Here is a 72,089-nt window from a genome sequence, read left to right as displayed (position 1 = left end):
TGATACAGGAGATGGTCAGAGACTGCGGACATGATACAGGAGATGGTCAGAGACTGCAGACATGATACAGGAGATTGTAAGAGACTGAGGAAATGATACAAGAGATGGTCAGATGGCTGAAGAACACTGGTGGGGCTGGAGAGGGGGGAGGCTGAAGAGCACTGGGAGGGCCTGAAAGGGGGGGGGCGCTGTACAGCTCTGGGGGGGGGGGGGAACTGGACAGCACTGCAGCAAAATATGTTGGATAGGAGGAGCGGTGGGGCAGCTGCATATAGAGGAATTGATCTTTCCATATTCCTCCTGCAGCCGCTGGATGCCTGCAGTAGAGGGGGGGGGGGGAGAATCAGGCATTCAGCGGCTCCAGGAGGAATATGGAAAGATCAATTCCTCTATATGCAGCCCCCATCAGGGTGGCTCCTTTCTATTGCAGAATCCTATGGAGTCACGTTTGCATGCAGGGACTAGAGTTGTGTCTCCCTACACTGTGTGCATCAATAGAAGCACACAGCCCCATAGCTTAGAATGGCAAGACGCTTCCCCGCTTCTCCCTCCTCTTCCCTTCTTTCTTCTCCAAGCTAAAGCTGGCCATACATGAGCCTTTTTGTTTTGTTCAAGTAGTGGGTTGAACAAAAGAAAATGACTTTATTTCCCCATCCACATATTTATTGTTGATGGGGGAATCCTCCTGCTAAGCTATTGTATTTCTCCAGCGGGGAAGTTTCCCCGCTGTCAGAGTACACTGATCAGCACCGCTGAGCTATAGTCGGTAGTGCTGATCAGAATAACAATTTCTAACAGGCTGGTTGTACACAATTCAGTGGATAGATGAAAAATGATATAATGGTACATGACAACGTAACTGTCAGTCGAACTATCACAGCTCTGAAAACTGAAAAATGGCATGGTAATAAAAGGGGTGAAATTTTCTGGTACTAAAGTGGTTAAAAAAAAATAAATAAACTGAATGTGGGCTTTAATCATTCCCCAAAGGTTTTGCCTTGAAAGTCCATGTTCCATCTGCAAAGTTGGGACAAAAGTTTGTGGGACTTTTCCAGATTTCTGCTCAGGTAACCCAGTCACTTTCCGTTTAAAACTTCCCGACAGTATGAGAATTCACCCGGTTTTTCACATATCACTGCTCAAGCCATTTAAGGAAAATCCCTTTCCTGGAAGAATTCTTCCGTCTCCTCCACCTGTTGAAGAACAGGGTGAAGAAGAATTTGTAGTGGAGAGAATTCTTGATTCCAGGATCTTTAGGAATAAATTACAATATCTGGTTCAATGGGAAGGATATGGACCAGAAGAAAATTCCTGGGAGCCAGAAGAAAATGTTCATGCCCCTAGATTAACAAGGGAGTTCCACCAGAGGTATCCTCTTAAACCTGGTCCTAAGACGTCCAGCGGACGTCCTGGGAGGAGGAGAGTACTGTCAGGACCCGAACTTGAACCTGAGACCTCCATGGTGTCTGGCAATGACTCTACTCACTGAGCTACCTGGAATGCTGGACAGCTCCCTGGACAAATCCTTGAATGATCCTGCTGTGAATCTTTATTGCCTTGAACCTTGAACCCTTTGCTCCTCCCATGAACTTCCTGTTATAAGCCATGTCTTTGCACTTCCTGGTCGCCAGAATATTGTGCCTTCAACAGCCGATATCTGGCTTGTCTCTCCTGCTGCCGTCTGTATCTTTGCTACCATCCGTTATCGACACTTGGCTTGTTCCTCGACTACTCTTCTGTTTGATCCCAACCTGCAACTACTGGTTACCGACCTTTGGCTACTCCTTGACTACGCTTCAGCTTAATCCCTATCTGCTACTGGACTCTGACTTGCTCACTTCCTGGTGGGGCGATCTTGAGGACCGCGACCTGGTGCTAACATGCAGCAAAATCCATCTCCACCTTCAGGAGCGCTGGTGAAGACCGGTTAGTACTTAGACTCCGCACCTCAGGTGAGCCTGCATCATCTGCCTGGGTGACCTGTCAGTGTTCCTATCCTGCTGGTTCCTGTGTGACCTGCGACTGCTATAGCTACTGGTCTTCGAGCCTGACCCCGGATCGTGACACTCCTACCTTTTATATTTTTATCTCTTCTGCTTTTCTGGGCCTTTACCTTTGAGAATGATATCTTGGCTATATGTGACAGATAGGATGTATAGATGATGTTTATCTACCTACTCGATTTATCATACATAGGCTCTAGTATAATAGATGTGATGCGTTCCTACTCATGTAAATTTTATATATGTGCGCACTGCGCTCTTGAATAAAAAGCAATTTATGCCGCTACTTAAGCAAAGTGATCCAATAGTGTAAAACACCTTAACCTCCCTGGCAGTCTGATTATGTAAGAATTTCTGTGCTGAAAGTGGTACATTGTTTTGCATGGAAATCTGTTTTATATTTTAAAACTCCCCTTCCCCTGCGATCCCCCACCATCCTTCTGCACCATCCTCCCGCTGTCCTCCATCGCTGCCCAACCACTGTCCTCCCCCATCGTCCTCCCCTGCCGTCCTCCCGCTGTGTGCTCGGCCAATGCCGGCACCTGTCTTCCGGTTCCCCTTTCCTGCGAGCGTTGTGACGCAGGGGGGTGGAACCGGCGGCAAATTCAAGAATGTAAATACACCAAATGAGATGATACAAAGCTGTGATCCTAACGGATTACACTGTATCATCCCATTTCACCACAGGATTTCACCTGGTGACTTTTCCAGTGCCCTGCCTGTGCTTTTCCAGTGCTTTGTGCCTGAAAATAGAGAATGACCATTGCGTCCAAAAAGTGTTCTTTTTGCGCAAAAGAGCTTTTAGAGGAACTGGAAAACAGCGGCAGCGAAACTGAGTTACTTGAAGAACTGAGCGATAGCGATTGGTGGGAAAATTCGTCATCAGGTACGGAAAGTGACGACAAAGACGATTCTGATGTCTCTTTCTGGCACATCGCTCCGTTGGAAATTCTGAAGAATCATTTGATATACTTCCAAAATTCCACAAGCGATGTGCCAGAAAGAGACATCAGAATAATCGCTGTCGTCACTTTCCGTACTGGATGATGAATTTTCCCACTAATCGCTATCGCTCAGTTCTTCAAGTAACTCAGTTTCGATGTCGCTGTTTTCCAGTTCATCTAAAAGCATTTTTGCGCAAAAAAAAAAAAACGATTTTTGGACGCCATGGTCGTTCTCTATTTTCCAGGCACAAAGAACTGGAAAAGCACAGGCAGGGCACTGGAAAAGTCACCAGGTGAAATCCTGGGGTGAAATGGAATGATACAGTGTAATCCGTTAGGATCACAGCTTTGTATCATCTCATTTAGCGTATTTACATTGTTGAATTTGCCACCGGATCCACCCCCCTGCGTCGCAATCCTCGCAGGGAAGGGAACCGGAAAACAGGTGCGAGCATCTGCCGAGCACAGAGCGGGAGGACAGCAGGAGGATGGCTGGAGGACGGCGGGAGGACAGCCGGGGATCGCAGGGAAGGTGAGTGTGATTCTGGGGTTGTCCCGAGTGTGGCTTGGAGTTACAGCTTTTGGTACACTATATTAACCCCGAGCCACACTCAGGAATACCGCCAGGGGGATTAAGGTAACCGTTTATTTAAAAAGTAATGCAAATACATTATAAAACCATCAAAATCACGTTTTATATTGAACAATCTCAATCATGCCTGGTGTCACAGTGCTGCGATCTCACCCTCGCTTTGTTCGCATTGTCTCGACGTAAGAGTATAGTTGCAGTGTCACCACGCCACAATACGTTTCGTCTCTTCTGACTTCGTCACAGGGAGTGGCGACACGGCATGGCAACAGAGCTTAAGGGTAACTCCACTTTTGTTGGTAAAAAAAATAGCAAATAAAGAAAAACAATAAAGTGTATACAATTGCGACACAAATCATATTGTAATTGAATGTTATTAAAAATTACCTTTCCTTTTCAATCTGCAGCTGTTATAATTTTCTGAAATTGCAATGCAATATGGCCGCCTGGAGCTGTTCTGTACACAGAATGTATACTGACCACACCCCCAGAAACATCATTTCCTGCTTGTGTGATTGGCTCACCAAGTCTGCACTGAGATACAAGTCAGATTTCTGGTATCCCCTGCAACAAAAATGTCATTTTTGGTGAGATATTCCCAATAGGAACACGTCTAAAGGGATGCAGGCCCAGCAGATTTCCTCATTAGAGCCCTGCAGCTGCCACAGCTGATAGATAATTTTGAAACCACTCCCATTTGACCCACTCAGCACAGAGGAACAAACAATGATTTCTTCAGAATAACAAAAAGGTAGGAATCTGCAACAAAGTTTGTTATAATCCTTGCAATGTACAGAGATCACCCTGAGGGGAATGTTTTTTTCTCAACAAAAGTGGAGTTATGCTTTAAGTATCCTCCATCTTCCCAACGTAACTCTTTTCATGAGGTTTGCATATGATTATAATTAGTGCGCTACTGTGAAACGTTTGTTTTTGCATTCTATTTTTTTCACCTATTTTATTTGTTATGTAAACTAAGTTTGGGCTTCTGCTGTAGCTACAGGAGCTGGAATTGTTTAGTTTGGTCTGCTCGAGGCTCCACAAGCTGGGAATTTGATTACATCTCCCTGACTCTAGCAGAAGCTTCTGGATATTAGAGCGGGAGGATTCAAATTCCTAGCTTGAATATTTAGCAGGGCCTATCTAATCCCTGGGGAGGTTTGCCCAGATTCTGGATGGGTTCCTGTTAAATAGGCTGGAGCCCAGAGGAGAGTGTTTCCCCTCAGTGGGAATGGGCCCGTCAGCCTCAGAGGGCTGCTTGCCCTGGGGCACTCCTGGGCTGGACACTGGACTGCTTTCTCGGGGCTGCATCCATGGACTGTGTACATTCTAGGACCCCGTGAGTAGAGCCTCTTCACTTGTTCTGAAGTTTGCATGGTTCCCAGCCATGAAACATGGACCACTTCAGTCTCCCATTACTTGCTCTACACTTGCTCTACTACGCTCTGCTGCATGGTCCCCAGCTGTGTACTTATAGACTGTTGTAGCGTGCTACTACTACTTACATGAATACTATTGCAACCAGTAGGGTAGAGCTGTTCTCTATTAGTAACCTGTTTCGTTTTGGAGTAGGCTTCATCACTCCCAAAACCCCTTCAAAGTTCTACTAGTGTAGCGCTCACCCCCGAGAGAGACGCAGGTTTCCTGTCCCAGGTTCTATTCCGGCTAGTGCAGCAGCCAGGCATCACAGTCTAGGGGGTGGCCTTTTTAAAATGTATTTAACAATAACTTGGCTGGGATTCAGGGAGTACTAACAGGAGCAATAAGGACACTCTTCCTTGTAGTAGCTCTGCAGATCTGTCCCTTATGCAGTGGGACAATAGGTGGACAGCACTGAGCCCCCTCTGGCATTGTTCCAAGCCATGCAAGCCTTGTACTTTGTGCAACTGGGGTTGCAGTAGCAACAGTCACTGAAATCCTCCCCCTTTAAGTTGGTACTCACAGCGTTCCTCAAGCTTGGAATATCACCCTCAGACTTCAGCTTCTTCTCTCGGAGATTCCCAGTGCAGGTCTTCAATGGCACCCCTATTTAGTCTCTTATAGGGTTTGTGCCTGAATAGGCTCTCCAGCTGAGCATGGCTGGGGCCCCGATGAGCAGACTGGACCATCAGCAGGACTGCCAGGAAGGCAGACAGCCCTACTAGCTGGGAACGTCCCCTCCAGGGAAAGAAGCCCCTCTCTCTTCCAGACTATTTATGCATCATCCAACCCCCATCTGTACATACCTCCCCAGGGATTGTCTGGATTTACATAAATATTCAGGTTGCTTGTTTGATTCTCCCACCCACTAGATTCTGGAAATCTCCAGAAAACAGGGGGAAGCAATCAAACCCGCAACGTGCACAAACCCAGAGAAGCCCAAAGAAATCAAACACAGCTCAACTGATTGCAGGGGAGCCAAAGAACTAAATTTGCCTAACCAAACCTAGCAGCCTAACTAGGAGGGTGCTACACTAGCAATACATTTAACTAAAAAAAGGCACCCCTTGACTGCTTATTGAGCTAGAATGGATGGACTGCGGCTGTGTGCCTGGCTGCTTTTTGCACTAACTTGGGAAAGAAACTAACTAAATTCACAGCGGTCCCTACAGGGGTGAGAGCTACAAATACATTTGAAATACTGTATGTATTTATGTACAGTATAAGTATATTATTATATTTTAAGTGATTTTTTTTATTCTTCTAGGCTTTCAGGGTTTTCATGTGAATTTCCTATTGCCGAGAAGAATCGGTGTCAAAAACAAAATGCATCGACAGAAATAGGCATTCAATGTACTTACCATCAGGGATGGCCTTAGGTGTTCAGGCGCCCTGTGCGAGCTAATCTTGTGACGCCCCCCCCCCATCCTCAACCCACGCCGTCTAGGTTTTTTCTCAACAAAAGTGGAGTTATGCTTTAAGTATCCTCCTCTTTCCCAACTTAACTCTTTTCATGAGGTTTGCATATGATTACGTCGGTTTGCGCAGGAGGGCCGCACTGCCACTGTATATAGGCGGCAGGTGATCGGAAAGAGGTAAGAGCCCTTTCACACTGGTTGGCTTTAAAATTGTCAGTTTAACGCTGAGCGCTTTTGCACCACTTTTGCACCAAAAATTCTGTGGGCGTTTTTTAGGCACTTTTGAGACATTTTTGAGGTGCTTCCCATTTATTTCAATGTAGAGACGCATTTTTGGGGCACCTTTTTTTTTTTTTTTTTAGCTCTCCAATGCTGCAAGCAGGATTTTGTTTCACTGCACCACCAGTGTAAAAACATTTATTGAATTTAATGATAAGCATTTTTCTTGAGCTCTTCATGTGTTTTTTTTTTTTTTTTTATGCAAAATCGCTTGAAAAACTCCTCAGTGTGAAAGGGTTTTTTAAAAACCGCAGATGCCTCAAAAGAGCAGCAAAAGCACTGCAAAAGCGCTCAGCGTTTTATTGGCAGTTGTAAAGCAAACCAACGTGAAAGGAGCTTAAATATACAGTAAGGCCTCTTGCGCACTGCAGCTTAACCACTTAAGCCCCGGAAGATTTTACCCCCTTCCTGACCAGGGCCTATTTTGCGATTCAGCGCTGCGTGACTTTAACGGACAATTGCGCAGTCGTGCGACGCTGTACCTAAATGAATTTGACGTCCTTTTTTTCCCACAAACAGAGCTTTCTTTTGATGGAATTTGATCACCTGTGCGATTTTTTTGATCATGCACTATAAACAAAAAAGAGCGTCAAGTTTGCAAAAATAACAATATTTTTCACATTTTTTTTATATGAAATTCCCCAAAAAAATATGTAAAAATCAAAATTTTTTAACATTTTAGGCCAAATTTTTTTTTTACCATATGTTTGGTAAAAAAAATCCCAAAAAGCGTATTTTGATTGGTTTGCGCAAAAGTTATTGCGTTTACTAACAAAGGGAAAGATTTTTGTCATTTTTGTTGTTTTTTTCTTTAACGCGTAATGGCGGCAATCTGCGATTTTTTTTTTTTTTTCTTTTTTTTTTTGCAGGACTGCGACATTGGGGCGGACAGATCGGACCCTTGACTGACATTTTTGACACTTTTGGGGTTACCAGTGACATTACTACAGTAATCAGTGCTATACATATGCACTGTTACTGTAAAAATTACACTGGCAGTAAAGGGGTTTACTTTTTTGAGAGGGAGGCGTGTTTCTAACTGTGATTGGCTGTGGCTTGATGTGCAAGAACAGTGATCAACGCTCCTACATAGCAGAATCGTATGATCACTATTCCTACACAGGGGAGAATGACAGGCGGCTTTGTTTACATTAGCCGCTTGCCTTTCTCCCGGTGTAACGGACGATCGCGCGTGCCCGGCGGACATCGGGTCCGCCGGGCACACGCGCGGGAGAGTCCGTGACCGCGTGGGAGCGGGAGCGCGCCTCCGGCGGCGCGCGCTCGCTCCCTAGAGCCTCACAGACTAGCGACGTAGCCCTACGTCGCTTTGCCTTTGAGGGGCTGACCGCCGCCGTAAATAGTCGTGCGGCGGTCGGCAAGTGGTTAAAAAAGCTCAGTACAGCTTTTTGTTTCTGAACCCAGCCCATTAATTGTAATGTGCCTATGCACACAGGAGCATAAATGAGCGTCGTGCATTCTTCAGTAATAATAAAATAGAAAAATCTGCACTTTTGGACAGTACTTTACGCCTAATGCGCGCAAATGCACGCAAATATGCGCGGTTGCGAACAAATGAATGCACACGAACATACTGTGGGATCTAAAAAATGCTAATTTGCATATGCACGCGAATGCGCGAAAATTAGAGCAATTTAATAAAACAAATACATCTGAAATTTACGGCTGAAAAAGGAGATGCTCAAACAGGAGTATTGTGTGTAAGAGGCCTAAAAGCATAAAAATCTCCTATATGAGGTTTATTAACCACTTTATGTCTGCTCACTGTGCTGCTACTGCGGCACAGTGGCTCGTTATCGCCTGGCGACGTAGGTCTACGTCACCAGACATTCCCCTCTCTTGGCGGCGCGCGCGCGCCACCGGAGGCTTGCTCCCACTGTATTCAGTCACAGCGGGAGTCGGGCCAGGGGAGGAGCGGCGGTGATCACTGCTGCTCTTCCCCGATCGTCTGGGAATTGAGTGTGGAAATCCGCCCGCTTGTGTAAACAAAGCGGGCGGATCTCCTAAGTGACAGACAGGGTCAGATTGCAGGGTTCAGCATAGCTGAACCTGCGATCTGTCCCTGTGTCACTCAGTCACCTCCCCCCACACATGTCAGTAAGCACCAGGCATACATTAACCCCTCCCTCTCCAATAAAATTAACCCCTTCCCTGCCAGTGTCATTTTTACAGTAACAGTGCATATGTATAGCACTGATTACTGTAGTAATGTCACTGGTACCCTCATAAGTGTCAAAAATGTCAGTCAAGGGTCAGTCAAAAAAAAATCGCAGATCGCCGCCATTACTCGTTAAAAAAAAAAACACCAAAAATGACAGAAATCTTTCCCTTAGTTAGTAAACGCAATAACTTTTGCGCAAACCAATCAAAATACGCTTATTGCGATTTTTTTTACCAAAAATATGTAGCAGAAAACAAATTGGCCTAAAATGTTAAAAAATTTTGATTTTTACATTTTTTTGGGGGGGAATTTCACATAAAAAAAAATGTGAAAAATATTGTTATTTTTTCAAAATTGTCGCTCTTTTTTGGTTTATAGCGCAAAAAGTAAAAATCGCACAGGTGATCAAATACCACCAAAAGAAAGCTCTATTTGTGGGGAAAAAAATGACATCAATTTAATTTGGGTACAGCATCGCACAACCGCGCAATTGTCCGTTAAATTAACGCAGTGCCGAATCGCAAAATATGGCCTGGTCAGGAAGGGGGTAAAATCTTCCGGTCTTAAAGCGGTTAAAAATACGCTCATTGAGAATTTTTTTTGTCAAAGACATGTAGCTAAATACATTTTGGCCTAAATATATGACAAAAATGTAATATATTGGATATTTTTTAACTGTCAAAGTAGAAAAATATTGTAATTTTTTCAAAATTGTCGCATTTTTTTATTAATATCGCAAAAAAAAATCGCAGAGATGATCAAATACCACCAAAAGAAAGCTCTGTTTGTGGGAAAAAAAGCACGTAAATTTCGTTTTGGGTACAGCCTTGAATGGACGCGCAATTGCCAGTTAAATTCGCACAGTGCCGAATCACAAAAAGTGGCCTGGATGTAAGACAGCAAAATCCTCCGGTGGTAAAGTGGTTAACAAGAAAAGAGGTCTATGATGGATGTATTTTATTGATGTATAAATAAAGGAAATGCTCTCACTATTTACATGTTGGTAATTTTGCCACTTTTTCCTCGGGGTTACATTAAAAATGCCGTTTCTACGCAGATAGATGGTTGGTAGACCGGGGGCTTTAATCACTTTCCTTCATTCAATGACCATTTTCTGAACTCTAAGATTGTTGGAACGTCACGCACTTGCCCACAGTGGAGCAATCATTGTTATCTTCCATCTCCTATTTAGTGTCTGTATATACACCCACCTGTAAATCATTTTTCATTTGTATCTCCGCGGTTCATGAAAACAGTTCGCCGGGTAACACTAATTAGCTTGTAGATTTGGAAGCAGCCTTGAATTATATATAAGCTTGTTCCCAGCTTTCCTATAGCGGAGATTCCCGGGGCTGTGCTCACATATGCCATCATTTTAAGTCGTGTAATTTGCTCTGGGGGACGTGAAAACCTGCTCAGCCTTAACAATAAGACTTTGTGTTGTTGCCGTGCATTAAAATCGCTGAGAGTTCCTCATGCCGCAGACTTGCTTTGCATTTCTTTTTTTTTTTTTAGCAATTTTGTTGCCAAGGTGTGAAATAGCCTAATTACGCCGGCGGTTTCGGTGTGCACCCAACAAATTGTTCCCCACCAGAGAGTTTGAGGAATATGTCGGCAATTTTGCATATTCTGTAGAAAGGCGCAGAGCAGCATCCTGAGGTCCAGAGATGGAAGATTCAAGTAGCAGTGACAGAAATCCAATGTTTTTCCCATAGCGGCAGACCCAAAGGGCCGGTATGGATTGGGGAGACCCCCACGCTGTTTTTTCTTTTAATTTTTGTATTGCCAGCAATTGCTTGCAGCCATGAAAGAAACAGCCAGGGCAGCCATTAGAAATTTTGGGGCCCCTTACACAGCTTTAGGCCTGGGCCTCCCAGGCCTGACCACCAAGTTACAACCTCCTCCTCTGCCCAGACCTGTGAATGCATATGATTGACTGCTAGGATGGCAGGCAGTCATAGCAACCAATAATTTTGACAGCGGCGGCCAGTGGAAGGCCGGGACTAGTTGCCAGTGTAGGGGAGGAAAGGAAAAAAGGGGAGTTGTCAACTTGGAGCCCGGGCATCCCGAGGGACTGGGCCCCCACAGGACGCCCAGACCCCATACATCTGTATGGGCTGTACCCCCCTGATGGTGGCCCTGGAAACAGCAATCACATTAGGAGCTGGTCGCCGGCAGTGCGCGCATCCCTGACCCAGGAAATTAAATCACATACAGGTACATGATTTCATGCTGAAGGGCCGTCCTGCCACACATATACGTGGGGTGGCCCTTCAGCGCGACATCACGTATCTGTAGGTAATTTTGTTTCCTGGGTCTAAAGCGCACACGCACGCCGCTGACGACCAGCTCCCACTGTGATTGGACACAGTGGGAGCCAATCAGCGGGTTCGGTTGTCCTGCCGATCATTCCCTAGGCAGACAGAAAGGCGGTCTGCCTGCGTAAATGAGGCAGATCGCCATTCTGTGACAGGAGAAGACAGAGATCTTGTGTTTCTGCTAGGCAGTACTTCTTACAGTACAAGCAGGGCCATCTTTAAAGCAGGGCAAAAGAGGCAGCTTCCCCAGGCCCAGTCATTGTTATGGGGCCCAAAGCAGCTGCCCCTTGAGCCAATCAGCAGGTCCAGTGGTCCTGCCGATCATTCCCTGTGCAGACAGAAAGGCGGTCTGCCTTACGTAAACGAGGCAGATCGCCATTCTGTGACAGGAGAAGACAGAGATCTTGTGTTTCTGCTAGGCAGGAACACAGATCTCTGTCTTCTTACGGTACAAGCAGGCCATCTTTAAAGCAGGGCAAAAGAGGCAGCTTTCCCCCGGGGCCAGTCATTGTTGTGGGGCCCAAAGCAGCTGCCCATTGAGTCAATCAGCAGGTCCAGTGGTCCTGCCAATCATTCCCTAGGCAGACAGAAAGGCGGTCTGCGTACCTAAATGAGGCAGATCGCCGTTCTGTGAGAGGAGAAGACAGAGATTTTGTGTTTCTGCTAGGCAGGAACACAGATCTCTGTCTTCTTACAGTACAAGCAGGGCAATCTTTAAAGCAGGGCAAAAGAGGCAGCTGCTGCGGGCCCAGTCATTGTTGTGGGATCCAAAGCAGCTGCCCCTTGAGCCTGTGCTGCCTGTAAATAGCTGATAAGTGGATTTGGGGGGGGGGGCAAGGAGAAGTTTACCCAGGGTCCAATCAATATTAGATGTAGAACACTCCTAGATAGGTGCTAGGTAGGTAAAGCCTAGTTGCTCTTTCTACTTATCAGGGGAGCCTGATCGTTAGTTAGGCTTGCTCATGTGTTCCATGTGTGATTCATATGGGCTGAGGGAGTGTCCCCACTGTATTCAATGGAGAGGTACATTGGACAGTAGAGGAAACCCAGCCAATGACACACAGGCTTAGATACCGTCCCATGGGTTTGGCACAGGAAGTGGTGCATCATGGGATAGGGTATAAAAGCCAGGAGCACATGAGGCAAGAGGTCTCGGAAGAAGGGTGATGGCTGTCTTTCCTTCTGTTATGGATGGTGGTCAGAGGAAGTCGGCCTGGTGAACCAGACAGTGTGGCTGAACCCAGAGGTCCTGGAGATGCTGACTGAAGGAGTTGGGGCTAAAGTAAATCTGGAAAAACAGTGTCTATGAGTAAAGAGGAACTTGCCCAGGGGTCTGCCCGGGAAGGGGACCACTCCGGAGTGTAGAGTCAGTGGACAGGTGTCAGCACACAGAGAGGGAGTGAAAGGGGGTGCCAAGTTTAAAGCCCTGAAGAGAATTTAAAGCAGGAACACTTAAAATACCTTCACCTTAATGGCAGGGTGAAGCAGCGGCCTTGCCGCACTCTAAAGTCAGTTGTCCTTAGTATTGTGAATAGTAGTCAGTTGAAGTATCCCACTCATCCCTTCTCCTATCCAAGTTCTCAATAAAAACACAAAAACAACATCCCCTGGACTGATCATTGACTGAGCCAAGGACTTAAAGTACTAATTTTCTGCTATCAGTTGCTAAGGGTAACCCAGGGGAATCCAGAAAGTGTTATATCCAGCAGTACCCTAGGGGGCAGTGCTACATAAAGATGGCCCAAGTACAAGTACAAGCAACCCCCCCCCCCCCAACAGTTATAAAGCACTCCCAGGGAACACATTTAACCCTTTGATTGCCCCTGATGGTAACCCCTTTCCTGCCAGTGTCATTAGAACAGTGACAGTGCTTATTATTCAGCACTGATCACTTTATTAGTGCCACCGGTCCCCAAAAAAGTGCCACTTAGTGTCCGATTTGTCCACCGCAATGTCGCAGTCCCACTATAAGTTGCTGATTTCCATCATTACTAGTAAAATAAATAAAAAGTAAAAAGTAAAGTAGTAAAGTAAAAGTAAAATAAATAACTATAAAAATTCCATAAAAATATCACATCGTATGTAGACAACTTTTACGCAAACCAATCACTATACGCTTATTAGGTTTTGTTTTACCAAAAATATGTAGCAGAATACATATTGGCCTGAATTAAAGAAGAAAACTGAATTTTTGTAAAATCTTACCGTAAAATTCCTTTCTCTGAGTCCTCTGACAGTCGCCGCCCACTCATTCAGTCTTCACCAATGGGTATTGACCTCTTATCCATAGGAGCAAGCTAGGCATAAGACTTGTTAAAAACAAAGTAATTTACATAGACACACCTATAGGGGCTGTCCCACTGGTCCAATACCCCCCTGCTATCAGCATTCCCAACTCAGTTTGCCTTCTGCCTAGTTTGGAGTAAGATAGGCTCTCCCTGTGCTGGGGCTACAGTCTCAGCCTTCTTCTATTTTATTATTTTTAGTTCATGCTAAGTGTTTTTTCTTGCACTACTAGCTTTTTATTTTGTTCCTGCGCCTAGTTAGTTGGCTCTTCGGAAGACTACGGCAATCGCGGAGCTGGGAGTCGAACTGGTCGTCCTGGTGTTCCAGGACAGAGAGCCTTATGGAATCCCAGCCCGCCATTGAGCGTTTAGCAGGCTATGCGTACGCCCTGGCCTCGCAAACGACCTGTCCCTGTCCTCAGGGACGTAAGCCCGCGAGGTGGCCTCCTCGCTTGGATGTCTCAACCGCGGTTCCGTGCGTTGCTAGAGTCCTGCGTTTTTGATTGACGGCACCCCCACCACCTGGGGTGGGAGGCTTCCCATCAAGGAGAGGCGCCCACGCCATCTGGTACGGTAAGTACGTTCTGTGTGGGGCCTCTGTCTGGGGATGGCAGTCTGCTAGGTCTGTGGTATCCCCTTTATGTCTGTGTGTCTGGGGCTCGCCTTCCTACCGATCCCTGCGGGGGTTATAGCGCGTCTAGAACGCAATGTGGGGGGTTGTGGGGGTCCCTACCCTGAGTGACACTGTTGTTGTGGTGTGTTGGGGTGCAGACTTGCATGGGCGTCCCGCTGCGGTTTAAAAAACTGCGGGTCCGACATTTTAGGTGTGGGCAGCTGCTTAGCTTCACTATGGGCACTTCTGCAGCTCTCCATGTAGTGTGTTTTTGGCGCCTTCGGGCGCCATCTTGCATGTGGCAATGTGTTCTTCTGTGCACATGTTGGCGGCCATGTTTCCCATTACTTTCTATGGGCAGCCATTTTCCCTTAGCCTGATTCCTGTTCAGCTTCATGCGGTATGACATCACTTCCTTTATCATACAGAGGAGATCGTCAGCCAGCATGGTAACACTTGTGGGGGTCTGTCTTGCTGTTTTTTGTGGGGAATATCTCTGGCTATCAGCTTATTCCTGCCTGAGGGGTCTCTCAGTGTAGTCCTTAATAGCGGTATATTGCGGTGGGACCGCCGTGCTATTTAAAGGGCCAGCACCATAAAAATGATTTTATGCAGTCCCAGGACAGCAAATTTCCCCCAGCTTTGGTGGATGATTCGGGCTCCTCTGAATCATCTACACTTACTGCTGCACTTGCGACTTTAGCGTCTAAAGTGGATCTTTTGATGGCTGAACGGGATTCTAGGAAAAGGCCTAAGTTTTCTCACTCAATCTTTCTGATTCTGAGTCTGATATGGTTGCCGTAGATAGTGCCTGCTATCAGCATTCCCAACTCAGTTTGGTAGCAAGCAGTTAAAGTCCAAAAGAACCCCAATAGAGGGGTGGGGGTGGCGACTGTCAGAGGACTCAGAGAAAGGAATTTTACGGTAAGATTTTACAAAAATTTAATTTTCTCTTACGTCCTCTGACAGTTGCCGCCCACTCATTCAGTCTTCACCAATGGGATGTCCCAAAGCAGTGTAGACATGAGGGTGGGAAACGTAAACCGTCATAAAGGCAACGCAGCACCCAAGTCAGAGAAAGGAACCTTACTCGAACAGAAAGGTAAATCCTCTGGGTAACAAGAAAGCTCAACTGGAGCACAACCCAGAAAAGCAAATAAACAAGGGGGAAAAAACAACCCCAACAGCCAATGACCCGCAAAAAAACAGGGTGCACTTAAGGCACTGCCGCACAGAGAACTTTTTTTTACTTTCAAAAATTTTTATTTTGTTGTAATAATAACAAGAACAAAGGAAATACAGCAAACACAGTATGCGTGAACTGGGTTACAGGGTAAATGCACAATAAAGAAGAATAACAAAAGTGTGCAGACTGCTTGGATTGTGCCAACAGAACAATATCTAAATAGAGCTTTTCCAAGAATTTATGATACCGGATATGAACAGGAAAACTGATTCCCCAAAAAAAAGGAAAACAGATAGGTGAAGGAAACATCCAGTATACATGTAGTCCGGTCTAGGCTATGAGTCAAAAACCCCAAGAAGACTGCAACAGCCTTTCCATGACCCTCCCTTCCCCAACAAGTTTAAAAGAGGGGGGAAGGTGTCGTGTGCCCTAGCTTAGGGGAACAGATTGTGAGTAATAAACAACCCCGTTCACAGTAATAAGAAGAAATAGGGAGAGAAAGAAAGAGGTAAAGAGCAGGGAAGGAGAAGAAGAAGAGGGGGGAGAAAAAGAGTGCAGCCGTGAACCGGAGAGGCACGCCCAAAGAGTGTAATTTAAGCCAGGCCCGGAACTAGTGAAATTCCTGAATAGGCAGCCCAAGGTCCCCAAACCATTTCAAATTTAGTTACCGTATCTGTTAGGGTGGCTACCATCTTCTCTTGTGACATGATCCACGTAATTTTATTTCTAATTTTCCTGATGGACAACGTGCGTTGTTTCCATGCTGCCGCGATAGTCATTTTGGTCCCCAGAAAAATAAAGAATATCAGTTGTTGTGTATATTTGGGCGTTTTAGGTACTTTAGCGTTTAGCAAAGCAATGGCCGCCTGTCTGGGAATTCTATATCCAATGACTTTAGAGATCATGTGGAATACTCTATTCCATGTGCCCCTCAATTGCGGACAATCCCACCACACGTGGAGCATATTACCAGGAGTTTGGCATCCCCGGAAGCAGAGTGGAGAGGAGGAGGGAAACATTTTATGGATTCTCGTGGGAACCAAGTACCAGCGAGTCAGAACTTTTATGTTCGCCTCAATCAAGGATATGTTTCTGATGCCCTTAAAAGAGCGAAAAAACATGTGTCCCCACTCCTCTACCTCCCATGACTCCGTTAGATCCTTTTCCCATGCTTCCATGTAGGGTAGTCTAGTTCCATCAGACATAAGAGATAAATATATCAATGATATGCCACCCCTTTGTGCCTCCGAGTTTCCGCACCACGTCTCATACTCCGTAAATGCCATAGGGGGCACCATCCCCACAGAAACCGATTGTAGAAAATGAAAAATTTGGCGAAACCTGAAGGTTTCCGACTTGGGCATCTCTAGTTTGTCAATGCAATGTTTCAGTGAGTACGGGCCCCCAGGCGTGAAAAATTGCCCTATACGGTATAAGCCCTTATCTAGCCACCAACGAAATGCCGTGATATTCATACCCGGTGGGAATTTCGGATTATTGAATATATGGGAGAGCGGTTGAATGGGGGAGATCAGGGCCGGCCGAGTTTTCAAGGTATCCCAAAGTGCAAGAGACGCCGAGAGTGTAGGGGCTAGGATAGGTGGTCTTACTTTGGAGGGGATCCACAGAAGGAAATCCAAAGTATACGTTGGTACCGCCTGTCTATCCATTCAAACCCAGTCCGGTTTTTCAAACCGTGAGTACACAATTGAAAGTTGCGCTAGCCTCGCAGCCTGATAATAAGCCCAGAAATTCGGGACACCCAGTCCCCCTTGTTTCCGCGGCTGAAATAGTATCTTGCGGTGCAGCCTGTGGCCCGATTTTCCCCAGATAAATTTCATTACTGTATTTTGGAATTTTTTCAGTTGATCCCTGAGTACCGGGATAGGTATTGCTCTAAAAAGATATAATAGTCTCGGAAGCACGTTCATCTTGATCGAGTTGATTCTGCCCAGCCAAGAAAGATTATGGGAAGACCAGTCCGCCAGTTCCCTCCCAAGGATTGATAGATTGCTGTATAGTTCAGTTTATGGAGAAGTTCTATTCTGGACGATAAGTTTATACCTAAATATTTAATATGAGACTCACTCCACTGGAACTTGAAAGAGGATTGGAGAGAAAGGACTTCCCGGGAGTTGACCGAGACATTAAGAATGGAGGATTTGTCATAGTTTACCTGTAGTCCCGAAACTTTCGCAAATTTGTCCAGTACTGAACAAATGTTTGGTAGGGTGGTTGTAGGGGATGAGACAAATAAGAGAAGATCGTCCGCAAATAGAGCACATTTGTGTTCAGAGGGCCCGCAAAAGACTCCTTTGATGTTGGGATCCGCACGGATGGCCAACGCCCGCACAGAGAACTTTGTGGCCAAAGGAGGCATCAGCTGATGCCAGAACATCAAGTTTGTAAAATTTGGAAAAGGTGTGCACTGACGACCAAGTCGCAGCCTTGCACACCTGGGCCACCGAAGCCTGATGCCGGAAGGCCCAGGATACGCTCTCGTAGAGTGCGCATTGACAGGGAAGGGCGGAGCCCAGTCCCTAAGTGAATAGGCCTGTACAATCGTCTGTCTGATCAATTTAGAAATGGTTGCCGCAGACGCAGCCATACCCTTCCGAGGTCCCTCAGGAAGGACAAAAAGAGAATCCGACTTCCGAACGGAATCAGTGGACGACAGGTAAACCCTGATCGCCCGGACAACATCCAAGGAATGTAAAGCAAACTCCTTAGGATGCTTAGGATTCGCACAGAGCGAAGGCAAAACAATGTCCTCATTAAGGTGAAAATCAGAAACCGCCTTAGGAAGGAAAGACTGGTTAGGTTGTAAGACCACCTTATCCCTATGAACCACCAGGTAAGGGGAGCGGCAGGACAGGGCCGCCAACTCCGACACCCTGCGGGCAGAAGTGATCGCCACTAGAAAGGCAACCTTTCAGGACAGCAGAGGCAAAGAAATTTCCCTGATATTTTCAAAGGGAGGAAGTTGCAAAAAGGACAGAACCAAGTTCAAATCCCAAGGAGGTAGCGGCGCCCTCCGAGGAGGGGCCAAATGACGCACACCTTGAATAAAGGTGCGAATCAAAGATTTTGACGCCAAGGGACGCTGGAAAAGGACAGTCAGTGCAGATATCTGGCCCTTAATCGTGGTCAACGTCAGGCGCTGGTCCACACCAGATTGCAGGAAAGCTAACACCCTCACCACTGAGAAGAAACGAGGAGGGAAGCCCCTGGATTCACACCAGGCAAAATAAGCCTTCCAGATACGGTAATAGATCTTAGATGAGGCCTTCCTAGCCTTGAGCAGAGTAGGAATGACCTCTGATGAGAGACCCCTGTCTCTCAGGACCTGGCTTTCAACAGCCATGCCGTTAAAGCCAGCGACTGTAAAGAAGGATGGAAGATCGGACCCTGAGACAGTAGATCGTCTCGTAACGGTAGCCGCCATGGAGGCTCGACGGCCAGGTGAATAATGTCCGTGTACCAGGACCGGCGTGGCCAGTCCGGGGCCACCAGAATCACCAACTTTGGTTCCGAGACCAACCTGCGAAGGAACCTGGACAACAACTGAATCGGGAGAAAGGCATATATCAGACGATACCGGTGCCAAGGCACCACCAGCGCATCTGAGGCGTCTGCCAGAGGATCGCGTGTTCTTGCCACGAACCTTCCCACCTTGTTGTTTAGCCAGGACGGGAACAGATCCACATCTGGGGATCCCCATCTCGCACACAGAATTTGAAACACCTCCGGGTGCAGGGACCATTCCCCCTGGTCCAGGGTCTGTCGGCTCAGATAATCGGCCTGCCAATTCTCCACACCCGGAATGTGTACTGCCAAAATTGCCGGGACATGTGTCTCGGCCCAAGACAGAATGCTGGTCACTTCCTGGGCCGCCCGGGCACTCCTGGTGCCCCCTTGGTGATTGATGTAAGCCACCGCAGTGGCATTGTCCGTCTGCACCCGAACAGGGCGGCCCCAAAGACGATCTGACCAATGGAGCAGGCACAGCCTGATTGCTCTCAGTTCCAAGATGTTTATCGGCAGGGAGGATTCCTCCACTGACCAAGTGCCCTGGGCAGACAGGGTGCCCAGAACGTCACCCCAGCCCAACAGGCTGATATCCATGGTAATCCCCGTCCACAGCAACGGCCGGAAAGGACTTCCCCTCCGCCACGGCCGGAGACTGGAGCCACCACAGAAGATCCACTCTGGTTTGGTGACCCAAAGACACCCTCAAGTCCAAGGACTAAGGAAGCCTGTCCCAACTGACCAGTATCTCCGCCTGGAGAGACCGCGTGTGAAACTGTGCAAACGGTATCGCCTCGAAGGCTGACACCATCAGCCCCAGGGACCGCATACAGGTCCTGAGCGACGAGGACTCGTTGTCCCTGAGGGACCGGACCTCGTCCTGCAGGGTCCGGAGCTTGTCCTCTGGCAGAAAAACCTTCGCTTGGGCAGAGTCCAGGACCATCCCCAAGTAGGGGAGATGAACCGAAGGAGCCAAGGTCGACTTCTGAACGTTGATGGTCCACCCGAACTCCTGAAGCGTCTGAACCGTAGTGGACAGATCGCGAAGCAGGCTCTGACTGGCACTCGACCTTAACAGGAGATCGTCCAGATATCCCAAGATCGCAATGCCCTGTGCCCGTAACAGGGCCAAAACAGGAGCCAGCACTTTGGTAAACACCCTCGGACCCGAAGCGAGACCGAAAGGTAACGCCACCTCTGATGACCCTCGAATATGGGGATGTGTAAATACTGTACGCATCCTTGAGGTTGATAGAAGCCAGGAAATCCCCTGGGCTCAAGGAGGCTACCACCGAGCGGAGCGATTCCATGCGAAATTTTTGAACGCGCAGGAAGCAGTTCAGAGATTTCAAGTGCAGAATTGGATGCATCTTGCCCTCCTTTCTGGGCACAGTGAACAGATTAGAGTAAAACCCCCGAAATCTGTCCCGATGAGGCACCGGGACAATCACCCCCTGGGCGAGCAGATCCTGAACCGCCCGATGAAGATCTTGCAAACGATCTGGGGTCAAATGAAGATTTGAGGGAAAGAGCCTGTCCGCTGGCCGTGAAAGGAATTCGATCTTGTAACCCGATCAAATGATTTCCTGAACCCACCTGTCCGGAATCCGGAGCAGCCAAAGTTCGAGAAAACCATGCAGATGTCCTCCCACCCCTGGAACGGGTGAGGGCGTCCCTTCAGGTCGAGGCGGACTGGGCCGCCGCTCCAGCCTGGGCGGCCTTTGACTTGCCCGCCCAAGGCTTCCTCTGGCTGCCATGGTCTTTAAAGGATTTCCCCTTGTCTTGTGCTTTGAAAGCACGAAAGGACCCCTGGTTCGGTTTAAAGGAAGGGCCTCGCTTACCGCGGAAGAACTTACCCTTAGGATTCTGGGGCCGCAGAGTTCTCTTGCCCCCAGTGACTCCTTTAACCTATTCGTCCAGGGATTCCCCAAAAAGACGAATCCCCGCATAAGAGATGTCAGACACCGTCTTCCTGGAAGTCTGGTCAGCCGACCAACTTTTCAGCCATACCAAGCGACGGTTAAGCACCGCGACACCAGACAGGCGTGCGGCTAAAGGGGCCTCCTCTAAGGCCGCGTCACATAGATACATAACCGCCTGACTAATTTGGTCCACCATCTCCAAAGTAGTAGTGGAGGCAGAGTCAGCCACGAGGGTGGGCCTAAGCACCTTGGTCCAGTCTGCCACAGCCTGAGACACCATGACGGATGCGAAAATAGGTTTTAGCAAGGAACCCGCCACCATATAGGTGGGCGAGGGATTCCAACCTCCTATCCGTAGGGTCCCGGAACACCTGAGAATCCTCAGTGGGAAACAGAGTGGCCCTGTTTAATCTGTACACCGTGTGATCCACCTTAGGGGCCACAGACCAGCGCGAATCCGTAGGAGACGCAAAGGGGTAACGGAGTTGAAACCGTTTAGGCACCACAAAATTGCGCTTCAAATTGCAACATTGTTGGTTCACCGTTTCGTGAAACTCAGCGGGACAAGGAAACACCTGCGCCGCTTTTTGGGATCAGCGGGTCCCAAAAGAGGACCGCTTACCCGGAGGGTTGGGCTCATCCTCCAAATGTAGTGTATCTTTTACAGCGGTAATAAGCGCAGACATAGCAGCGCATTCTCTGGCCGTCCCAGGGGGGGATTCATCCCCCTCCACATCTTCCGCCTCCCCGTCAGACAGGGAGGAATTAGACCCCTCAAGGGGTACACTATCTATGGCAACCATATCAGACTCAGAATCAGAAAGATTGAGTGAGAAAACGTAGGCCTTTTCCTAGAATCCCGTTCAGCCATCAAAAGATCCACTTTAGACGCTAAAGTCACAAGTGCAGCAGTAAGTGTAGATGATTCAGAGGAGCCCGAATCATCCACCAAAGCTGGGGGAAATTTGCTGTCCTGGGACTCCATAAAATCATTTTTATGGTGCTGGCCCTTTAAATAGCACGGCGGTCCCACCGCAATATACCGCTATTAAGGACTACACTGAGAGAACCCTCAGGCAGGAATAAGCTGATAGCCAGAGATATTCCCCACAAAAAACAGCAAGACAGACCCCCACAAGTGTTACCATGCTGGCTGACGATCTCCTCTGTATGATAAAGGAAGTGATGTCATACCGCATGAAGCTGAACAGGAATCAGGCTAAGGGAAAATGGCTGCCCATAGAAAGTAATGGGAGGCTCCGGAAACATGGCCGCCAACATGTGCACAGAAGAACACATTGCCACACGCAAGATGGCGCCCGAAGGCGCCAAAAACACACTACATGGAGAGCTGCAGAAGTGCCCATAGTGAAGCTAAGCAGCTGCCCACACCTAAAATGTCGGACCCGCGTTTTTTTAAACCGCAGCGGGTCGCCCGTGCAAGTCTGCACCCCAACACACCACAACAACAGTGTCACTCAGGGTAGGGACCCCCACAACCCCCCACATTGCGTTCTAGACGCGCTAGAACCCCCGAAGGGATCGGTAGGAAGGCGAGCCCCAGACACACAGACATAAAGGGGATACCACAGACCTAGCAGACTGCCATCCCCAGACAGAGGCCCCACACAGAACGTACTTACCGTACCAGATGGCGTGGGCGCCTCTCCTCGACGGGAAGCCTCCCACCCCAGGTGGTGGGGGTGCCGTCAATTAAAAACGCAGGACTCTAGCAACGAACGGAACCGCGGTTGAGACGTCCAAGCGAGGAGGCCACCTCGCGGGCTTACGTCCCTGAGGACAGGGACAGGTCGTTTGCGAGGCCAGGGCATACGCATAGCCTGCTAAACGCTCAATGGCGGGCTGGGATTCCATAAGGCTCTCTGTCCTGGAACACCAGGACGACCAGTTCGACTCCCTGCTCCGCGAACGCCGTAGTCTTCCAAGGAGCCAACTAACTAGGCGCAGGAACAAAATAAAAAGCTAGTAGTGCAAGAAAAAACACTTAGCATGAACTAAAAATAATAAAATAGAAGAAGGCTGAGACTATAGCCCCAGCACAGGGAGAGCCTATCTTACTCCAAACTAGGCAGAAGGCAAACTGAGTTGGGAATGCTGATAGCAGGGGGGTATTGGACCAGTGGGACAGCCCCCATAGGTGTGTGTATGTAAATTACTTGGTTTTTAACAAATCTTATGCCTAGCTTGCTCCTATGGATAAGAGGTCAATTCCCATTGGTGAAGACTGAATGAGTGGGCGGCGACTGTCAGAGGACGTAAGAGAAATTCGATTTTTTTGATTTTTTTCATTAGGTATTTTTCATAGGAGAATGTAAAAAATATTGTTTTTTTTTTTCAAAATCGTCGGTCTTTTTTTGTTTATAGCGCAAAAAATAAAAACCACAGAGGTGATCAAATACCAACAAAAGAAAGCTCTATTTGTGGGGGAAAAAAAGGACATCAATTTTATTTGTGTATTACGTTGCACGACCGCGGAATGTCAGTTAAAGTAACGCAGTGTCATATCACACAAAATGGCCTGGTCATCTAAATGTCATTCTTTTTTCTTTATAAATATCAGTTTTCCTGCAGCAGGTTCTATACACAGTACAGATGCGCCACTTTACAGGCAGACTAAGGGGACCCTCCGGGCACGATATTTAAAGGAATTTTTCCTTTTTTTACTTTAAGCATCATTAAAATCACCGCTCCTTTAAAAATGATCTTATTTAAAGAAAAAAAACATTGCATTGATACATGTCCCCCAGGGCAATACCCGGACCCATATACCCTTTTTATGGCCAATTACATGCATATAAGCCTTCAAAATGGGGACTTTTAATTTTTCAAGTTTGGGACCCGTAGACTTCAAGGGGGTTCGCAGTTCGGGTCCAAACGTTTTCTATGTTTGGGAGTTCTGATGCAAACCGAATCGGGGGTGTTCGGTCCATCACTACTTGTGAATAAAGGTTCACTCTTTGAATGCACGTAGTACCTCCAAAGAACTGAACTGGTTAAAAATGCGTTTCTGGTGTGTTTTCTGGGTGCCTGACTCCCAGCATGAAACATAGACATGTGACTCAAAAAATGTACTAAATGCGTTTTTGATGCCTTGTTGACATGTTTTCGTTTTCCATTCATTTCAATCGGAAGCTGTGCTTTTGGTGCAGTTTTGAAAAGCGCATAAACAATGGAGAATGAAAGACTTTTCAAAACGCACCGCGCCCGCAATGCAGTGGTGTGAAGGGTCCAATACGATTTAAAAGGAAATATGATTATTGCGTTTTTCATGCAATTTTAGCAAAGAAAAATGCAGCAAAACAACAGCTAGACAAATGCAGCAAAACAAATGAAGCAACACAGTGAAAGCAGCCTTACTCCTGATTTTGGCACCATAAGGCCCCTTTCACACGGGCGATCCGATCCGCCTGTCAGTTTTTCAGGCGGTCTTGATTGGATGCTTCATTCATCCCTATGGGGCAGCAAGTGTCAGCGGAGACATTAGTATTATGCAGTCCTGTGCCCAGCACTCTGTTTATAATGTAGTCCTGTACCCAGCATTCTGTGTATTATGTAGTCCTGTGCCAAGCACTCTGCTTATTATGTAGTCCTGTGCCAAGCACTCTGCTTATTATGTAGTCCTGTGCCCAGTGCTCAGCATAATATGTAGTCCTGTGCCCAGCGCTCAGCGTAATATGTAGTCCTGTGCCCTGTGTATTATGTAGTCCTGTGCCCAGCACTCTGCGTATTATGTAGTCCTGTGCCCAGCACTCTGAGTATTATGTAGTCCTGTGCCCAGCGCTTTGCGTATTATGTAGTCCTGTGCCCAGAGCCCTGTGTATTATGTAGTCCTGTGCCCAGAGCCCTGTGTATTATGTAGTCCTGTGCCATTTGCCAATACAAAAATAAAAATTTCTCCAGATTTAATTTTAAAAATCTGGTCACCCTAAACTAAATCCATGTCTTACGTGTTATACATTTGCATTCTTTGAATGATCACAATGTTTTAATTTGCTGCTGTTAGTGACAGGTGCTCTTTAACCCACCTTGTTTAACCTGAAAATGGAGACTTCATTTCAGTTGACCTAGAACACCTCAGCCGTGGCACGATTCGCTTGTAGGACAGAGCTGGCATTAATCAGACATTATTTGCATTGTACGGGCTTGTTAAACAGAGGCGTGCATTAATATTCGATGCAAACACCGCAGCCATTCTCTGTGCAGAATAATCTCTGCACATATTTACTTTTCCTAATAAGACTTCAAACAGCTAATCTCTTCCAGGAGTTAAAGGTGTGCAGGCAGAGTCAGCCAAACCCCCCCACCCCAGGTCTGTGTCTGATGAACCAGAGAGGCAGCACTGTAAAATGTAATATTTAAGGTAACTTCTGCCATGGGGGGAGGGCTGGTAGGCAGGGGAGGACTGGGCCAGGGGGGCAATTGCCTTCTGGGCCACTCTAATGCTCCATAAAAAGGCTGCACCTCTTCTGCCACAGACATGCCTAAAGGATTCCTGGTGAAGAGAAGAAAAAATCCTCACCGCTGACCTACTGACTGCGGATTGAAGCCCAGGACAGAGCACAGGCCTCCCCCCCCAGCATGGGTGGTGTAAACTGTGTCTGAGCAGAGGCCGGTTCCATGCCCCAATGGAGCCCCAACCGAGCTGTCCCAGCTCCCCACCAGCCACACCTTGCTGGCCAGTTTGGGAACCCGGTTTCGGCCTGTGAGTAGAGAGTACTTGGAGCAGAGCTTCAGCCTTGAATGGGGGTCAGGAGGAGGCTGAAAAGAGGGAGGGTGGGATAGGGGCCGAGTCGCTGCACCATGGGCCTCTGGTTTGTACTTGCCGCCTGGGTCTAAAGTTGCCAGTCAGCCCCTGGTGGTAGGGGCAAAAGACTCAGCAAATTGACTAATTTTGCTCAGGTCAGAGCTAATATCATGCAGAGACAATAGGAATGTTAAGGAAAATCCTGTTGCCAACGTAGGTGGGAGCAAGTGCGGGCATCTTCTCGCACACCCAGCACTGGTGTTGGGCCCATATCGCCTACCTAACCACCTGCTATCTGAGGCAATTTTGCAATTATTCACACATGTTAAAATAACCTTTTTTTTTTTTTTTGCTAGAAAATCACGTAGAACCCTACATTATATATTTTCTGAAAGCAGAGGCCCTGGAGAATAAAATGGTGGATGTTGTGGTTTTTTTATGTGTAGCACCCTACAGATAGGTGCTAGGGAACACCATAGTGGGCCTTGTCTGCTTAACAGCAGGGCTGTGATTTATCTAGCCAGGAAGTCAGGGCTCCCAGATGTGCCTGCTGAAGGGAGAAGTATTCCCACTGGCTCCTGTGAGAGGCATCTCATAGGGCAGTGGGGGAAGCCCAATCAGGGGACACATCCCAGCTTGTAACTACCCCAGAAGGCAGATTATGCTGCAAAGGATTCTGGGAGTGGGTATAAGTTTGGGGGGAAGTGCGTGGCACGGTGTCTTTGGCGGGAGCAAAGTCCCAGGAAGGAGAGTGCGGCTGTCTCTCCTCCTGTCTGAGGAAGGTGGATGTCTCGGGGTGTCGCCGAGAGTCCAGAAAGTGCTGAGTTGAGCTGAGGGGATCCGGTGTGCTGAGAACCAGCGGAGAGAGAGAGGGGTCCAATCCCAGGAAAGCCTACACAGGTCCTGAGTACTGCGGATTGCCCCTGGGGGTCTGCCTAGAGTCAGAGGGGATCCAGTGTCAGCTAGCTGTAAAGGGGGTACCTAGGTTGAGGACCCTGAAGTGTAAAGGGGGTACATAGTCAGTGGACCCTGAAGAGTTCAAGGAGCAAAGGGGGCACCTGCAGTCTGGGCCCTGAATTGTATTGCATGTGCCAGTTACAGTAATAGTTATCCGGAGTTCTACAAAATACTACCTCAAGCTGTGTCAAGCGGGGGAAAGTATTCAGAGACTTACACAGTGAAGCAGTGTCAGGAGTTCTACAGTTCTCAGTCTTGGATCCACTGGACTACAAGTCGGGGATTCAACACTTCCTCTGTTCTACAGAGTGTTCTCAGTGTTAGTGAGCGTTGGCTGGCGCTGGCCAGAGTCAAGGAAGCGCCAACGGACATTTTTCCAGGTTCAAAGTCCCAATTGTAATTAGTTCAAGTCGAGAATCCCACTCATTCCCTTCTCCCATGCTCTTAATTTATAATAGAAACCACAAACAAAGATGCCGGAGTTGTCACGGTCTCAATTGTCACACCTGGGGACTCAGCTAACATGGGCTGGAGAGGATTCCGGTACTAATGGCAGACCCACATCTGGAAACCTTGCTACATATGTCACACGATGTTTATTTATTTCAGGCACTTAGAGCCGGTTCACATACAGGCGACCCGGCTTGCTGGGCGACCTGTGGAGTGGCGGTGCACAGCACGCACCGCGACCTCGGAGAGACATGCACGGACTTCATATCATTGAAGTCAATGCAGGTCGCCCCAAAGTAGTACAGGACCCTTTTTCTAAGTCGGAGCGACTTGTGTCACTCCTGTTAGAACGGGTCCAGTGCTAATCTATGGCAGGCAACCCACGGTGACTTGTCAGGTCGCCTGACAAGTCGCCTTAGTGTGAACGGGGTCTTATATAGCGCTGTCAATTTACGCAGCGCTTTACATATACATTACAATCTAAGGTCCCTAACTCACATACATACACAGTAGGGCCAATTTTTTATACAGGATCCAATTAACCTACCAGCAAGTCTTTGGAGTGTGGGAGGACACCGGAGAACCCGGAGAAAACCCACGCAGGCACAGGGAGAACATGCAAACTCCAGGCAGGTAGTGTAGTGGTTGGGATTCGAACCAGCAACCCTCTCGCTGCGAGGTGAAAGTGCTAACCACTACACCACTGTGCCACCCGATATTTGCTTCTTACTAAATGTTCAGGAAAATATATACTTAAAAATGAAAATCAAAAATATTGCGCTAACCATAAAAAAGCTGCTACACCAAACAACTGACAAGAAAATTGTGAATAACAAAATGTGGAAAAAAATAATAATAAAAATATATACTTAAAGTGGTTCTAAAGTCAAGACCTTTCTTACCTTAACCACTTTTGGACCGGAAGATTTTCCCCCTTAACCACTTTACCACCGGAGGATTTTGCTGTCTTCCGTCCAGGCCACTTTTTGCGATTCGGCGCTGTGCGACTTTAACTGACAATTGCGCGGTCGTGCAACGCCGTACCCAAACTAAATTTACATCCTTTTTTTCCCACAAACAGAGCTTTCTTTTGGTGGTATTTGATCACCTCTGCGATTTTTACTTTTTGCGCTATAAAAAAAAAAGAGCGTTTATTTTGAAAAAATAACAATATTTTTAACATTTTTTTATATGAAATTCCCCCCCAAAAAAATGTAAAAACCAATTTTTTTAAAAATTTTTGGCCAATTTGTTTTCTGCTACCTATGTTTGGTAAAAAAAATCACAATAAGCCTATTTTGATTGGTTTGCGCAAAAGTTATTGCGTTTACTAACAAAGGGAAAGATTTCTGTCATTTTTGGTGTTTTTTTTTTTAACGCGTAATGGCGGCGATCTGCAATTTTTTTTTTTTGCGGGACTGCGACATTGCGGCGGACAGATCGGACCCTTGACTGACATTTTTGACACTTTTGGGGGTATCAGTGACATTACTGCAGTAATCAGTGCTATATATATGCACTGTTACTGTGAAAATGACACTGGCAGGGAAGGGGTTAATTTTATTGGAGAGGGAGGGGTTAATGTATGCCTGGTGCTTACTGACATGTGGGGGGGGAGGGGACTGAGTGAGCCAGGGACAGATCGGATGTCCAGCTATGCTGAACAGTCCGATCTGTCACTCCCTGTCACTATGGAGATCCGCCCGCTTGTGTTTACACAGGCGGGCGGATCTCCACACTAGATCCCCGACGATCGGGGGAAGAGCGGCGGCGATCGCCGCTGCTCCTCCCCTGGCCCGACTCCCGCTGTGACTGAAAACAGCGGGAGCGAGCCTCCGGCGGCGCCCAAGCGCCGCCCAGAAGGGGGAGTGTCTGACGACGTAGTACTACGTCGTCAGACGATAACGAGCCACTCTGCCGCAGTAATATTACTGTGGGCGGTGGTAAAGTGGTTAAAGACCAGGCCGTTTTTTGGGATTTGGCACTGCGTTACTTTAACTGACAATTGCGCGGTCGTGCGATGCTGTATCCTAATACAATTGATGTCCTTTTTTTCCCCCACAAACAGAGCTTTCTTTTGGTGGTATTTGATCACCTGTGCAAGTTTTATTGTTTGCGCTATAAACAAAAAAGGGCGACAATTCTCAATGAAAAAAACAATATTTCTCACATTCTGCTACATTACATTACCAATAAAAAAAAAAAATTTTAAATCTAATTTTTTCATCATTTTAGACCAATTTGTATTCTGCTACATATTTTTGGTAAAATAAAATCCCAATAAGCCCAATAATCCCAACAAACTAGGGGAAAGATTTATGTCATTTTTATTTATTTTTTCTTTTTCTGGTAATGGCGGCGATCAGCAATTTTTAACGGGACTGCGACATTTCGGCGGACAGATTGGACCCCTAACTGACATTTTTGACACTTTTGGGGGGACCGGGGACATTACTTCAGTAATCAGAGCTAAAAAATATGCACTGTAGTAATGACACTGGCAGGGAAGGGGTTAACACCAGGGGTGATCAAAGGGTTAAATGTGAGCCTAGGGTGGTGTTTTCTAACTGTGGAGGGAGGGATTTGTAGAATCAACACAAGGACCTGTGTTTTTCAATAGGAGGAACACAGGAGCTCTGTGATGATTCCAGAGAGAACAACGGTCTGCTGAGTTTTCTCTCTCCACAGGGAGGGATCACGGGTGCCCGGCAGTAATCACAGTTGCTGGCCCCGTGCATCAGCTTCCCCTGTGGCGAATGGGGGTGGAAGCGCTCCCGTGAACTGCCATACAGGTACAGCGATTCGTGTGACCTGTCGACCTGCTGCCGTATTTTGACAGTGGCTGATCGGCAAGTGGATAAGGAAAATCCTGTTGCCAAAGTAGGTGGGAGCAAGTGCGGGCACCTGCGCACACCCAGCAATGGTGTTGGGCCTATATGGCCTACCTAACCACCTGCTGTCTGAGGCAATTTTGCAATTATTCACACACGTTAAAATAAGCATTTTTTTTCTTTTGCTAGAAAATCACGTAGAACTCTACATTATACATTTTCTGAAAGCAGGGACCCTGGAGAATAAAATGGTGGCTGTTGTGTTTTTTTTTTTATGTCACACGATATTTGCTATTTACTAAATGTTCAGGAAAATATATACTTGAAGTGGTTCTGAAGTCAAGACCTTTCTTACCTTAAAGTGATTCTAAAGAAAATAATTAAAAAAAAAATGTTATACTTACCTGCTCAATGCAATGGTTTTGCACAGAGCAGCCCTGATCCTCTTCTTTTTTGGGTCACCTGTCAGAAATCTTGGCTCTTCTCCCCTACTGAGTGCCCTGAAAAGCAAGCTTCTTGCTATGGAGGGCCACTTGATCAGGCTCACTCCTGAGCTGCACCCTGTGTGACTCGCTCCTCCATGTCTTTATGGACCTTGCTTTGTGCAATGGTGCGCAGTCATGTTGGAACAGGAAGGGGCCGTCCCCAAACTGTTCCCACAAAGTTGGGAGCATGAAATTGTCCAAAAAGTCGTGGTATGCTGACGCCTTAAGAGTTCCCTTCACTGGAACTAAGGGGCCAAGCCCAACCCCTGAAAAACAACCCCACTCCATAGTCCCCCTCAAAAAAGGAGAAAAGCTGGTGCTATGGACGTTGGCTAAAAACATTGTTTATTTTTGCATATGAACAACAGTCAAATAAAAATCCAACGCGTTTCGGCCATCAGGCCTTAACCACTTCCTTACAGAGCAGTTACACCCCCTTCCTACCCAGACCAATTTTCAGCTTTCAGCGCTCTCACACTTTGAATGATAATTACTCATACAACGCTGTACCCAATCAAATTTTTTATAATTTTTTTCACACAGTATTTAATCGTTCTGCCTGTACGAGCCAGCCTGCTGCAGTAAATATAACGTAAACGGTCGGGAACTGGTTAAAGTAACGCAGTGCCGAATCGCAAAAAATGGTCTGGTCATTAACCACTTGCCAACTGCCTAACGACTATTTACGTCGGCAGTCAGCCCATCCCAGGCAAAGTGACATAGTACTACGTCGCTAGCCTGTGAGGCTCTAGGGAGCGAGCGCGCGCCGCTGGAGGCACGCTCCCGCTTGCTCACGGACCCCCCCACGTGAGTGACCAGTGGACCCGATGTCCGCCGGTCACTCGCGGTCGTAGGTTACACCGGGAGAAAGGCAGGCGGCTAATGTAAACACAGCCGCCTGTCATTCTCCCCTGTGTAACAGCACAGATCATACGGTCCTGCTATGTAGGACCGTAGATCTCTGCTGTTACATCACAAGCCACATCCAATCACAGTAAGAAGCACACCCCTAGGGACACACTTAACCCCTCCTTCTCAAATAAAGTTAACCCCTTCCCTGCCAGTGTCATTTTTACAGTAACAGTGCATATGTATATCACTGATTACTGTAGTAATGTCACTGGTACCCCCAAAAGTGTCAAAAATGTCAGTCAAGGGTCCGATCTGTCCGCCGCAATGTCGAAGTCCCGCAAAAAAAATTGCAGATCGCCGCCATTACTCGTTAAAAAAAAAAAACAATAAAAATGACAAAAATCTTTCCCTTAGTTAGTAAACGCAATAACTTTTGCGCAAACCAATCAAGATACGCTTTTTGCGATTTTTTTACCAAACATATGTAGCAGAAAACAAATTGGCCTAAAATGTTAAAAAATTTAGATTTTTACATTTAAAAAATTCCATATAAAAAAAATGTGAAAAATATTGTTATTTTTGCAAAATTGACGCTCTTTTTTTGTTTATAACGCATGATCAAAAAATCGCACAGGTGATCAACCACCAAAAGAAAGCTCTGTTTGTGGGAAAAAAAAGGACGTCAAATTCGTTTGGGTACAGCGTCGCACGAGCGCGCAATTGTCTGTTAAAGTCACGCAGTGCCGAATCGCAAAATAGGCCCTGGTCAGGAAGGGGGTAAAATCTTCCGGGGCTTAAGTGGTTAAGGGGTCCAGAAGTGGTTAAGGAATGTTTTTTTGTGCAGCTTTAAGATTTTTTTTTTTTAATAGCAACAGAGTTGCTAAAACTAAACATGTAACTGTAGTTATAGGAAATAATTGCGCTGTTTGTCCTCCTGTGTTTATACGACAACCGCACATCAGGCAGTGGCTTCAGAAGAAAGAAATGGAAGCGGAAAAGATTTGACACATAGAGATAAGACGAGGCAAGCCAAGTAGATTAAATCCACAATAGAGTGTAACCCTCTTCAATGTATAGAGGGAGGAGGACACCACCACGCCGTGTGTCACTGACAATGTATAGAGGGAGGAGGGCACTACCACGCCGTGTGTCACTGACAATGTACAGCGCAGCTTTCCGTGCTACCAGCACACTCAACACAAAAATAGGACAGCTCGCTGGAAATGCGATGAATTTCTGGAATGAGGGCTGGCACACAATGCCAACGGCCACTTGAATGGGCATGCAGTTGTACAATTAAGCAACAAGAGGATGGTTCAGTTCATTACAATGAAGGACAAGGGGCTGAAACCTGGGACCGGTCGCTCTGAATGGCTCCTTCTTATAACGCCAAGTCATTAACCACCTCTGGACCGGAAGGATTTTCCCCCCTTAATGACCAGGCCATATTTTGCGATTCGGCACTGCTTTAGGTTAACGGACAATTGCGCGGTCATACGACGCTGTACCTAAATAAAATTGAAGTCCTTTTTTTCCCCACAAACAGAGCTTTCTTTTGGTGGTATTTTATCACCTGTGCGATTTTTATTTTTTGCGCTATAAACAAAAAAATAGCGGCAATTCTGAAAGAAAAAAAAAAAAACAATATTTTTCACTTTCTGCTATATAACATTCCCCCCCCCCCCCCAAAAAAAAAAATTAAAATCAAATTTTTTTTAACATTTTAGGCCAATTTGTTTTCTACTACAAATTTTTGGTAAAAAAAAAAAAAATCGCAATAATCGTATTTTGATTGGTTTGCGAAAAAGTTATCCCGTTTACAAACTACGGGAAAGATTTATGTCATTTTTTATTGTTTTTTTTTTTTTTTTTTTTTACTATTAATGGTGGCAATCCGCGATTTTTAGCGGGACTGCGACATTGCGGCGGACAGATTGGACCCCTAACTGACATTTTTGACACTTTTGGGGGGACCAGTGACATCACTACAGTAATCAGTGCTAAAAATATACACTGTTACTGTAATAATGACACTGGCATGGAAGGGGTTAGCACTGAGGGTGATCAAGGGGTTAAATGTGAGCTTAGGGGAGTGATTCTAACTGTATGGAGGTGTGGCTTGTGAAATGATCATAGGACATGTGATCCTATATAGAAGGATCACAGGTGCTCTGTGATCATTCCGGGAGAAGAACGGTCGGCTGTGTTTACAACAGCTGACTGTTCTTCTCTCTCAGCAGGGAGCGATCGCGGGTGTCAGGCAGCAATCGGAGCCACCTGCTCCGTACATCGGAGTCCCCGCTGCCAAAAGGTGGCGGGAGCGCGTCGCTGCAGGCGCGCGACCGGCGTGGCCCTACGTCGGTTCGCGCAGGAGGGCCATCCTGCCACAGTATATATGCGGTGGGCTTTCCGGAAGCGGTTAAAGGAGAAGTACAGGGAAATCTTGTTTGTTTTGTTTTGCTGTACTTTTCCTATGTGTAGCACTGCCCCCCACGTAGGGACCGCTTGATATTCATTCTGTGGATTCCCCCCTGGTTACCAGCACCCAGCCATAAGCAAAGACAAGTCTTTATTTCTCTTTGGCTCACACTCCAATAATCAATCCAGGGGTATTTGGTTGATTATGTGGTTTATTGTAGAATGGGGATAGGAGAAGGAAATAGTGGGATACTTCGACTTTAACTATCCACAGTGAGGACTCCTATCTTCTCTGCTTCTCTATGGGTGTGAAACAGCCAGTCTGTTGATTCATCCTGCCACCTTGGATGAATGTAGATTAAGTCTCTTATCCTTAAGATGACTAGGTGAACAACTAGTTATCTTCAGGACACTCTCCCTAGTATCCTCTCTCTCTTCCTCTGCTGACACCCATCCACTGACTGCCCTACTAGCAGGGGTGCCCCCCTCAGGTCAGGCCCCTTGACACGAGTCACTGTACTCACAATACTGCAGTCCCAGGGTCTCCAGTGTCTCCCCTCTCAGTCAGCTTCCCTGGACCTCTGGATTCAGCTCCTCTCAACTGCTCCTCTGGCCCTCAGGACAACTTCCTGCGACCACATGGCACCTCTACAGAGGAGGAGGCAGCCACCCCCTCCCTCTGGGACTCCGCTCTCCAGCGAAAGACCTCGCAACACATGTGCTGCTGGCTTTTATACAGTATCCCAGAATGCACCTAGGCGACCTGCCCTCTGCCAATCACCGGGATTGTATCAAAAGCCTATGCACCCATTCGTCAGGTTTCCTCCCTCTGTCTAACATGCCTCCCTATTGGACCAGTGTGAAACACTCTTCAGACTGAATGAATCGCATACTAAGCATAATGAGCAGACCTCACTAACAGATCCTGCTCCCTGGTAGGCAGAGAGCAACATAGATTTACCTGCAGCTCCTCTGGTAAGCAGACAGAGCTCAAATTATACTCTTTCACTAGCACATACCTAGGAGGGTGCTACATATGGATCACAGTATGGCAGTTTGTTCTGCACTCCTGTGACCCATTTTCAGCTGATAGCGGGCTGAAGCCCGCTGTCAGCTGACATCACAGAGCCGGTCCAGGCTCGGGCAAGTTCGGGACAATGAATTCGGGAACCACCCACATGCCTGGACCGGCACCCAGCTCAGCCTCTCAGCAAGGCGCTAAGAGCCTGAGCCAGCCGCTCCCACCCCCTCCACAGGCCAGCGCTCCAGTGAGCCAGAGGGGGCAGAGCAGAGAGCCAGTGACTGACAGTCAGCAGCTCTCTGCTCGAGGAGCTGTGAGAACCGAGTGATTGGTGGCGTTTGACTGCTGGGTTCTCAGTCTAAAGTGGGGTACACACTATAAGTAAATGGGGCAAACGATCGTCCGATTTTCCTCGTTGATTCACAGAAAATCAAAACGGATGAACAAAAATTTGTACGAAAATTCTCGTACGACAAAGGCTTGTTTCTGATCAAGCTCTGCTGCTTTAACCTAGGTAAGTATGATTAAAAAAATATATACTGTATATTCCCATACTTTTCTTTTAAAAATAATTCCAAGAAACCACATAACCTTCTCTTGCCCATCAATCAGCTTTTCTTATCTCTGACATGAGTACCACCATGGCTCGGGGCCAGCTCTCAACCCCTCAAGTCTTTCTTGGCTTAGGGGATGGAACGGAATCAAGGAAGAGTCTGAGAGAATAGGCTTACTGGTAGGCAAAATAGGACTCCCTGAATGGACTGATGGCAAGAAGACTAATGTCCACTGCAGTGTAGAGGGCTGTATGAGGTCTGAACCCTTCCTTCAAATCAGGCATTCTATGGTAGAATGATTGCTGATGGAAGGACAATAGATGCTGCAGCGTGGTGCAGAGTCAATATTTTGCACAGGCAGGTGCAATAAACTTGTATTGAAGAAATGCAGAAACAGTTCATAACAAACCATGCCGGAAAGCCACCCAGCTGGGCACACTCACAGTTCAGTAGCGTGACAGGAGTAGATTCCAGCCGGAATGACATCGTCTGATGCGAGATGAATGAATGCTGCCTGGCCATCTGGTCCTCAACTGGAAGAATGTCCAGAAGAGATGATGCCCTACTTGTACCCTTTCCCTAGCACTGTTACTGTCCCTCACAAACGGGATAGCTGTCCCTACTCTGTCCACTCTCCAAAGCGGGCCAAAACCTGGGAGCCAGGACCTTAAAAGGACTCAGCCTCACCCAAGATGGCTGCTTGAGCTGCGTGGAGTGGCAGCATCAAATAGGATCACTTCCTTAGTGACCCAGGAAACATAGAGGAACCTTGTTCCGCCTGACTTCCTCTCCAGCAACAGGGTCACTGCAGAAGAGTGCCACTTGCCATGGAGAAAGTAGATAGATAGATAGATAGATAGATAGATAGATAGATAGATAGATAGATAGATAGATAGATAGATAGATAGATAGATAGATAGATAGATAGATAGATAGATAGATAGATAGATAGATAGATAGTGTGATGAAAGCCCATTAGCTGGGATGTTCGCCACGGGCTACTGGAGGAGTGTGGAGGCCAGCCTCCTGCCCACGGACTAAGCGCCCTGGCTTGTAGGGGAGTGCACCTCTGTGTGGGGGTATATGCTGGAGGACCATGGGAGTAGTGTTGCTTTGGACTCCATGTCACCCCAAGATACAGACTCAGACTGGGATCAATGTTACAGGTTGTTGCAGCAGAGGACTTCTCCACACATTGAGAGACTAAAGAGATGCTAATGACGTCTACTGTGGGGATGTGTATTGACAGTTATAATAAGGTGTGTTGAAAATGGAGATGGGCAGTCTGAGAGCCTATGTCTTCTGCTTTCATCTGTTTAGAGGTGAAGTGTGTTCACACTTCTAGGAATGTGTATTCGACTATGTTTGGGCTGGTTGTTTGTGGAGTCAATTATGATAATGTTGCAGTCTCATTCACCTATTGTCTCTTTCCAGGTGACCAAGGTATGTTCACTATGTTCTGTATACAATTACATTTGCATATGATAATGAAATCAAACTCATGAGACTGTATATATTGGAAGTGAGTTGGTGAATAAAGTGTCTTTTGTTTTACCCTTCATCAAGCTTAGGCTGATGTTTGGGGGGGGGGGAATTGAGGGGCCAGGTCACTGCATCACCTGAGATTCTGGAGACCGAAGACAGAAATACTTGGTCCAAGTATTGGGGATCTGTTACCCTGGTGGCAAGTGGTGGGATTCTTCTCTGAATAGATCCCAAACCAGGAATGCAGTGAGGAGCCCAGCAGCATCTCGGTCTAAGGAGAAACTCAGGAGATGGAGCGAGCTAGCCCCCGGGCAGTGTCCCCATATGAGGTGGAGTTCCAGCGGAGACTACAAGACATACTGGCAAAGGAACAGGGCCACATGTCAGCCAAGGACAGGGGGAACTGGAGAAAATATGTAATGCAAGAACTCTAGCAGGAGTCCATGGAGGTAGCACAGCTTCGGCGGAAAGAGATGCTTCGAAGTGCAGCGCAACGCTGGCAGGAACAAGTGAGCCAATGGATGTTTATCCTGGGAGAGGAACCTGGTCCAAGTATTGGGGATCTGTGATAGATAGATGGATAGATAGATAGATAGATAGATAGATAGATAGATAGATAGATAGATAGATAGATAGATAGATAGATAGATAGATAGATAGATAGATAGATAGATAGATAGATAGATAGATAGATAGATAGATAGATAGATAGATAGATAGATAGATAGATAGATAGATAGATAGATAGATAGATAGCATTGAGGACACCCTTGACCCTGACCAAATCTCAAACTCCATTTGCAGCCCCAAACTTGCAAGGAACCTCCACCATGCTTCAAAGTTGGCTCCAGACACTCATTATTGTACCGCTCTTCAGCCCTTCACCAACAAACTGCCTCCCGCTAAAGCCAAATATTTCACATTTTGACTCTCCAATCCAGAGCACCTGCTGCCAAATTTTGCATCCCAGTTCCTATGTTTTAGTGCATAGGACAGGGTAACAAAGCTAAGGTATGCAGGAAAACACCAGCACATCATGATTGATCAATTTTCAGATATATACCATAGTTTGTGTTTTTTGTACTAAATAATATACACTGATTTGGGTTATTTTCACCAAAGAAATGTAGCAGAATGCATTTTGGGCTAAATTTATGAAGAATAATTATTTACTTGCAAATTTTGTAACAAAAATGAAGAAAAACGCCTTTTTTAAAATAAAACAAAAATTCAGTCTTTTTTTTTTTTTGTTTATTTAGGGAAAAAATTAAAAACCCAGTGGTGGTTAAATACCACCAAAAGAAAGCTATATTTGTGTGAACAAAATGAAAAAAGCTTAAGTTGGGTACAGTGTTGCGTGACCGTGTAATTGTCATGCAAAGTGCAACAGCGCTGAAAGCTGAAAAATTGGCCTGGGCAGGAAGGGGGGTAAAAGTGCCCGGTATGGAAGTGGTTAAATGGATGAGTTTAGTTCCACTTTATGATTTACTGCTGCTTAGGGGCTCTGGGCTTAAACAAAATGGCGGCCTCCGGGAAGGAGAAAAAGGAGTAATGCTGGAGGCAATTTGCAGCACACGCTAATTTTTGTAGCATAATTAACAATGTGAAATCTATGTTCCTTGCTAAAGAACTTTTTTTTTTTTTAATGGACTTGTTATGGGTAAAGTTCCACTTTAAAAGCAATAAAAAATGTGCCCACTGACCACACAATTTCCTACTAACTGATTCTTTTCATAAAACGTTCTGCTGTTTAGAACAAACGAATGGAATTTTATTCATGATTTGCCGGGAACTGTTGATCTTCACTTTCCCATTCCAGTATGTTAATGACAGGTCGCATTATCGTTCCCCCCGCTGTGATATGTACTCAGCCGCGGCAGCATTCAGTCCGGGGGGACCCCTGTGGATTCGGTGAATTAATAGCGGCAGATGAAATGATTAGATGTACAATTGTCATTTATCTTGCTGGCCGTCCCCTGTCACTGACCTAAAGCATCGTCAATGATTGTATTAATCACCGCTCTTCCCCCTAATGTGTTTATGGACGAAGATCTTCTGAATGAACCGAAGAACAGACTGCGGCACTTTACAGCACATGGATAAAAGTTAACCACTTCTGGACCGGAAGGATTTGCCCCCTTAATGACCAGACCATTTTTTTGCGATTCGGCACTGCGTTAATTTAACTGAAAATTGCGCGGTCGTGCGACGCTGTACCCAAATTAAATTGATGTCTCCTTTTTTTCCCATAAATAGAGCTTTCTTTTGGTGGTATTTGATCACCTGTGCAATTTTTTTCTTTTTTTGCTCTATAATCAAAAAAAGAGTGACAATTCTAAAAAAAAAAAAAAAAAAAAAACAATATTTTTCACTTTTTTCTATATAACATTGCCAAAATAAAAAAATTAAAAATCCATTTTTTTCATAATTTTAGGCCAATTTGCATTCTGTTACAAATTTTTGGTAAAAAAAAAAAAAAAAAAAAATCCCAATAAGCAAATTTTGATTGGTTTGAACAAAAGTTATCGCATGTAGATTTTCCCCCCTTAATGACCAGGCAATTTTTTGCGGCAATTTTTTGCGTTTCGGAACTGCGTTAATTTAACGGACAATTGCACGGTCCTGCGACGATGTACCCAAAAAAAAATTGATGTCCTTTTTTCCCCACAAATAGAGCTTTCTTTTGGTGGTATTTGATCACCTGTGCGATTTTTTTATTTTTTTGATCTATAAACAAAAAATGAGTGACAATTCTAAAAAAAAAAAAAAACAATATTTTCCACTTTTTTCTATATAACATTGCCAAAATAAAAAATATTAAAAATCTAATTTTTTCATAATTTTAGGCCAATTTGTATTCTGCTACATATTTTTGGTAAAAAAAAAAAAAATCCCAATAAGCGAATTTTGATTGGTTTGCGCAAAAGTTATCGCGTGTAGATTTGCCCCCTTAATGACCAGGCCATTTTTTGGGACTGCGACATTGCAGGGGACATATTGGGCCCCTGACTGACATTTTTGAGATGGAGCTGTCATCCACCTGCTCAGCGGGGATCGGCGGATCGATCCCCGCTGAGTAGAGAACGGTCCTCAACGGAATGCGGACCATGTGAAAGGAGCCTTAACTCGTAATCTGTAGGCCGCTGACAGCTGATGTTAGGGAAGCGGTGGCCCGCTTCCCCGCCCACTCTTTAACCACTTCCTGCCCGCCCTACAGGCAATTGATGGCGGGAAAGTGGTTGCATTATCCTGACCGGACGTCATATGACGCAGAGTGCAGATCGGTGATGCAGCGTGTCACTCTGATGAAGCCTACTGACGTAAGCTCCTTTCCATGTGACCAGCTGTGTCCAATCACAGATAGTCACATAGTACACAGGAAGAGCCATTGATCGGCTTTCATTAGTTTGTGCCTGACAGGCACGAGTAGAGGAGAGCCCATCTGCGGCTCTCCTGACAGGGGGGGGGGGGTCTGCACTGGTAATCAGATCACTGATTACCAGTGCAGACCCTCGGGGGGGGGTGCCACTAGAACCACCAGGGATGCCCACCCATGACCCCAGGGATGCCCACCATGGCCACCAGACATGGCAATAAGGGCTCAGGGAGCCCGCCAGTGCCCTCCCCATCAGTGCTGCCCGCCAGTGCCCTCCCCATCAGTGCTGCCCACCAGTGCCCATCATTGCCATCTATCAGTGCGGCCCACCAGTGCCCATTATTGCCCACCAGTGCCACCTATCAGTGCCCATTAGTGCCTATCAGTGCTGATCAGTGCCACCTATCAGTGCCCATCAGTGCCACCTATCAGTGCCCATCAGTGCCGCCCTATCAATACCCATCAGTGCCGCCTATCAGTGCCCATCAGAGTCATCTATAAGTGCCCATCAATGCCGCTTATCAGTGCCCAACAGTGCCGCCTACCAGTGCCCGCCAATGCTGCATATCAGTGCTACCTATCAGTGCCACATATCAGTGCTGCCTATCAGTGCCGCATATTAGTGCCACCCCATCAGTGCCACCCCATCAGTGCCTCCTCATTAGTGCCTGTCAGTGCAGCCTCATCAGTGCTCATCAGTGCAGGAAAAAACTTTTTTTTTATTTACAAAATTGTATAACAAACAAAAAAACTTTTTTTTTTTTTTCAAACTTTTCGGTCTTTTTTTAATTTGTTTTTGATCAAATACCACCAAAAGAAAGCTATATTTGTGGGGAAAAAATGACATAAATGTGGTTTAGGTACAGTGTTGCATGACCGCGCAATTGTCGTTCAAAATGCAACAGCGCTAAAAGCTGAAAATTGGCCTGGGCAGGAAAGGGGGTGAAAGTGCCCGGTATTGAAGTGGTTAAAGAGGTTGTAAAATTTTAAAAACCATTTATCATTTTCCTTCCACTTCACAATTATGTGCCACTTTGTGTCGGTCTATCACTTAAAATCCCAATAAAATACATTTAAATTTTTGGTTGTAACATGACAAAATGTGGAAAATTTCTAGGGGTATGAATATTTTTTCAAGGCACTGTACATAGGAATTGTATTTGTATATGGAAATTAAACTTTTTTTTTTACACAATAGAAAGTAACTTTTTATCGCTGTCTGGTGGAAGTTTAGCATCTCTGTGTACGCTCACGATCGACTGAAAAAACACCGTATTCGGAGAACAAGAGAAGATAAGGAACGGGGTAAATCTCTGAGGTCACGGTACATTGCCCAGTCCATCCACACACTGGCAGATCATTACAGAATAGTACTGGAGCCTCACAGCTGTGTTTAGAAGAGTTGTGTTGTCAGACCGAGGAGAAGGTGAAGAACAATTATTTCTTCCTTTTATATTCACTAATTAGAGATAAAAACACATACCCCATTATTCAGGCTGCTAATGACGATCTCTAATCATCTGAAACCCCAAGCAATGGCTCCTTAATATACCGAGAAAAAGCCTCATTAATTCTAAAAATACAAAAGAGGATCTCCAAGGAAAGAGAATGTCCAGCCTGAAAAAGAGAGAGAGTAACTATACTATCTGAAGAAATAGTTGCATCATTCTGGAAGGAAGGAAGGAGGGAAGGAAGAAAGGAAAGGAAAGGGAAAAAAGGAGAGGAAAGGAAAGGAAAGGAAAGGAAAGGAAAGGAAAGGAAAGGAAAGGAAAGGAAAGGAAAGGAAAGGAAAGGAAAGGAAAGGAAAGAAAGGAAAGGCAAGGGGTTTTCTGTACAGCTGAGTGGAAGCCCTGACTGATTTATGGCCAAGTGAGACATCCAAGAAACATATCTTCTCAGGATCACTAAGTTCCGTAAAACATAGATTACATTAGTTGTTATTAACCACTTACCGCAAAGTGACATATATTTACGTCGGCAGACTTCGCGGGGTTATACCAGGATGATGCCTCTAGCTAGAGGCACCATCCTGGTTCTGTGGTTTAGAGCCGATGGACGGCTTTCCGTCGGTAAGGACTGATGCGGCTCGGGAGCCGCTCGATCGTTACCTGGGTGAGCGGGAGGGGGCGGCTTCGATCGGGTCTCCGATGACGTAACCAGGAGGCGGCGTCCATGACGTCACGTCCGGGTTACTCTGCTGCAAAAGGCGTCAGATTTAAAAAACGACTGTATGCAAAACGCCATTTTCAGCGTTTTGAATACATGAAAGTGTAGTGGAGGGGTCTAGGGTCTTTTAGACCCTCGATCCAGCCATAAAGAGTACCTGTCACTGCATATTGGTGTCACAAGGGATGTTTACATTGCTTGTGACAGCTTATAAAAGTGATCAGATTTTATTTATTTTTTAACCACTTAAGCCCCGGAAGATTTTACCCCCTTCCTGACCAGGGCCTATTTTGTGATTCGGCACTGCGTGATTTTAACGGACAATTGCGCGGTCATGTGACGCTGTACCTAAACAAATTTGACGTCCTTTTTTTCCCACAAACAGAGCTTTCTTTTGGTGGTATTTGATCACCTGTGCGATTTTTTGATCATGCACTATGAACAAAAAAAAGAGCGACAATTTTGCAAAAATAACAATAGTTTCAAATTTTTTTATATGAAATTCCCCCCCCCCCCCAAAAAAATTTAAAAATCAACATTTTTTAACATTTTAGGCATATTTGTTTTCTGCTACATATGTTTGGTAAAAAAAAAAATCGCAAAAAGCGTTATTATTGCGTTTACTAAGTAAGTTATTGCGTTTACTAACTAAGGGAGAGATTTTCGTCATTTTTGTTGGGTTTTTTTCAACGAGTAATGGCGGTGATCTGCGATTTTTTTGCAAGACTGCGACATTGCGGCGGACAGATCGGACCCTTGACTGACATTTTTGACACTTTTGGGGTTACGAGTGACATTACTACAGTAATCAGTGCTATACATATGCACTGTTACTGTAAAAATGACACTGGCAGGGAAGGGGTTATCTTTATTGGAGAAGGAGGGGTTAAGTGTGTCCCTAGGGGCGTGCTTCTAACTGTGAAGGGATGTGGCTTGTTGTATAACTACAGAGATATACAATCCTACATAGCAGGACCGTATGATCTCTGCACTTACACAAGGGAGAATGACAGACGGCTTTGTTTACATTAGCTGCCTCCATTTCTCCCTCTGCACCGATGATCGCGAGTGACCGGCGGACATCGGGTCCACCGGTCACACGCGCGGGGATCACAGTGAGCGAGTGGGAGCGGGAGCGCGCCTCCGGCGGCGCGCGCTCGCCCCCTATTGGCTCACAGACGAGACACGTACCCATACGTCACTTTGCCTGCATGGGGCTGACCGCTGCAGTATATGTAGGTATATATAGGTAGGAATCTGCAACAAAGTTTGTTAAAATCCCTGCAATGTACAGAGATCACCCAGAGGGGAATGTTTTTTTATCAACAAAAGTGGAGTTACGCTTTAAGGAGGCAGTTGTTTGGATATGTGAACTCAACCCTGTTTTTATGAAAGATTGAGCATATGCAAGCAAATTCATACCAAACGACACTTTATGGACTGATGCATTGTTTGTTTTGTTTATGGTATATATGGTTTGATATGATATGCTGATTCTGAAAATTGCTATGCAAACAGATTTAAAGGGATACTAGCACATTAGCATTTGGGAGCGTGGCACCACTTTTTAATATTATTTTGTCCTCATGGACACTACTGCGCATTTCAGAATCACGCTCGGGGCTTTGGAGTGACAGCCGGAGGCGATATGGATACATTTGACCAAAAAGCATTTGATCCTTAGTGTCAGGTGGACACTTTTAAAATGTGAGTAATACAATTGTATTTTTAAATAAACTGATAAAGTTTTTATGAAATTACGCTATGTGGATTTTCCTTTCTTCTAAAAATTTCCCACCTCTATACATCCCAATGAGAGAGCCTGATTATAGAGACGGGCAGGAGCTCAATCACGACCCCCCCAAACTTTATCAACTCCAAACAGCATCAAATAGTGGGTGTGGTTAAATTTCACAAGCAGTGGGAGGGTCTTAAAGGGACATTAAATACCAGGAGTGCAGAGTTCAGGAAGGGGGGGGGGTTACATACAGAGCGCAGAGTTCAGGGTGCACTACTTACATAGTGCAGAGTTAAGCTGTGCGCTGCATACAGAGTGCAGAGTACAGTGGTACACTACACGCCGAGTGAAGAGTTCAGCCTTTTTCCACAGTTGCTTACCTCTGCACCCCCCACCCACATCTCACTTTCAAACCTCTTCAGCTCTGACCTCTGCATGCAACCCCCCCTCTGCACTACTTCTCCCCACCTCCTTAAAAGCTCCACCCTCTTACACGTCTTACTTTTGTTGTTGTATTAAGCTGAAGCACCCAGCCAGCTCTAGTACCTCCTCTCACAGTTTAGTTATCTCCGCCTTTCTCACTTGTGGGGAGATCATCCAGTGGGGGTGTCAGCATCTGCAGTGCACCCCAGGCACCTGCATCTTCATTGTCCCCATCATGCACTCAGTGGGTGCCACTCAGGAAATCATATCAGTGGGAGCTGTTGGGAGACAAACTGTCACTTGTAAACACAAAAGACAGACTTCTATGTTTACAAGTTACAGTGGTGAGCAGGGAGCCTGAGCCAGAGGTGGTGGAACTGAATTCCCCCAATTTCCATCTTAAAAAAAGCCTTGGAGATGGGAATATCAACCATAGAGTTAAAAGCCGGTCTGCTGGATATTTTATAAGAAGGCATTGAAGCTGATTTTTAACCTTACCAGCCACCCCATCTGGTGAGTCAGTTAGGGGTGATCGGTGGAAGGATTGCACGGGGTATTTGCACAGATTTGCCTGTTTAAGATTTTGCACATTGCTACAGGCACTTTTCTACTTTTTATCTGGGACTTTATGAAATACGGGACAATTGTTGCGGCCTCTGACATTTTTTTGTCATTTTTTTGATTTTGGATTCGCAGTATACATTTGTCATGCACTATATGAATTTGTAGTTTATGATTGTATTTTTTTAAATGTAACATTTATTTTGCTTTGTGGCACTGATTGATCGCACTTATATAAAAGTGATTATTTATAATAATTGTTTACAATAATTGCACTAACACTTTAGAATAGAGCACAAAAAAAAATGTTTCTTGTTATAATAGGGGATAATTTATTTAGTTATCCCCACTTCATTAACTAGGGGAGTGTAGTTCTGCGCTGACTGATTTTCTCATTAGACAGGGATAATTGTTTCCTTTCTAATCTCTGTAAATCCATAACCATACATTGTTCCCTAAAAGAAAAACTAAACATATCAGTAGTATTAAAAAACATATTTTCACCAACAGACAACATGACATCCTTGCTGTCTTCATGAAAATAGTGTATATGAATAGTAAGATTATGAAAAAAATTGTTAATGTTTAGTATGGTTTCAAAAGGGTCAAAATGTGCATGAGTACAAAAATTCAACTCAATAGTTTTAGGGGCAATAATGACCCTCATTAGATTGAAGGAGCAACTAGACTGGCCAAGAATGTGACACTTCCAATGGAAGACTCTTCTTCATGATGTCCTAGATACGCGCATTGATATGGATTTAAGAAAGTCCTACCTCGCAGCAGGTAGTGCCTGTAAGCCAGTCATGGCATTAACGTCCATAGCAAGCGCTATGCGAGTAGGGCCGCAGAATTTGGAATGTGTGAAAAAAAAACATCTGCCTACAGAGCAAACCATCAAGGCTCTTGATGATATAAAACTCCCGGCTGACTTTGCAGGGGAGGCAGCTATAGACATAATTCAATGGTCCTTTAGAACAACGTTTCTCAACCGGTGTGCCGCGGTACCCTGGTGTGCCATGAAGAGTCCCTAGGTGTGCCGCGGCAAAATGACCCCAACTTAGGCAGTTATGACAACTATGTGATCAACAAACTACTGTTGGCCAGTCGGTTAACCTTGGTTGTTACAGCGGACCCACGGTTACAGCACACTTCCCGCTGCCACAGGCACTCGGGAAGCTGTGTGGGTCTCCCGACCGTGTCTTACCAACCGATGACATCGTTGGTTGCTAAGAGCGGGTCGGCGTATGCAGGGCTTTCTAGGATGTACAAGGCGCAGGTTCCAGAAGACGCTGGCTGGCACGCTTTTCCCCGAGGGGAGGTGAAGCAGAGCATGAGGAGAGGAGGAAGAAAAGGGAGGAGGCTCTTCAGGGGCTGCATACGAGCTCCTCTGAGCTCTGTGAGGTGCAGCAATTGTACCTATAATTTTCTTGCATGTATTTGTAATAGGTTTAATTGCAGGCATGGTGATTGCTTTTTATATGTGGGTTATTATTATTGGTAATGGTAACTATACTTCTTTAATGGTAACTGCACTTCTTTTTATTTTGTATTCCCCTAACACACTGATCTGCTGCAGCTTGGCTGCAGCGCAGGTGTAGCGCAGGCTACCTGCAGTTTTCATCAGCTCTATGGCCTTGGAGGACCGGAGCGACCTTGTGATGCCACTTCCGGTCCAAGCTGCACTTTTGACTGGTGTGCCTCGAGATTCTGCCACATTTTAAAGGGCGCCTTGGTTGAAAAAATGTTGAAAAACACTGCTCTAGGGCAATGCTTAGCTCAGTCACAGCCAAAAGAGCTTTGTGGCTAAAACCCTGACCCATCCTCAAAGCAGAATTGCTGCAAACTGCCTTTTGATGGGAAAACCCTGTTTGGCCAAAAACTAGAGATGGCCATCTTCAGGGTTACAGGAGGAAGATTAGGTTTTCTACCCCAAGATCAAAGGTCTAGACACCAGAAAGGGCCACCAACCAGAGGAGTGCCAAATAGGTACCTGGCTTTTGGAGGTTTTCCCCCATCCAAGGGCTCTAGAAGGTATTGGAGGGATACACAATCAACCTTCCTAAGGTCTCAGAGAGCTAAGCTCCCTCAGGTACCCAGAAGTCCTTTTGATGCCAGACCGGCCCAGGGGGAATCGGTTGGAGTCAGGCTGCTCAGATTTGCCCAGTTCTGGCAAGATCACTGTCAATGAATATACCTAAAAAGGTATATCACTTGCGCCACTAAAAGATTCAATTGTGAACTAAACCGTTATCTTCTATATGAATGTGAGAAAAAGCAGCAGCTGAGAACAATAAGGTAAATAAAAAAATAATTAGCCTCTCATGGAGGGGCTACCTTCAGCGCTTGCCTAAATAAATATTGTACATAGATACTCAATGCAACACAATAAAAAAATGCATAAATTCATATAAAGTGCATATGTGCATCAATAAACTGTGATAATGCTAAAAGTGCTCCGTGTCTATGAAAATTGATTAAATATAAATAAAATATACTGAATAAATAAGTATTATAATTAGTAATAAATAAGTCTGTGATAACAATCAATGAATAGTCCAAAGCAGGCTTGATAAGGTATCTTGTGCAAATGGAAAAACAGTTCTGTTCAAAGTAAAGTGCAGCTAAAAGTAATCTTCCCCGCCAGCCATGTAATGACTAAACTGCACCTACAGAAAGAATCCAAAGGTGGTTATGAATAGGCCACTTACCAAATGTTGTTGGTCTTGGTTGCCGTATAGCATCAAGACCATGCAGCGCTTAGGTGGTCACCCCGACCAGGAATAGTAACTGTTGTCCAGTGTAGTCACTCCGACCAGGGACAGCAATCTGTGTGTAATCTCTCCAGCTCTCCTTGTTCACAGCATGGGTGAAGGGCAAAAAGAAGAAAAAAGCTCCAGATAGTGTAGTAAATTAAAAACTTTTATTCCCATCCATGGGTTTATATAAATCTGCAATGGTGACAAAAATTTAAAAGGTTAAAAATTGTATAAGTGACTAGCCAAGGACTGGAGATTGAGTGGACGGCGGTATAGCTTCCGGCTTGCGTTCCACTCTCTCCACGTGACGTCACTGCATGCTTTCCAGCTTACGTGTTTCTTCAGTACACTGACGTCTTCAGAGATCTCTGAAGACGTCAGTGTGCTGACAAAACGCGTAAGTGGAACAGGCGCTCTGTGATCATTTCAGAGAGAACAACGGTCAGCTGTGTTTACAGCATCCCCGCTGCCTAGTGGGGGCGGGTGCGCGCTGCCGGCAGCATGCGCTTGCCACCAGGAGTGCTCCCACGAACCGCCGTACCTGTACGATATATAGTATATATGTATATGTAGATATATAGTATATATGCGGCGGGTGATCGGCAAGTGGTTAAGTAATTTTATAACTATGAATGTAGTTTCAACATGTGCAAAAGATGAAAAATATGCTCCAGAGGGAATTTTTACAATAGATAAAATGAAATACTGTAAACAAATAACTAAAAGCGAAATGCTATAAAATAGAAATCATTTGAATTTTAGACATTTAGACTTTAATAAAAACTTGAGGAATGCTAGTTCTTTCTCTTGTCATTCTGCAACATTCTTACACTCCATATGCTGCCAATGTGATATCAACACTACCAACATTAAATATATATTTAAAGGATGCTTTGCCTGAATTGGTATATACGGTAAAAGCTTCTATTGATTTAGGATTCCTAGAAGACTCACCTTGATCTCCGAGTACTCGGCAGAAGAATACATTTTCTAATAAGTCAATCGATTCACTTCAAAGTCACGTCTCAGCTGCAAAATAAGTGACAGTTGGAAATATTATACAGATTTTTCTTTCATCCACATTGTGAATCATTTAAACCCCGGGGGACTTTTGATTAAAAATCCAGTATAGGCTTTACAATTCTGCTAGTATTTGCATTTGTTCGGAGCAGAGACACCTCCTCTTGCCATACTAATAGGGAATGAAAGGGGCTACAGTTTCCAGCAGTCTATGATCAGCATTAGCCACTTCAAAGCAAGCTGTCATGTACACTCATCGAGTACTGATTGGGTCCAGATTTGGCCATTTTAGCTGAAATTTCTGTGATTCTTGTTACATTGTTATGCATATTGTGTGATTTTTATGGTTGTGTTGCATACAGTATTGAGCTTGCACCATCTAGTGACCATCTATGCATCAGGTAGCACAGTCATCCTCTTTGCTAAATACTTTAAATAACAAGAAGCTAGTGGACACCTGACCATGAAACTAACCTATCATATTGTCAAAAGTATGGGGAATCTCTTCCAGATGACTGAGTTCAGGTGTTTCCAATGAAGGATCCTGTTAATGCTATGGCATACAAAGACATTTTAGACAATTGTGCACTTCTAACCTTGTGACATCAGTTTGGGGAAGGCCCTTTATTGTGCACATGGCCAGGTCCATAAAGAAATGTTTTGATGAGTTTGGTGTGGAGGAACTTAAATGGCCTCCAAATAGCCCTAACCTCAACCCTATTGAAAGTCATTGAGTTGAATTGCAATGAAAATTGTGCACTTCCAAGCTTGTGACAACAGTTTGGGTAAGGCTCTCTGTGTTCTAGGGAACCCCTCTAAAAAATGGTTTGATGAGTTTGGAGGAGTTTTGGAGGAACTCAAGTGGCCTGCAAAAAGCTCTGACTTCAACTCTGTTAAAGGCCTTTGAGTTGCAGTGCACCGATGCTTGTGAGCAAGGTCTTCTTGTCCAACTTTCTGACCTCACAAATGCTTTTTTGGCTGAATGGACATACATTTCCATAGACACACTCCAAAATCTTGTGGAAAGCCTTTCCAGAAGAGTAGAGGCTGTTACATCTGCAACAGGGAGGCCAACTCCATAGTAATGGCCATGGTTTTTGAAGGCAGTGTCCAACAAGCTCATATAAGTGTGATGGTCAGGTGTCCACCAATGTTGTGTAATTTCTGTGGGGCAATCAAATGCAAGATATTCATTTTCACTAATGTGATCATTTTCATTATCATCATCAATTTCAGATTAAGCATGAGGCAAAGTGAGTTAGGGTCCTTTCACACGGTCTGCCTCTGTAGGTGGATCCGTGCTGCTCAGCAGGAGATCGTAAACACAGATCCCCGCTGAACGGGAAGGTGACAGCTCCCTCTCCACTCTGTGAGCGGAGAGGGAAGTGTCAGCGCCCCATGCATCTCTATGGGGGAATCGGATGAGAGTGGACTGCCTGTCCACTCTCATCCGATCCGATCCGCTGGACCGATGGAAAATAGCGTTTCCATCCATCCGTATTTCACAGACAGGATCGGATGCGGATTGCAGCGGGTGTCAGTGGACATGTCTCCGCTGACATCCGCTGCCCCATAGGGATGCATGGAGCATCCGATCAGACCCGCCTAAAAAACTGACAGGAGGATCTGATCGGAGCGCTCGTCTGAAAGGACCCATAGACATACTTTTTTTCCCAGCTCTGGATCCAAGATCTTCCAGAGAAGAGTCCAAGGAGCTACCAAGGAAGTTGGATTCAGATTCAGAATACTTTAATAATTCAAAAGGGAAATTACCAGGACAATTACATTCAACAAGACAATACAAAGATCACAATAACAAGGCACAACAACAATGAAATTTCCAATAACAGCAATTAATACCACATAAAACTAATTCATACTGTACTGTAATCAAACATACCATTCAGGGCTGCTGATAGAAATTGCAGGGTCTGTACAGACTACCTGACAGCCCCCCCCCCCAAGAAAATATTAACCACTTAAGTCCCGGAAGATTTTACCCCCTTCCTGACCAGGGGGTATTTTGCGATTCGGCACTGCGTGACTTTCACGGACAATTGCGCGGTCGTGCAACGATGTACCCAAATGAATTTGAGGTCCTTTTTTTCCCATAAACAGAGCTTTCTTTTGGTGGTATTTGATCATCTGTGCGGTTTTTTGATAATGCGCTATAAACAAAAAAAGAGCGACAATTTTGCAAAAATAACAATATTTTCACATTTTTTATATAAAATTCCCCCCCAAAAAAAATGTAAAAATCAACATTTTTTTTACATTTTTAGCCAATTTGTTTTCTGCCACATATGTTTGTTAAAAAAAAAATCACAATAAGCGTATTTTGATTGGTTTGCGCAAAAGTTATTGTGTTTACTAACTAAGGGAAAGATTTTTGTCATTTTTGTTGTTTTTTTTTTAACGAGTAATGGCGGCGATCTGCAATTTTTTTTGCGGTACTGTGACATTGCAGCGGACAGATCGGTCCCTTGACTGACATTTTTGACACTTTTGGGGGTACCAGTGACATTACTACAGTAATCAGTGCTATACATATGCCCTGTTACTGTAAAAATGACACTGGGAGGGAAGGGGTTAACTTTATTGGAGAGGGAGGGGTTAAGTGTGTCCCTAGGGCCGTGTTTCTTACTGTCATTGGATGTTGCTGTGTGTGTAACAGCACAGATCAACGGTCCTACATAGCAGGACCGAGTGATCAGTGCTTTTACACAGGAGAGAGTGACAGGCGGCTTTGTTTACATTAGCCACCTGCCTTTCTCCCTCTCCACCCGATGATCGCGAGTGACCGGCGGACATCGGGTCTGCCGGTCACACGCGCCAGCCTCTTTGGGTACGAGCGGGGGCGGGAGTGCGCCTCCAGCGGCACGCGCTCGCCCCCTATTCCCTCCCAGGCTAGTGACGTACCGGTACGTCACTTTGCCTGGGAGGGGCTGACCGCCGCCTTATATAGTCGGGCGGCGGTCGGCAAGTGGTTAAGAAAATTGTCCCCTTATGAACATAGGGAAGACAGATGTCTGACTGGACACTGAAATCGCCTGAGATCTCAGGCAGCCATCTTTGTGAGGGACCTTATATATATATATATAAGGGGACCCTGGTCATTTGGGCACATCTGGAGTATGAAGAAGGTCAGGGACAGGTACCCACTGGCTAGGGAGTAGGATTAGCATAGGGAAAGGTTACTGACAAGAGGGAACAGCATAGTGGAAATTGCTTGGTGTCCAGAACAGAAGCTTGAAACATCTTCAACCAGTAGAAACAATACCGTTTGGGTATATATATTTATTTTATTACAGGTACTTATACAGCGCTGTCCATTTATGCAGCCCTTTACGCATATATATATATATATATACAGTATATTTTGCATTCACATCAGTCCCTGCCCTCAAGGAGCTTACTATCTACAGTCCCTAACTCACATTTATACATACACATACTAAGGGCAATTTAAAAAGGAGCTAATGAACCTACCAGCATGTCTTTGGAGTGCAGGAGGAAACCCACGCAGGCACAGGGAGAACATGCAAACTCCAGGCAGGTAGTGCCGTAGCTGGGATTTGAACCAACAAACCTAGTGCTGCCAAAAAGAAGTGCTAACTACTCAACCACTGTGCTGCCCGTTATATGTAAGGTCACCCCCATCCAGCAGAAGCCATCTTCTGCTAATACAAGTCATCAGACTGATAACTCTGTGTGTAAATACAAGTCTTACATTGCCTTATTCTGGTGGCCACCAAACTACTATTGCATGAAATTCGTACCCTTTTCTAATTAATACAAGAGACTAGTGTGAACAAAAAGATTAAATGTGGTTTCTCCCATTTTGGGTACTCTGAACTATACCCCTCCACTGGCTCCTCTCAGTGTTTCTCTATTTTACCCACCCTTGTATAAAGTACTTGAAACCCATACTTGAGTAGAAGTGGAAGTGCTCGATCAAAAAGTGACTTGAGTAGAAGTACTAAAGTATTCAACATTTTTTGTACTTAAGTATTGCAAGTAGTTTTTTTTTTTTAATGTTGCTACTCAAGTACTGAAGGTAAAAGTACAAGTACTGTGTTATGTAGTTATTAAAGAAAGAAGTCAAAAGTTTGAACATCATATTGTTTTTTATTATTTCAAATGATTAACCTAAAGGACAATCACAATTCCTTTGGCTGTAACTTTTTGTAAACAAAAACAGATGAAGTATGTCCCTCCCTTCCCCTTTAAAGCATCCCTCCTTCTCTTCCCTGCATGGTTTTTTTTTTCTCCACAGCTTATTGGTGCGCAAAATCATATATAAACCAATGTGATATACAACAATATATTCCAATAATGAAATAAAGGAAGAGTGTATGAAATCAAAGTCAATAAAAAGTTCATATATATAATGCCATAATACCATATATATGTGACAAAACAAGATAAATATATTTTCAAAGGTGCAGGAATCAAACAGGTGCTATTCCAAATAATAGGTGCTGACTCCTCCCACCACCTTGTGGATTTCCCCCTTACCCGGCGGATGAAGGTAAGTGCAAAATAATATCCAAATAGACTCTTCCAGTGAAACAAAACTGCAAAACCTGTGCTCTCAACTTCCAGTGAAAAAAGCAAAATCAGCCTCTTACCAGAAAAAAGGTCTATGTACACTTGTGACTCTCCTTGGTTGGGGGAGGTTCTCTTTCCCCTTAACAGCAGATATGTAGACCATTTTATTTATACATACAGTAGCATTTATTTTCGTATGCGCTGATTTACACATGACATTATACACATTTTTTTGAGCTTCATGAAACCTGAAATCTACTGTTCTGGCAGTGGTAATTTTTATAATTGTAACGAGTAACTATGCAGCACAAAAAAAAAAATATCGGAGTAGAAGTATTGAAATCATCAAAAAAATGTAGTGAAGTAAAAGTGGAAGTAGGAGAAAAAAATTCTACTCCAGGAAAGTACAGATACCGCCTTTCAGTACTTAAGTACAGTAGTGAAGTAGTTCTACTTAGTTACTATACATCTCTGATTTTACCATATCTTGGAAAGGAAGTCCAGATAAATGAATTTTTGTAAAATCTTACCGTAAAATCCTTTTCTCTTAAGCTCATTGACAGACGTAGTCCTCGTTGATTCAACACACTCGGGTTATGCTGCCCTCTACAGGAGTAGGACTAGACAGGAAAGAAAACACTCTGGCCACACCTTAGGGGCAGTCCCAGAGGGTATATCCTCTCTCTCTCTGCTACAGCAAATCAGTTATGTCACAAAGCAGTGTTTAGAGAATTTAACCCAACCCAACTCAAAAACAGAGGGGCGGGTACTACGTCTGTCAATGAGCTTAAGAGAAAAGGATTTTACGGTAAGATCTTACAAAAATCCATTTTTCTCTGTCGCTCATTGACAGACGTAGTCCTCGTTGATTCAACACACTCGGGACGTCCCAAAGCAGTACCACAAATGAGGGGTGGGAAAATGGAAATTAAATCCAATCTAGAAGGCCCAACCGGTGCCAAATAGAAGTCTTCAATGCTCATCAATCAAAGATGAGACTCAACAGAAAATTCCAACAGAAAAAAACCCTCGAGGTAGACCACCGGTCTCCTCAAATTGCGGCCTGCAAAACCTTGCGGCCAAATGAGGCATCCGCCGATGCCATCACATCAATCTTATAAAATTTTGTAAAGGTATGTACCGACGACCAGGTGGCCGCCTTACATACCTGGACCACTGACGCCTGATGGCGGAAAGGCCCAGGAAGTACTGAGCGCTCGAGTGGAGTGCGCCCTAACAGGGAACGGAGGACTCCGACCCTTAATAGAATAAGCCTGTATCACCGTCTGTCTAATCCATTTGGAGATAGTCGCGGCAGATGCAGGCAACCCCTTTCTGGGGCCATCCGTGATCACAAAAAGTGAATCCGTCTTACGGAACGATTCCGTAGCTTTCAGGTATACCCTGATTGCCCAAACCACATCCAAGGAATGCAACGCATGTTCCCGATGATGATTGGGCTGAGGACACAAGGAAGGTAGTACAATATCTTCATTCAGATGAAAGTCTGAAACCACCTTTGGAAGAAAGGATGGCTTAGGATGAAGAACTACCTTATCCCTATGAATCACTAAGTATGGGGACTGGCATGACAATGCAGCCAGTTCTGACACCCTGCGTGCAGAAGTGATAGCCACTAAGAAGGCTACCTTCTGGGATAAAGTCAGCAAGGGAATCTCCCTGATGTTTTCAAAGGGAGGTTTCTGCAGAACCGACAAAACCAAATTAAGATCCCAAGGCGGTAAGGGCGCGCGGACTGGTGGAGCCAGGTGCCGCACCCCCTGGATGAAATTCCGCACCAAGGATATTGTAGCCAAAGGCTTCTGAAAGAAGATTGCTAATGCTGAAACCTAACCCTTGATGGTGCTCAAGGCTAGTTTCTGCTCAACCCCCTTTTGCAGAAAGGCCAATATTCGGGTCACCGAATAGGTACGTGGAGGAATTCCTAACAATTCGCACCACGCGATATAAGTCTTCCATGTGCGATAATAGACCTGGCCATTAAAACCAGCGACTGTAAAGCACGATGGAAGATCGGTCCTTGAGACCGCAGACACTCTCTGAGAAGAAGTTCCCAAGGAACGTCCGCGACTCGCATGTCCAAGTCGGCCAGACCGGCTTGAAGAGGCCATCCTAGAATTTCCAGGACAACTGGCGCTGACTGGATCCGAACCAGGCTGCCCTACAGCTATCTGGCCCCGGCCATCCGACAAAGTCTGATCGTTCTCTGTTCCCACACATTTATCAGACACCTGATTCCTCTCAGGAGTGGTGATTTCTCCTGGTTGAACCACAGGGACCGAAGTCACCCGGCTAGAGGCTCCTTGGTCTGTCTGTTCAACCGGATCCGATTCTTGTGGGGAACTGAGGCTAATCTTTGGAAAAGGTAAAGAAAATGATCTGTTCAGGGAACGGTAACTACCGCTCCCTGTAGTACTTAGATGTTGGAAGGGAAAAATCGCACCGGTAGCAGTGGTCGATGCTTGATCTAATGCCCTGAATACCGGTGAAGACGTCCCCCCACCCTCAAGCCGGGTGGGGGCGCACCTTCAAGCTGTGTAATCCTTTGCTTCAGGTTTGGCTGAGTCGGTCTTTTGTCTGTCCAACCAGCCCTTCTTGAACCCTCCTGGAGAAGTCTTGCCCTTCCCGCTTGCTCCAGCTGAGCGAACGAACCCTTTATGGGCGGTAAAGAAAGGTCCTCGCTTGTTACGAGGTCCTTTAGCTTTAGCAGGCCGTGGCAAAAAAGTGCTTTTGCCCCCAGTGGGGAACTGAGGCTAATCTTTGGAAAAAGGTAAAGAAAATGATCTGTTCAGGGAACGGTAACTACCGCTCCCTGTAGTACTTAGATGTTGGAAGGGAAAAATCGCACCGGTAGCAGTGGTCGATGCTTGATCTAATGCCCTGAATACCGGTGAAGACGTCCCCCCACCCTCAAGCCGGGTGGGGGCACACCTTCAAGCTGTGTAATCCTTTGCTTCAGGTTTGGCTGAGTCGGTCTTTTGTCTGTCCGACCAGCCCTTCTTGAACCCTCCTGGAGAAGTCTTGCCCTTCCCGCTTGCTCCAGCTGAGCGAACGAACCCTTTATGGGCGGTAAAGAAAGGTCCTCGCTTGTTACGAGGTCCTTTAGCTTTAGCAGGCCGTGGCAAAAAAGTGCTTTTGCCCCCAGTGGCATCCTTAATGATCTCATCTAGGGTGGCCCCAAATAGGCGATTCCCCTGAAAGGGGAGATTCGTCAAGGTCTTTTTGGAACCTAGGTCCGCTGACCAGCATTTTAACCACAGCACACGTCTGAGGATTACCGCTGACATAGATGTATGCCCTAATAGGGGGGTAGCATCCAAGGCTGCGTCACAGATAAACTGTAGTCCTTGTATAATCTGTTCCATCAAATCAGATGTTGCCTGGGGGATATCTTTCCCCTTCAGGTCCTGGTGCACCAATCTCGCCCATTCCGTTAATGTCTGAGACACTAAACCAATGACAATTACTGGTCTAAAGGCTGACCCTATCAGGGAAAAGATAGTGCGGGACTCCGCTTCTACTTTCCGATCCACCGGATCCTTAAAGGAAGAAGCGTCCTCCACCGGAATAACCGTGGCTTTATTCAGTCTGGAAATAGGTGGATCCACCACTGGTGGTACCGTCCATTTCTTAATGAGGGATTCCTCAAACGGATAGCGTCTAGCAATGCGCTTGGAAATAGTAAAGGTACGTTTAGAATGCTCCCATTCTCCTTTAATCTTATTACCGAAACACTTGGGTACAGGAAAAACCTTCACCGTTTTGGTGGGTTTGTTAGTACCAAAGGGAATCTCTGTTTCAGTTGCCTCTGTCGGTAAAACCTCAAGTCTTAAGGTTTCCCGAACCGCCACAACTAGTGCGTCCACCAATGCTTCTTCCTGAATTATTGCGGAAGCATGAACGTCCTCCTCACTGTCTGAGGAAACTTTACCTGAGACAACAGCCCCTGCAGAGGGACCTGCAGCTGCAATGACCATCTCAGAATCTGAATCTGAAGTATCAGATGATATAGGGGTAGGCGGGGGGTCGCTTTCTTGACCCCCATTCCTGACAGGCCGTCTCCACCCGAGCCACCAAAGACTCCAAAACTGCTGTAAATGCATCCATACTCTGTGCACCGGCGGGTCCCGCGGCCCCCTCGAGGGAAACAGGTGGGAGTACTTGTGTGGCAGGGTCCATGATAATTCCAGATGCTACCCGGAAAAAATCAATTTGCCAAAAAAAATAAAACCAATTTTTTCTTTTTTTTTTTTTTTTTCAGACCCCCAGCGCCACAAAGCCCCTCAGTGTACCTGCTTAGGGACCCCTATAGAGCGAGAGAGAGAGATAGACCCCAGGGCTCACCACTTGATGCTCAGAGTTTCAACTGCAACTTGTCTCAGCACTGTCTAGAGCAGACAGGAAGTCTCTTGGCTGGCTTCCCGGGAAGAAAGGAGGCGGCTCCGCCCCTCTGCACTCCTTCCGGCGCCTCCCCTAGCTCCACGAGGTGTTTGAGTCACCTCAAACATGGCCGCCCCCATGCTGGAGACACGAGGCTACGCCAAAATGGCAGCCTCGTGCGATCTACTAGACAATGGCGGCGGCCTGCACAGAATAGCGGCATGTCCGCAGAAGAATCTCGGCCTCACAACCCTTCACCCTCATGGTGGTCAGCGTGGTCGGCGGTACCGGACCCTGGCGGGCCGTATGCGGTCCGTGGCCGTCGGGAGGCATCTGTTTAGCTGGAGGAATGATCTGGAATGCAGTATACATATATAGACATCGCCCTGTGGCTTCTGACAGGTAGGATACTTTATACTATCGCAGTAAAGTTCTAGTACTGCCACTGACTTCATCATTTTAACCTCTTTGCAATTAGATTGTCAGCTCCCAAACCAAGCCTCCTGGCTTTTTGTTCACAAAAATCACACTCAAACAGGGGGATCTGTGACATGTTATAGGATAGAGGGAAGACCCATCCTTACCATTACAGCGAGGGGCCCGCGTTCACCACAAGACCCGTCAGGGGGAAAGGGGGAACATACTACTCACCATACCGGAACCAGGCGGGCGCCAACTCCTGACAGTACCCCTCTCCACCGAGGTGGGAGGGCTGTCGACCAGTACGGACGCCGTGACTCATGGTCTTAGGCGTTTCGGCGAGACGTTTAACTCGCAGGGTCAGTCCCCGTCCAGTGGGACTATGTCGCGGCCGACCCAGCGCGGAGCTATGGCCTGCACGCGCTCGTAGGCTGAACTGGGGTGACCACTGGATCTCAACATCCAGCCCGTCCCCCAGTTCAGCTTTCTTGCTTGAAGATCTCACAGGAACACTGGAGAAAAAAAGCTGTCTAAAAAATCTTTTCTAAGAAAAAAATCCTGCCAGGACCGAAGATCCTAGCAAGGCATCTAGGTCCTTACTCCTAACTAGACAGAAAAAAACTGATTTGCTGTAGCAGAGAGAGAGAGGATATACCCTCTGGGACTGCCCCTAGGTGTGGCCAGAGTGTTTTCTTTCCTGTCTAGTCCTACTCCTGTAGAGGGCAGCATAACCCGAGTGTGTTGAATCAACAAGGACTACGTCTGTCAATGAGCGACAGAGAAATCTATTTTTTATAACTTGCACCATTGACCTAATTTATGGGTCATAAACCTTAGCTCCTGCCCATAAACAACGTGGCAGGGAGTCCAACAGCATAAATATTTTTTGCCATTTCAGTACTTATACCCCAGCAACAAACATCCTGTATCTACAAATTATTTTGTCTTTATTGTGCTTCTGGAATTTTTTTTTTTTCAGATTTGACAATTTGCATCTTATATTTTGTTCAACAATAAACCATAAATATTACTCTTTTTATCTGAGCAACTCATCTGTACAAATGACGTTTTGCATGAGAACATTTTCTGGCCGACATCGTGCCCTGAAATGTCCATCCTATTATTGGTCTCATAAGGTTTGAAGTTCTTTTAAATAGTAAACAAAAGAAAATTCGGAGAAATTCCATGGAAATTGTTGGAGGAATTCAGGGAGTGTTGCAACATTCTGCTTTTAATGCGACACTTGAAGCTGGCCATCCTAAGCTCCTTGTTTCCATTTCTATTTCTGAGTGCGGTGTTACAATCAGGTTCTCCTCTGTGCTTTTTTCATTGTTGGAAATTAATTTGGCAAAACATTTTAAAACTGTAATGTTGACAATGATAGTTGAGCGGAGAAGCGAGTTGTGAAGGAATTATCTGTTTTGGAACTAAAATTCCAAACTTGATCCATATGAGACAAGATGAGAAAGAAATGACTTTTATAGATACTTTCAAAATATTTTTTTCTTTTTCTCTGGATTATGCAGAATAAACTTAGGTAACCTCAGTGGGAGAAACCAAAAACTTGGACACCCCTCCAAATGATTCAGTTTAGCTGTTTCCAGTGAAGGATGTTGTTATTGTCTGTTAACACAATTGCACTGCATTAACCACAATGTGCAGTTACATGCATTGATGCGATGTGGTGCCATTCATTTCAAGCAAGCCTAGCTTCTGAATGGCATCCCAAAGCACCTTGTAGGTGGGGCTTCAAACAAGGTACTCGCCCGGGAGGAACTACACACACACACAAATTCTTAGATCCTATCACCTGGTACCCAGTGTTAGTGGTCGTCATCCCGATAGACAGATACAAAAAGGGTACCCCCAATGGTTTGGGACTGTGAATGCCACTGAAACACTGAAAGAAGTATACACTGAAATTTTTAAAATTCAATTTTTATTATACACAAAAAGAAAAATTCAATTACTAATTATACATAAATATATATATATATACTCAACAAAAAACAATTGGATATACACAGAATTAAAATTGCATGCAAGAACAGACCATTTTCAGTACAGAAGACTCCTAGGTACTACTGGTGGAGAACTGGACAGGACCCTACGCGTTTCGGGTGTAGTACCCTTCTTCAGGGTTCAACCAGAGTTCAATACACTAATTGTGCCTATGTAAATAAATTTGCTTTTAGTATTATGCAAATAAAGACATATTCAGAAAAAATGCAATTTCTATGCACAGTGTCATAATTATTCATTAAGGTTACCTACCAGAGGGAGTCCTCATATAGAGAAAACTGGGCTGTCAATTAAAATGGTATTAAACCGAGAGAGGAGTGCCAAATCTCCCATATACATAGTTCGCTGGGAAAGAAAATAAAGTAGATAGTGGCTGACAAACAGAAAGCCTGTGGGTGCCACAGTGATCCACAATTGGTCCGGAAAAATCCTTAATGAGTATATGGGCACTTAGGCTGGGTCCACACCTGAGCGTAATGGGAACTTGTGTTGCCGCTCACTTTTTTTTTCATGTTTTGGAGCATTTGCGCTTATTGTGCACTTGTGTTCACTTGAATGGGCCGCCCTACATGTGACAAATGCCCCAAAGAAGCTCTACAAACTTTTTTGGCACATTCACCGCACATTTTGACGCATTTGCCAAGCGACAAAACATGCGGCAAACACGTGCCTGGTACCCATGCTTGGGGTGCCATTAACAATTAATGGCATTGCAAACGCAACACACATTTGCAGCTGTCTTGGAAATTAATATACGCTTGATGCAGAAATAACTAATGTGCTAATAAGTCCACTTTTGGATATTAACCACATTAAGACCGCCTGCCGCAACTTTTACTGCGGCAGGCTGCCTCTCCTGCGAGAACCGACGTAGCCCTACGTCAGTCGCGCGCGTGGTGCTGGGGGACGAGCGTGCGCCGGCGGCGGAGCGCTACTGCCCCCACTAGGCAGCAGGGATGCTGATGCACAGGGCCAGCAGCCGCGTTTGCTGCCAGGCATCTGCGATCGCTCCCCACTGAGAAAGAAGGACGGCCAGCTGTTGTAAACACAGCTGATTATTCTTCTCTCTGAAATGATCACAGAGCGCCTGTGATCCTTCTATATAGAATCACATGTCTCTATGATCATTTCACAAGCCCATCCCCCCCATACAGTTAGAAATCACTCCCCTAGGCTCACATTTAACCCTTTAATCACCCCTAATGGCGCTTTTCCACTGCATGGAACCGAACGGTTCGGCTCGCTTTTGGGCTTTTCCACTGCTGGTACCGAATGGTACGGTGTAGGAACGGTTCGGTACGGTACGGTACGGCGGCGCTTTTCCACTGCATGGAACCGAATGGTACGGCTCTCAAAAACAGTACCACCTCGATTGTGGTTCCAAGAGGTACCATACCCGGTACCATATCCCACAATCCTTTGCATGCAGTCACTACTAGCCACTGATTGGTCAGAGAATCCCACCCACCCCGTTGTTATCCCACCCACTTAACTTTAGTACTACTTTAGTGGAAAAGCAAACCATACCGTACCGTACCGAACCGTACCGTACCGAACCGTTCCAACACCGTACCATGCGGTACCAGCAGTGGAAAAGCAAACCAGGCCAAGCAGGGCCGAGTAGAGCCGAGCCGGTACTTGCAGTGGAAAAGTGCCATAAGTTAACCCCTTCCCTGCCAATGTCATTATTACAGTAACAGTGCAAATTTTTAGTACTGATTACTGTAGTAATGTCACTGGCCCCCCCAAAAGTGTCAAAAATGTCAGTTAGGGGTCCGATTTGTCCGCCGCAATGTCGCAGTCCCGCTGAAAATCACAGATCGCCACCATTACTAGTAAAAAAATAAATAAATATAAATTACATAAATCTTTCCCCGTAGTCTGTAGACGCAATAACTTTTGCGCAAACCAATCAAAAGACGCTTATTTGGATTTTTTTTTACCAAAAATATGTAGCAGAATACAAATTGGCCTAAAAGGATGAAAAATTTGGATTTTTACATTTTTTGGGGGGAATGTTATATAGCAGAAAGTGAAAAATATTTTTTTTTAGAAATGTTGCTCTTTTTTTTGTTTATATCGCAAAAAAAAAAAAATCGCAGAGATGATCAAATACCACCAAAAGAAAGCTCTATTTGTGGGGAAAAAAAGGGCATCAATTATATTTCAGTATTATTGCACGACAGCGCAATTTTCCGTTGAAGTAATGCAGTGCCGAATCGCAAAGAATGGCCTGGTCATTAAGGGGGCAAATCCTTCCGGTCCAGAACTGGTTAATATACGCTAAGCACAATCAAACCCATTGTGCCAAGTTCTCAGCTCTTTTGTATATATATTGGTTTGTCAAGCACCGATATAGCCCCGTCTTTTCTCTCACAAATTTTATACATTTCTATTGGGGTGAGGGTGCAGGACTTGATTGGGTGTACGTAATACATTTTTCTAGCTCTTTTGAATAAGGTAATTGAGCGCGCTCAGCAGTACCTAGTATCCATCAAGACATATTTGACCGGTTACGTTGAGGAACTTGAGTGTCCTACACAAAGCCGTGATTTCCAACTGTAAGCCAGGTCTTCTCAATGCCAGTTCTTCACCTCACAAATACTCTTTTGACTGATTGGGCACAAGTGCCTATAGACACGCTCCAAAATATTGTAAAAAGCCCTTACAGATCAGTGAAGGCTGTTCTCCTTTAACCGGTTGCCGACTGCGCACAGTATATTTACTGCGGCAGTCAGCCCCGGCCAGGCAGAGTGACGTAGATCTACGTCACTCGCCTGTCACTGGGATTGGAGCCAATAGCGGGCGAGCGCGCGCCCGCTGAGGCGCGCGCCTGCTGAGGCTCGTTCAGGGAGGAGTGCGGGCGTGTGACCGGCGGACCCGATGTCCGCCGGTCACTCGCCGATCGTCGGTACAGCGGGAGAAAGGCAGAGCGGCTTATGTAAACAAGCCGCCTGTCATTCTCCTCTGTGTAAAAATGAAGATCAGACGGTTCTACTATGTAGAACTGTTGATCTTTGTTTTTACACTAGTAGCCATGTCCCAATACAGTTAGAATCACGCCCTTAGGACACACTTAACCCCTCCCTGTCCAATACAGTTAACCCCTTCCCTGCCAGTGTAATTTTTACAGTAACAGTGCATATGTATAGCACTGATTACTGTAGTAATGTCACTGGTACCCCCAAAAGTGTCCAAAATGTCAGTCAAGGGTCCGATCTGTCCGCCGCAATGTCGCAGTACCCCCAAAACAAATCGCAGGTCGCCGCCATTACTCGTTAAAAAAAAAACACCAAAAATGACAAAAATCTTTCCCTTTGTTAGTAAACGCAATAACTTTTGCGCAAACCAATCAAAATATGCTTTTTGCGATTTTTTTTTTACCAAACATATGTAGCATAAAACAAATTGGCTGAAAATGTTAAAAAATGTTGATTTTTACATTTTTTTGGGGGGGAATTTCATATAAAAAAAGTGAAAAATACTGTTATTTTTGCAAAAATTACGCTCTTTTTTTGTTTATAGCGCATGATCAAAAAATCGCACAGGTGATCAAATACCACCAAAAGAAAGCTCTGTTTGTGGGAAAAAAAAGGACGTGAAATTCGTTTAGGTACAGCGTCGCACGACCGCGCAATTGTCCATTAAAGTCACGCAGTAAAAAAATCGCAAAAAAACCCCTGGTCAGGAAGGGGGTAAAATCTTCCGGGGCTTAAGTGGTTAAGTGTATCCAGGTAGACACGTGACAGACTGGTGGCCATCACCGTAATCACATGAATGGTGTTTTAGACGCATTGCTACTTAAACAGCATTGTAACACATGTTCGACGATGCGTTTCCACTTATAAGGTCAGACTGGTGACTCAGCCCTCCCGTGAAGCATCTCTTACGTCTGCCAGTTGAAGTGAAATTAGTAGAATGTAAACACCAATTGCTGCAGTGAATCACAAAACATCTTCATACTAATTAGACGTTCAGAGGGGCCAACAGACTGATCACTAATGAAGAGTAGGGATGATCGAACTTTTGAAAAGTTTGGTTCGACCAGAACACCCGAACTTCACGAAAGTTCGGTTCGGATTTCAGAACCCCATTGAAATCAATGGGACCCGAACTTCTGTAATCAAAAAACACCATTTTTAAGCCCTAAAACCCAATAAATGCCCCTAAAAAGTGCCTAGGGTTCTGGGTCATGCCCCAGGGACTATTAATCACACAAAAAAAAGTTCTTAAAAATTGTCGTTTTTGATAGATAGCCAATTATTGAAAAAATTAAAAAAAAAAAAAAGAAAAGAGATTTCTTTGGATTTAGTGTCTGGGGGGTGTAAAAGTTGTACCTGTGAAGTTTCAGCTCTGTAGCATGTCCAGAACCAGAATTACAGCATACCAAACCTTCAAAAATGACTTTTTTGCTTAACCGCACCTTTCTTTTGCTCCTAATCAACGGCTCAGCCAATGTGTATGATGGGGACATAATGCAGTGCACTGGGAACAAGATTAGAGGTTTTTTTGGAAAAAGGTGCTGTCTCTTTAAATGTGCATATAATTAACGGGTGTATTTCCACAATGGGGCTTTTATTACCAAATGTTTCAAGAAGTCCAAAGATGTATGTAATTGCACTTTATTTCATGTAAAATGGTGTTTGGTGCACTTTAACTTGAAATCTCACAAGAAACAGACATATATGCACGGATACATTGAGGGTTAGGGGTAGGGGCCACAATGTAGTGCAGAGTGAACAAGATTAGAGATGTTTTGGATGAATACTGTTGTCTCTTGACTTTGAATAGAAGTAAAGGATGCTTAAAAATTGGGCATTTGGTGGTGCGGACGATGCCTTGACACCATATCCCTATGAAAGTGCTGGTAATGAAAGCAATAATTGCCTTTGTAAGGAAAAAAATTACAATGATATGCATCTGTGTGACAGGTGCGCAAAAATTGTTGTTTGGGTGTTGGCGGAGCCATACCACTGTAAGCCCAAAGAGCTGGTGTTGAAGAAGGCGTAAAAATTATGAAGGTGTGCACCTGTGGAACAGGTGCGCAAACATGGTAGTTTTGGTGTTGGCGGAGCCTCCCCACCATAACCCCAAAGAGCTGGCTTTGAAGGAGGCCCAAAAATTGTAAAGGTGTGCACCTGTGGAACAGGTTCGCAAACATGGTAGTTTTTGTTTAGCATAGCCTCCCCACCTTAACCCCAAAGAGCTGGTGTTGAAGGAGGCCCAAAAATTGTAAAGGTGTGCACCTGTGGAACAGGTGCGCAAACATTGTAGTTTTTGTTTTAGCATAGCCTCCCCACCTTAACCCCAAAGAGCTGGCGTTGAAGGAGGCCCAAAAATTGTAAAGGTGTGCACCTGTGGAACAGGTGCGCAAACATTGTCGTTTTTGTTTTAGCATAGCCTCCCCACCTTAACCCCAAAGAGCTGGTGTTGAAGGAGGCCCAAAAATTGTAAAGGTGTGCACCTGTGGAACAGGTGCGCAAACATTGTCGTTTTTGTTTTAGCATAGCCTCCCCACCTTAACCCCAAAGAGCTGGTGTTGAAGGAGGCCCTAAAATTGTAAAGGTGTGCACCTGTGGAACAGGTGCGCAAACATTGTAGTTTTTGTTTTAGCATAGCCTCCCCACCTTAACCCCAAAGAGCTGGCGTTGAAGGAGGCCCAAAAATTGTAAAGGTGTGCACCTGTGGAACAGGTGCGCAAACATTGTAGTTTTTGTTTTAGCATAGCCTCCCCACCTTAACCCCAAAGAGCTGGTGTTGAAGGAGGCCCAAAAATTGTAAAGGTGTGCACCTGTGGAACAGGTGCGCAAACATTGTCGTTTTTGTTTTAGCATAGCCTCCCCACCTTAACCCCAAAGAGCTGGTGTTGAAGGAGGCCCAAAAATTGTAAAGGTGTGCACCTGTGGAACAGGTGCGCAAACATTGTCGTTTTTGTTTTAGCATAGCCTCCCCACCTTAACCCCAAAGAGCTGGTGTTGAAGGAGGCCCAAAAATTGTAAAGGTGTGCACCTGTGGAACAGGTGCGCAAACATTGTCGTTTTTGTTTTAGCATAGCCTCCCCACCTTAACCCCAAAGAGCTGGTGTTTAAGGAGGCCCAAAAATTGTAAAGGTGTGCACCTGTGGAACAGGTGCGCAAACATTGTCGTTTTTGTTTTAGTATAGCCTCCCCACCTTAACCCCAAAGAGCTGGTGTTGAAGGAGGCCCAAAAATTGTAAAGGTGTGCACCTGTGGAACAGGTGCGCAAACATTGTCGTTTTTGTTTTAGCATAGCCTCCCCACCTTAACCCCAAAGAGCTGGTGTTGAAGGAGGCCCAAAAATTGTAAAGGTGTGCACCTGTGGAACAGGTGCGCAAACATTGTCGTTTTTGTCATAACCAAAATGAGGTTCTGTGAACGTAAAGAGAATGAGAGGAGGGTTTGAGGGTGGCACCATGGTCCAGGCTTAAACTGAGGCTCAACTGCCACATCACAACGATAGCCTAGTCTACAAGGTCTGCATCAGGTGCATCAAAGCTTGATATCCACGACTGATTCATCTTAATGAATGTCAAACGGTCGACTGAGTCAGTGGAGAGTCTAGTTCGATGGTCTGTGACGAATCCTCCTGCTGCGCTGAATGCCCGTTCCGATAGGACACTGGAAGCAGGGCAGGCCAACAACTCCATGGCATACTGGGCCAGTTCTGGCCAGTGGTCTAATCTTAAGACCCAGTATGCCAGTGGATCGGATTCGTCACATGAAAAGCCCTCTGTGTCACTTTGTGCCCTCACGTAATCGTCCACCATGTGATGCAGACGGTGTCGATGCGATGTGGCAGCTGAGAGGCCTGGGCGGTGAGGACTAAAAAAAGACCGAAAGGCATCCGTCAACCGCACGCCTTCTCCAACGCTCCTCTCGTGACCACCAGTAGAATCCATGGTAGGTTGTCCCCGCCCCTGCACCCTACGGGAGTCGGGGAACATGTTCACCAGATTCCTCTTGAGACTGTCCTCAAGGGATTTGATCCTGTGGACTCTATGGGTGGATGGGAAAAGCTCAGAGACTTTACACTTGTACCGGGGGTCAAGTAGGGTGGCCAACCAATAGTGGTTAGTCTCTTTAATGGCCTTGATTCTGGGGTCCTTTCGCAGGCTCTGGAGCATGATGTTTCCCATGCGTCGCAAATTAGCGAAGGCCTGAGAAGCTGACTCCTCGGGGTCACTCATAACGACATTATCTTCAACGGGCTCCTCCTCCTCCCAGCCACGTACTACTCCAAAGTGTCCCGAGGGAGTCAAACTAGGCCTTGCAGATTGCCGCATGTCTTCCTCCTCCTCCTCCTCAAACCCTGCAAAAGTTCCCGCAGAATCGTCCTCCTCCTCCTCTTCCACCCCTGGATCCTGCTCGGGCCTCTGGGAGCTAGGCATAATGGGGTCAGGATTCTCAGGATAAAGGGGGCCTTGAGAGGCAAGGAAGTCCTCCTCTTCCTCCTGCTGCTCTGCCTCCAGTGCCCTGTCCATAATGCCACGCAGAGTGTGCTCCAACAAAAACAGTACCGGTAGGGTGTCACTGATGCATGCGCTGTCCCGGCTGACCATCCTTGTGGCCTCCTCAAATGGCGAGAGGACAGCGCATGCATCCTTAATCAAAAGCCACTGCCGTGGTGAAAAGAAGCCCAGGCGCGCAGAGCCAGTGCTGGTGCCGTACTCGCATAGGTATTCATTGAGGGCCCTCTGCTGCGTGTACAGGCGCTGCAGCATAGCCAAGGTGGAGTTCCAGCGGGTGGGCATGTCACAGATGAGGCGGTGTACCGGCAGGTGAAACTCGCGCTGCACTTCGGCCAAACGTGCAGTGGCACTGTACGACCGCCTGAAGTGACTGCACACCCTTCTTGCCATCCTTAGCACATCCTGCATTCCCGGGTACGAGTTCAAAAACCGCTGTACCACGAGATTCAGGACATGCGCCAGGCATGGCACATGGGTTAACTTTCCCTGACGAAGGGCGGCCAGGAGGTTTGACCCATTATCAGTAACCACCATCCCTGGCTGCAGCTGGCGTGGTGTCAACCACCTCTGGGCCTGTGCCTGCAGAGCCCCAAGAATCTGAGGGGCAGTGTGCTGCCTGTCCCCTAGACACACAAGCTGCAGCACTGCGTGACACCTTTTGGCCTGAGACATAGAATAGCCCTTTGAACGTTTACGTGGTATCTCATCATATTCAAAGGACCATTCTGCAGAGGAGGGCATGGAGGAGGTAGAGGAGGAGGAGCAGGAGGGGGTAGAAGTGATCGATCTACCCGGATCAGCGACACCACCAGCTGTTTGCAGACGTGGGGGCAACACTGGCTGCAGCACCGAGCCCTGGCTACAATCCCTTCCACTGGCAAGCAGTGTCACCCAGTGAGCAGTGACAGAAATGTACCGTCCCTGCCCATGTTTGCTTGACCAAGTGTCAGCCGTCAAGTGTATCTTACAGCTGACTGACTTGGCCAGGGATGACACTACATTGCCTTCCACATGTTGGTATAGGGATGGCAGGGCCTTACGGGAAAAGTAATGCCGACTTGGCACCTGCCACTGTGGAACTGCACATTTTGCGAAGTCACGGAAGGGAGCAGACTCTACCAGGTTAAATGGTAATAGTTGCAGAGCCAGTAGTTTAGCCAAACTACTGTTTAGACGCTGGGCATGTGGGTGGCGGGGAGTATACATTTTTTTTCGTTCCAGCATGTGTGGAATCGAAATTTGGCGTCTAGATGATACAGCTGGTGGTGTGCTGGAGGTAGATGCGACACTGCCTGCTATATCATCATCCCTGTCAGTGGAGGCTGCCAACAGGTGACGAGTGACTATAGCAGGGCCAGGAACAGACTGATGTGCAGGTGGAGCAGATGGAGCATGAGGAGGAGCGCGAGGAGAACTAGGAGGCCGACTGACCAATCTTTGGCCCTTTTGTGGGTTCTTTAAATGCTCCTGCCAACGGGCCGAGTGGTGGGTTGTCAAATGCCTGTTTAGGCAGCTTGTACCCAGGTGGTTGACATTTTTGCCACGTTTTATACCCTTCTTACAAATCTTGCAGATCGCAACTGTTTTATCTGCATGGGATGTCTCAAAAAAGGCCCAGCAAGATGAGGTGTGTATAGTGGCCCGGGAGACAACAGGTGCGGCCTTAGATGGAGTAGGCCGTCTGCTCTCCCCTCTTGCTTGCTCTGCCTCCTCCTCAACCTCAGACCCAACATCTGACTCCATCAAAGACTGAGCATCAGGCCTGGCCTGGGAGACAACAGGTGCGGCCTTAGATGGAGCGGGCCGTCTGCTCTCCCCTCTTGTTTGCTCTGCCTCCTCCTCAACCTCAGACCCAACATCTGATTCTATCAAAGACTGAGCATCAGGCCTGGCCTGGGAGACAACAGGTGCGGCCTTAGATGGAGCGGGCCGTCTGCTCTCCCCTCTTGTTTGCTCTGCCTCCTCCTCAAACTCAGACCCAACATCAGACTCCATAAAGGACTGAGCATCAGGCTGGAGTAGATGGCCGACACTGTGGTCAAACAGCTCAGCTGACTCCTCTGCCATGTCTGAAATTGGGTCTAAGGGAGGACATGAGGTGGACATGGACTCATCTGTATTTGTTCTGACAACTGCAGAAGACTGACCACTTTTCTCTGCCTGGGTCACTGTAGTTGCAGATGATGCCGATGATGAGGGTTTGTTCATATAGTCCACCACCTCCTGTACATACTGTGGACGTATAGCTTGGCCACTGCCGGAGAACAATCCAAATGGTGGCCTGGCTGAGGACTGACCACCACGTCCACCCCTGCCTCTAGACACCCTAGAAGCTGTGCCCCTTTCCGCAGCAGGGCCACGTATGCCTTTTCTTGGTCTACCAGGCATATTTCTCAATGATGCGTTGGCAACTGTGTGCGGTGAAAAACGCACACTGCTATGCGACCCACAGTTGTCGCTGGATACAGCACAGCAGTTGCGGTTCACGCACAGTAGCAAAGCCTTTTGCACAGTGGACCTAACGCTTTGAACAACAGGCGTTAGGTTGTCACTGATGCGTTGGCAACTGTGTGCGGTGAAAAATGCACACTGCTATGCGACCCACAGTTGTCGCTGGATACAGCACAGCAGTTGCGTGTCACGCACAGTTGCAAAGGCTTTTGTACAGTGCACCTAACGCTTTGAACAACAGGCGTTAAGTTGTCACTGTATTTTGCTGCCTAGCAAGCACGTATACCTGCTGTGATAGAGCAGCACTGTGCCACGTGCTCACTAAACAGAACCCTCACACTTTCCCTACAGAAACTAAATTTTCAAATCTAACTAATGTAGTACAAAGTTCCCTAACTACACTAGATATCCCTTTCCACTAAATAGAAAGCTCCATACAGCAGAAGACTGACACTGTCCCTTAAGTTTTTTTTTTTTTTTTTTTTTTTTTTTTTTTTTTTTTTTTAACTCTAAGAACCAGCACAATCGCTGTATCTAACTACACTGGCTGTAAGCTAAATACAATTCTGCTATATGGAGCTTTAGAACCACTCGATATGTAGGAAATGTAGTGTAGCAAGCAGGAGTCAGACAGAACTGCTTCAACTCTCTTCAACAGGCTCTGGATAACTGTGCTAGGGGTTAGGCGGGGCCATCTTATATAGTGTGGGGCGTATTCACTCCTGATTGGCCTCTGGTCCCCGTAGTCACTCCAATCACGTTCCTAGGAGACTCCTGCCCCCTCATTGGCTTTTGCAGACATTTCTGGGCCAATCACGGGCTTTTAAAGCCCAGTTCCTGTCCCAGTGCATTTTGGGCGGTTCTGGTGGCCGAATACCGAACTTTTGCCGCAAAAAGTTCGGTATTCGGCCGAATATCGAACATCCAATGTTCGGGTCGAACCGATGGTCGACCCGAACCGTTCGATCATCCCTAATGAAGAGGCTTTGAGAGGTTCTCTCAGGTAAATGTATCCTCCTACAAAAAGAACAAACATTGTTGAAAGGTGAAGGGTACAGGGAGCTGGAAACTTATTATTATGTTCTTTCAGCACCCAACCTAATTGGTTAAAGAGGTTGTAAACCCATCGATTTTTTTTATTTTTTTGCAACCTGAAAGAGAAACACATAATGAGCTAGTATGCATCGCATACTAGCTCATTATGAAATACTTACCTTAGAACGAGCCCCCGCCGTGCCGCCCGCTTACCTGTATGACGGGCGACATGTCCAGTCGCCCGTCTTCCGGGATCGCGGCATCCGGCCATCTGATTGGCCGGAGCAGCGGTGACGTCACTCCCGTGCACGCGCGCCAACGGTCACGACACGGGGCTCTGAAGGAACTGCACCAGCGGCCGTTCCTTCAGAGCGCATGCGCCAGTGATGTCACTGGCTGCATGTAAGGTAAATATCTCCTAAACGGTACATGTTTAGGAGATATTTACAGTACCTATAGGTCAGCGATGGCGAACCTTGGCACCCCAGATGTTTTGGAACTATATTTCCCATGATGCTCAACTACACTGCAGAGTGCGTGAGAATAATGGGAAATATAGTTCCAAAACATCTGGGGTGCCAAGGTTCGCCATCGCTGACCTATATTTCCCATGATTCTCACGCACTCTGCAGTGTAGTTGAGCATCATGGGAAATGTAGTTCCAAAACATCTGGGGGTGCCAAGGTTCACCATCACTCCTATAGGTAAAAGTTGCAAAGGAGGGTTTACTTCCTCTTTAACCACTTAAGCCCCGGAAGATTTTACCCCCTTCCTGACCAGGGCCTATTTGGCGATTCGACACTGCGTGACTTTAACGGACAATTGCGCGGTCGTGCGACGCTGTACCCAAACAAATTTGGCGTCCTTTTTTCCCCACAAACAGAGCTTTCTTTTGGTGGTATTTGATCACCTGTGTGATTTTTTGATCATGCGCTATAAACAAAAAAAGAGCGTCCATTTTGCAAAAATAACAATATTTTTCACATTTTTTATATGAAATTCCCCAAAAAAATTTAAAAATCTAAATTTTTTAACATTTTAGGCGAATTTTTTTTTTTTTACCATATGTTTGGTAAAAAAAAATCGCAAAAAGCGTATTTTGATTGGTTTGCGCAAAAGTTATTGCGTTTACTAACAAAGGGAAAGATTTTTGTCATTTTTGTTGTTTTTTTTTTA

Source organism: Pelophylax lessonae, assembly GCF_965119305.1.
Source record: "Pelophylax lessonae genome assembly, chromosome: 5".
Lineage (NCBI taxonomy): Eukaryota > Metazoa > Chordata > Amphibia > Anura > Ranidae > Pelophylax > Pelophylax lessonae.
This window is presented reverse-complemented; position numbering follows the sequence as displayed.